The 64,130-nt window shown below is 40.8% G+C and overlaps 3 protein-coding genes and 1 pseudogene across 3 annotated transcripts; 2 read left to right on the top strand and 2 right to left on the bottom strand.

Annotated features, from left to right (window-relative positions):
• Positions 1–1,010: 1,010 nt before the first annotated feature.
• LOC113511300 (lipase 3-like) lies at positions 1,011–3,177 on the bottom strand (annotated as a pseudogene).
• A 7,362-nt stretch (positions 3,178–10,539) lies between these two features.
• On the top strand, positions 10,540–29,687 carry LOC113511299 (band 4.1-like protein 3). Its single transcript, XM_052891925.1, has 7 exons — positions 10,540–10,677; positions 13,333–13,480; positions 14,278–14,394; positions 16,079–16,262; positions 17,962–18,114; positions 26,017–26,202; positions 26,965–29,687. The coding sequence occupies exons 1-7, from the start codon at positions 10,555–10,557 to the stop codon at positions 27,095–27,097; spliced, it is 1,044 nt and encodes a 347-aa protein (XP_052747885.1). The 5' UTR covers positions 10,540–10,554; the 3' UTR covers positions 27,098–29,687.
• A 15,710-nt stretch (positions 29,688–45,397) lies between these two features.
• On the bottom strand, positions 45,398–47,713 carry LOC128200019 (lipase 1-like). Its single transcript, XM_052891934.1, has one exon. It carries the CDS (start codon positions 47,406–47,408, stop codon positions 46,218–46,220), a length of 1,191 nt encoding a protein of 396 aa, XP_052747894.1. The 5' UTR covers positions 47,409–47,713; the 3' UTR covers positions 45,398–46,217.
• A 7,376-nt stretch (positions 47,714–55,089) lies between these two features.
• LOC113511298 (band 4.1-like protein 2) lies at positions 55,090–62,762 on the top strand. Its single transcript, XM_052891916.1, is given in 6 exon segments — positions 55,090–55,227; positions 57,871–58,018; positions 58,815–58,931; positions 60,620–60,803; positions 62,511–62,541; positions 62,544–62,762. Coding segments are annotated over 6 exon segments (729 nt in total). The 5' UTR covers positions 55,090–55,104; the 3' UTR covers positions 62,670–62,762.
• The last annotated feature ends 1,368 nt before the right edge of the window (positions 62,763–64,130 follow it).

The raw sequence follows: 64,130 nt of genomic DNA, 5'->3' as shown, positions 1-64,130 counted from the left end.
AAATAATATTTTAAATTATAAATAGTTACTAAAACCGGTTAAGTCGGCCATAATATATTTTTGTCAACTAGTCGATGAATTTGTTCTATAATTAAATAGGTATGAAGGATCTATTCATATTATTTGTCAACTGTTATTCGCGAGGCCATTTGCTTTATTTCAATACCGAATTAATAAAGACAACTATTACGAAATAAAGTGCAAAATATCTTTATTTTCATTTCATTTCAGCCGTTAACTATCCATTGTTGAACATTAGCCTTCCTCATAATGGGAGCTTTGCCAGTAGTTACCATGCTTGGCAGGAGGGTTGGCAACCGCAGTTAGGCTTTTAAATATGTTTTAAGAAGGACATTGCTGCCCATATCTTTACCATATGCTCCCTTACTCGCCTCTATATATATATATCTCTTACGACACCCGTGGGTGTGTGGAGAATATAATAATAATAGAATGGACCACCCCTTTCTTTCCCACGGGAAAGAAAAGGTCCATTCTATGCCGGAACCTATACGGCGATTTTTTTTTTATATGAATAAAAATCAATTCTCTAATGTATGTATACACAATTAATTAATTTCAGAACAGTTTCACCTATTTATAAAATGTTATATATAAAAATCTCTTTTCACGGTATTTGTGGTCGAACTCTTGTGAAACGGCTTGACCGATTTTTATGAATGTATAAATTATATTATATACCGCTAGGTGACTAGCGTGACTCTATCCAGAAAAAATATTTATATAGCAGAACAATGTTTGCTGGTTTTGTTTTTGATGGATGGTAATGGAATAATAACCCCACCCGCGCTGTCGGTATACACCGGCGGGGCACCAGTAAAAGATGATAGGTGAGAATGAAGTAGGTCACTTAGCCCATCGTGACGAATTCCACTACAATTAACCACGATGGTTTCCAGGGGGACCCGCGTGGAGATCGATCTGATAGGGTGTATTGCTAGCAATCGGTCAGTTAGACCCCCAATATAATCCCTTTCCCCCACGTTTGCTGGTTTATATACCCAGTGAATGACAGATTGTGAAGAAAAAATTCGTCTCATTTTCTTAATTAAATATTTAAAATCATGCAAGCTAGGGCCGGTAGTTAGTTCATAAAAAAACTGGAAGAAGTTCTGAAGAACCGAGAAGGTCAATTTACTAGACATTACCATCAATTTGTTTTTACTATTGTAAGGGCCCGCAATTGATCACGATCTGACCTGATGGAAATGTATCTAACGATGTGGTCAAGATGGAGATCGCGGGCCCTCGAATAGCCTATTCACATTTGCTTTAAATTAATGCATATTATATTTAGATGGAAAAACAAGCAGGAAGATTTAGACTAACATATTAGTTCTCTTTGCTACAATCCTTTCCCATAAACTTCTGTCTATTATCTACTGAAATATTGCGGCATTTGTATGACTCAAAATAGATGGGAATTGTTTCTGTTGTGAAGCCGCAATTTTTACGTAACCCTTCAGTCTGAAGCTTAAAGTGGCCAGTGCAATTTCTGAGTGGAAAACCAAGACACCTAAGTCTTCAGGAGTGGCAATATACGATGAATGCCACGGAGTACAATCTGAGTTCTCCACGGTGCGGTTCGTGTCTAGAAGGGGCGGTTGCCCCATGACTTGTCACTTTATCACTTTGAGTAGTATAAGAATATAACATGATTAAACGAATTTTCTTAACAATTTTATGATCCTATTGTATATCACAATTCTGAAGTGCTTCGCCCATATGAAATCCACGTGATTAAAGTGGTACTCGTTAGGTGGTTTATACATATCGACACAATTGTTCAATCTTCTGTGTAGCTTATAAGCATCACGGGACGAGCAAAGAGTATCATCGTCACTAAAAAACAAAGCCACAGGAGCCGATATCTTCTCCAGGGGGTAACTCGGAGGTGTTACTCTGCCATATTTCTTCATGTTCATATCAACTCCGTGATCGTACTGCCGAAACATCCCCGACATGATCCCCTGGAAGTAATGATTGACCTGCTCAACTGACGCTCCGGAGGGCGCGTGGCTCAGTATCACCGGTAAGAGGGTAGCGTTTAATTCAGTATAGCTGAAAATATTGAGGCTCATAACTATTCTATTGCATAAGATATCCACCAGCGGGCCCGTATTACAAAGGATGTCCTTCACGGCGCGCATTGTTGGAGTGTCCGACAGTAACTCGTATATGCCGTTGTTATTCAACACCGTCTGTATGAGGGCTCCTTTAGGAGCTAAAACTCGCATAAGTCGGGACTTCGTATGTGATAGGTAAGCACTTGGTGCTAGCGCTATCATGAGAGTCACCTTCTCATTATATTCCGGTCTCTCAGAGCCCATAACGAAGAAGGAGGTAGTGCCCTGCGAGTGGCCGATGTAGTACAGAGACCTCCTATTCGTCACGTTTAGACTGTAGTCGATCATCGCCGGCAGGTCGTAGTAACCAATTTCGTGCCAAGAGAACTTCCAGAATGCGGGCCCAGCGGGATCGAGACTGACGTGCCGGCGCGAGTGTTTGTTCCCCTGGCGTTGCCCAGCCACACGTCGTACCCGTCGTTTGCCAGCAAGTAAGCTAAACTGTTCTTGGGGCCTGCTACCACGAAATCATCAGCACTCCCGAACAGTCCGTGCATGAGCAATACAACGGGCCCGTTCCCGGTATCCGGAACATTCTTAATATGTAGTTGTCCGCAGTGATCACCTCGTGTTCTTCCAGGGGATATCCATACTTTGTGATCAGTTCTCGAATACTGAGCTTCACGTCTTCGTTTTTCACGCCCGCCATATATTCGGCGTGGATATATTCCGAAAAAGTTTGATTCTTGATATATGTGATATTCTGCACTGCATTAGACATGATGGTTTTTAACGTAGCGTGATCTAAAGTATCTCTGACAGTATTGTCAACATATCTGAGTTCCGAATGAAAAAAATTTGGGTGCACCTTTTGCGTGGATGCTTTAGGATACTGGGACAGCATGTTAACTAACTGCCCATAACAAGTGCTTAGAAGCAGCAAAAAGATTGAGCCCGTGCTGTAAGCCATCTTTCACGAGCGTTTGTTGTCAGAGTTTTACGAAATTGCTTTTCGGATTACTAAATAGTACTAGTATATCAAACTCTTTCCAGAAGGAAAGATATAGATAAAGAAGTGTAGAAACGCGTCTTTAACAGACTGCTGATACGATGTCCTAATTGACGGATTACAACAAACGAAACTACGGGTAACAAATTTATTTATAATATACCTGTAAGTTTAAGTTTAAGTATATATATTTACAAGACAATATATTTAGGATTCCCTAACTTAGTCCAAATGTATCTCCATACAATTGGTACCAGTATGTGTTATGTATTATATAAAATGAAATCTCTATTTAAACTTAACCAACTTAATGGACTAGATACTCTACACTCTCTAACATATTTTCAAGTGACAAGGCGAAGGGAGGTCAAATGGACACTATATGTAAACTGCGAACAGCATTTGTGACGAACTACGAATATAGTTTGTTACGAAGTTTTTTTTTATACAACATAGAATGGCAAACAAGCTGACGGCCCACCTGATGGAAAATGGTAACCGTCGCCTATAGACATGAGCAGTACCATGGACATAACAGAGTATACTGTTTCGCCCATGGTACCCCTATGCGTTGCCATTCCTGAGGACTCAGGTGTTATTCCTCTGTACCCAGTAAATTCACGCCATATCCCACCCTTCAAACCGAAACACAGCCATGCAAACACAACTGCTTCACGGTTGAAACACGAATGGGATAGAGGTATCCAAGCAATCGACTTTTGTACAAAGTCTCCTCTGGATATCGTTTGTGACAAACTTGCTAATGACCAAATACGTATGTCTGTTTGTGACGTAATGTGATTATGACGAGCTATGTTCATGTCAAGTTGCATGAATCTTCTTCATCATCATTTCAGACATTAACTGTCCACTGGTAAACATAAGTCTACCTCATAAGGGGACGTTTTTTTCTGCCACACTTGGCAGTCCGGTTGACAACTGCAGTTAAGATTTTAGAGATGTTTTAAAGACGCTGCTGCCTCTACATGTTCCCTCAGTCGCTTATTACATCCACGGGAAAGTAAGGGGTGGCCTAGTCTATGCCGCGACCACACGGGCTGTAAATGTTCTACTTCTTGCTTCGTGAATCTTCTTGCTCTTTTTCTTCTCCAAATACGTATGTGACATGGGAAGTCATTTATTTGGATACCTCTGTCACTTGTTAATTTTACAACTAATAATATGCACCGCCGTGGGTGTCGTAAGAGGCGACTAAAGGAGAAGGAGGGGTGGCAGCAGCGTCCCTATAAAAACATCTTTAAAGCCTAACCGCGGTTGCCAAACCGCCTGTAAAGGGTGGCAGCTACTGAAAAAGTCCTCAAGAGGGAGGCTTATGTTTAGCAGTGGACCGTTGAGGGCTGAAATGATGGTGATGATGATGAATATAGCCCGCAAACTGTAAACACGTTAGCCATTCAAAATAGATAGATAATTTATTTGCATTACTTCCAACACACAAATTACAATACAAACATACACATAATACAGACGTACACAGTAAAAAGAGATTGAAAAAGCACCAAAAAAAAACATAAAGCAAAATATAAAAACAACAATTTCCTTTTTGTATGCGTGTGCCATAGTAACACAAAATGGTCACAACTCAGTTTATTGCTTTGCCCTCAAAAGAGCAAAACACTGATATCCTGTTGTGGCCAAGAGCCAGTCGTGAAATTCCTTAATAAAAATAATAATAAAAAAAAGAAATATGAATAAATTACATTGTGTGTGTCCATTACATTTGCCTCCATTTGATATTCTATTCTTAATAAATAAATAACAATAACAAACCTTGTCAAAGCCAAAACTGAGAAAAAGAGAGAATATGTCGACTTGGCTCACGAGGTGACCGAAATGTGGGAGGTGGCGTCCACCGAAATCATTCCAATCCTTCTATCAGTGAACGGTCTTATCCCAACCAGTCTGGAACAACATCTTAGACGGTTGGTATTCCGAGGCGGCTCACTCCCGAGAAAGATGCAGAAAGCGGTGCTCTTAGATACTGCCCGCATTGTACGCCGGTTTCTCTCCCTCGGGCCCTGAACTTGGCCGACTGTGCTTCTGCCGGGGTTAGTTTGCCATCACCTCTCCTTAAGAGGGGAGATGTGATCTTTTGGAATTTAAATAATAATAGAATACTAACAAAGATGTACAGAACCCGTTAGATCGTATACTAGAACAAAAAAATTAAAACTCATTACGGCCGTGTGAGGTATTTAATTATTAAAATTACCATTTTTACGCGTAGATGCGAGATGTCATTGGAAAGACAGCTGTCAAAAAGGTTGTTTATTTTATATATATATATATAAAATCTCAATGTAAATTCAGCCACGGCGCAAATTAGGCTCTATTGCATTGGAATTAGAGTGAAACCTTGGATGCGGATTTAGTAAAGACGGAATATGCTTCATTGAAAAACAACGAAGAGTGAACATTGAGAATCATAGATTAGATGGTATTGTGTGTATTACCATATTTTGTCATAGATTAGAAATCATGATGATAGAAGGCAGTACCTGTGGTTCTAACTTAGAATGGAATGAATGGTGTCATGCGTGAAATGGTAGCCCCGCCTGCGCTATCGGTATACACTGGCGGAGCATCGATGAGGGATGATAGGTTAGGATGAAAGTAGGTCAGTTGGCCCATCGTGACAAATTCAACAAGTAACCACGATGGTTTTCAAGGAGTATCACGTGGAGGTCGACCTGATAGCAATAGGTCATTTAGATCCCATTACTAACAATCCCTTTCCCTCTCAGGCTAAGATGTTATGTCTCCGTGCTCATTGGCATTTTCCATTTAACTGAAATCGGCATTATAATTTATCTGTGCTGATAAACAGCCTGCAGGTAAAAACACGAATGGGACGGAAGTACTCATACAGACGACATTTGTACAGATTCCCGTTTGTGTCATGTATAAAAAAAGAAACATTTATTGTATTTTTTGTAATTTGAAATATGTCTACGATATTACTAAGTACTGGGATCATTATATGGTGGTCGTATGGTGATATCGAATAGCCTATAACCTTCTTAAAAAAATGTGTCATCAAACTGTAAAATAATTTCTCATATCCGACTGGTATTTCCATAGAATCACGCGTTTAAACAAATACATTTCTCCGCTTTTTTATAAAGCGTATAAATTGAATAATATCAGGATCATGCTCTTATTTTAAAGACATAAATCTATCTATCTATCTAAAATGGACATGTATGGGCGTCACAGAATTGAATCGACCTCCATTTCCCCGTCCCCGTCCCCTACATATCATCGTTACTGATGAATTCTTAACAATAAGTCAACAAATCTAACTTCATGCTCACGTATCACCCTTCACTGGTACCTCGCCGGGGGGAAAGGGATTGTTAGTAATGGAGACTGAAAATCCCATTGCTAGCAATATACCCAACCAGGTCGACCTCCTCGCGGTTCCCCTTGGAAACTATCATGGTTAATTCCTGATGAATTCATCATGATGGGCTAACTGGCCTGTTTTCATTCTCATCTATCACCCTTCACTGGTGCTCCGCCAGCGTATCCCGTTAGCGCAGGCGGGGTTACCATTCCATTTTCACCCATCAAAAAAAAAAACTGGTACCTCGCCATACATATCCCGGTCGCGCGGACGATGTCACGGGTAAAAGCTAGCCTTATATAATCCTTTTTTCGTTTCACCAGTATCAAAACATGAAGCACAATATCCTGATCGCCTGTTTGGCACTGCTACACACCGTGTACAGCCAAAACTCTACGAACATCTTCGGGAAAGGAGTAAAACTTTTAGAGAGCGGCGCCAAACTTGGCAGTGACAAATTGAAAGAAACTGGAAGCAAGCTGGTGGACGGTGGCACCGCTGTGGTGGACGCTGGTAGCCAAGCGTTGCAGATGGTCAATAAGGGTGTGCAAGGGGAAATTGCTGATGTGAAGCAACCTATTGTCAAAGCTGCCGCTTCAATTGTCTTCAGCCAATGTGAGTGTAAAGATATAATCATCGGTTTTTCTTTATATTTTTTTTTATTTATTTATAAAAAAAAATTGATGTTGTACACAATTTTATTTTTATTTATACCTGATAGGTTTTGCTTTATTTTAGGTTTTGTTTTGCTTTGCAGATTATGAAAATATCATGAAGCAAAATTAAAAAGCCAAATGTATTAGCCAATTATGATAAAGTTAATTATTTTGATTAAAAAACTAAACTATTTTTTTAAACGCTTTTGATAACCTTTCTTTGTGTCCGTCTGTAAGCATATGCCTTTAGATAAAAATGCTTTCTAAATGGGTTTACAACTTTTTTTATACAACTTAGAATGGCAAGCAAGCTGACGGCCCACCTGATGGAAAGTGGTAACCGTCGCCTATAGACATGGGCAGTATCATGGACATAATAGAGTATACTGTTTCGCCCATGATACCCCTCATGCGTTGCCATACCTGAGGACTCAGGTGTTATTCCTCCGTACCCAGTAAATTCACGCCATATCCCTTCAAACCGAAACACAGCCATGCAAACACAGCTGCTTCACGGTTGAAACACGAATGGAACAGAGGTACCCAAGCAATCGACTTTGTACAAAGTTTCCAACTGACGAAATTATGAGGTAACGAACATTAAAGCAAATACAACATGGCTGTGTTTCGGTTTGAAGGGTGGGATATGGCATGCATTTACAGGGTATAGAGGAATAACAGCTGAGTCCTCAGGGGTAGTCTATTCTATGCCGGGACCACAAGGGAAAGTTTTTGAACATGCCAACATAAAAAGGCGACATTCGTGTTTTTTTTTAAAGTGTCGCTACCTGTTTATCGTTATTATCTTTATGGTGGTTTAGTACTAAGATCAATTGAATATAGCTTGTTAATTCAGCTAGAGAGATTGTTTACTGCTGAACCGATTTTAATAATTTTGGAAATGATGTAATCGATAAGGTTAGCTCTCGTTTTGGTCCCATTTTAATTTGTATCGGGTAGCAAAATCTTGAATCGTTCATGTCTACATTTGGCGCGGTTAAAGCAATATTTTCTATTAGGTATCTGTTAGCTACTTTCGACGTTAAAATATTATTACTGTAGGAAACAGGTGTGACAGATATGTATGTATGTATATTATTATTGTCACTGGAGAGTTAACTAAAATTGTCACAAAATATACAGCCAAATTGACCTTAGAAACTGGCTCTTTAAATTTAGGTATCGAACCACTAAGTCAAGATGGATTTTTTATTCGTCTAGTCTCGAGACGGTATTATAAATTTAAATTAGACTTGAAGAGGTACACAAATGGCATAAATAAATACATCAATATCTGTTTAAGTTTAATATATTTACTTAAATAGCTGAGCGGTATTTAAAAAAAAATTGTTTAAATACTGATTAATTTTATATTTTTATTTCGCATCAAGAATGAGATTCGATACACTAAGGTCTTTTCTAATTTACCAGGGGTGTTAAAGATAACTGTTTATTGTTCCCCCAGAGAAGGATACATTAGCTAATAGCTAAGTCATATAAAATAAAAACACATGCTTCTAAAAACTATATATTCAAACTAACAGAGAAAAAGGGATGCAAAAAATGTATCTTTCCTTGTAATTGTTTGTTTTTGTAATAAGTTTACTACTGGAGGAAACAATAAAGAGTATCTATCTATCTATATTTTTTTTTTTTTGATGGGTTAAAATGGAATGGTAACCCCGCCTGCGCTAACGAGATACGCTGACGGTGCACCAGTAAAGGGTGATAGATGAGAATGAAAACTGACCAGTTAGCCCATCATGATGAATTCATCAGGAATTAACCATGATAGTTTAAACGTGAAGATGGAGTGGTAACCCTGCCTGCGCTATCGGTATACGCTGGCGGGATACCAGTGAAGGGTGACAGGTGAGGATAAAAACAGGTCAGTTGGTCCACAGTATCCAATTGAATAAGAATTGACTACTATGGTTTCCAGTGGAAACCGAGTGAAGGTCGTACTGATAGGGGTATTGCTAGCAATGGGACTTTTATTCTCATTACTAACAATCTCTCCTCCCCCTCCGTGGCCAGTAGTTGCCACGCTTGACAACCGCAGTTAGACTTTTAGTGATGTTTTAAGAGGGACGCTGCTGCCCATCCCTCGACTACATGTCAATATATTGAGTAGAATCCAAATAAGTAATCAGCATTCTTTCTAAGAGCATAACTGAATATGATTATCATAGAAACTTCTTCAAACGACGAGTAATCAAGAGCTTCCCATGCTTATGGTTTAATAACACAATCGTTTAGGTAAACTCTGGTAATTTAGTGTCTTCTCGACATTTCGACCAGGTTACACCATCCGTGGTCACGCGTAGATTGATCTAGCACTATCATGCCTCCATTTCTGAGGCAGAAGTTTTTTTCGTCTACCCGCTCATTGTGGGGGAAAAGGGATTGTTAGAAATGGAGATTGACACCCCTATTGTTAGCAATTTACCCTATTAGGTCGACCTCCACGTTGTTCCCCCTGGAAACCATCGTGAACAATTCTTGTTGATTTCGTCACGATAGGCTAACTGACTTGCTTCATCCTCATCTATCATCCTTCACTGGTGCCCCGTCGGTGTATACCGATAGCGCGGGTAGGGTTACCATTCCATTATCACCTATTAAAAAAAATACCCGCTCATTGTCCCAGATCATAGTTTATCTAGATGATCCGTCTCTTTGTTAACTATAAACAATGCAACGCGATAGTTTCAAAGTTAACATTCCCATACTAACTTGATGGCTAGATGCGCCGTGGTGGTACCTATAAGTGTTCTGACTACAAGTGAAACTAATTCACTGGTTTTCTAACCGTGAAAGTGAAGCCAATTGATTCTCCCTCCAATTTTTTGTTGTTTTCGACCCATATTCCCGTTCTCTGGGAAAATATTCAACTTGATTGGTATACACTCTTAAAAGAATGCTAAGCGCCACCATTAAATTTGGTATTTGGTCATCTCTAAATGAGGCATCTTCAGGCAAATTATTACATTATCCTCTCGGTACCCAAACTACCCAAACTCTTAGACATCTCTAAACCCTGACTGCGGTTGTCAATCCGCCTGCCAAGCGTGGTAACTACTGGCAAAATCCCCCAAGGGGGAGGTTAATTATTCAGCAGTGGACAGTTAAAGGCTGATATGATGATGATATAGATGATATACAATGACTATGATTAATATACGTAACGTACTTACATTTTTTTTGTACCACTGAGGTGGCAAACAAACATACGGCCCACCTAATGGTAAGCGGTTACCGTAGCCTATGAACGCCTGCAATACCAGAGGTATTACGCGCGCGTTGCCGACCCTGAAGAAACCTCTTTACTCCCCTTTTAAAGAACCCCATGCTGTAGTCTCTTGGGAAAACCTCGGCAGGGAGCTCATTCCATAACCATAACGTAGTTGTTATAATAATATTGCAGGTGGCATTATGCGCGAGAGCTTGCGCCGGCTGGCTTCAGACGAGGGCATCAGGGAGCGGCGGGCAGGCGGAGACACGCGTCGGGTCCGCGTCGAGCTCATGGACGGAGACCACATCACCGTCGAAGTTCATGTAGGACTCTTTTTAAGTGATTTTCTAGAAGGGGTGAGGATGATTACACTGCGCCCATGAGGATCGTGGGTGCAGGGTAATCTGTGCTGTTCATATTCTTAGGCGACGATTGCCATTTTCGGCATTCTGAGTTTTATAAATATATTAGCGACCCGCCCCGGCTTCGCACGGGTGCACATTACATTCCATCACATTAGAAACCTCTAAATTTGTCAGTGTTTCTCTACAATATTATGCATGTATTATACATATACCATAAACCTTCCTCTTGAATCACTCTGTTAAAAAAAACCGCTTCAAACTCCGTTGCGTAGTTTTAAAGATTTAGGCATACTTTGTTTTATACTATTGTAATATGTAGTGTGATATATATATATATATATATATATATATATATATATATATATATATATATATATATATATATATATATATATATATATAGGGATAGAGATATAGCGATTAGTTTAACAACTAGTTAGCAAGGGTGGGCTTATCTCTAAAAGAGATCTCTTCCAGCCAACCTAATGCAGTTAGAGAGAAAATATTTAGCGGGTTAGATTACCCGTACAGGAAAGGTACAGGTAAAAATGTATACAAGGTAAATCGAATACAAATAAAATAAACATACACAATTTACAGACATACATTTTTAGTGATCGGTCAATACTTTTTTGTCTCAGCAAGTTTGTAAATTCTTAAAAGGCGGTGATCTAAATGTGAAACCAATAGCTATTATCAGGTTATTAGACGCAGTCGAGCGCGGACCGAATGCAATCGTGATAGCTCGGCGAAAACATTTCGTTGCCTCATTTTTTTTTTATTTACAATAGTTTTTTTTTTACTGGATGATAATGGAACGGTAACCCCGCTTGCGCTGTTGGTATACACTGGAGGGGCACCAGTGATAGGTGAAGGTGAAGCAGGTCAGTTAGCCCATCGTGACTAATTCAATAATGAAACAATAACGATGGTTTCCAGGGGGAACCGCGAGGAGGTCGAACTGATAGGGTTTATTGCTAGCAATAGGGATGTTAATCTCCATTACTAACAATCCCTTCTTCCCTCAAACATCAGTTTTTGGACAATAGACAGTGACGGGTTTGAGAGGAAAATAGTAACCCCGACTCCGTTATCAGAATGTGTATACGCTGGTGGAGTACTAGTGAGGGTCAATAGGTGTGGATGAAGTTAGGTCTATTGGTTTATTATGATGAATTTACCAAGAATGATGATGTGTGAGAGGGGTGGAGGGGGGTTGGAGGTTGACCTAATTCTGTGACGCCTATGACTTATACAACTTAGAATGGCAAACAGGCTGACGGCTCACCTGAGGTAAAGTGGTAACCGTCGCCTATAGACATGAGCAGTACCATGGACATAACAGAGTATACTGTTTCGTCCATAATACCCTCCATGCGTTGCCATTCCTGAGGACACAGGTGTTATTCCTCTATACACAGTAAATTTACACCATATCCCACCCTTCAAACCGAAACACAGCCATGCAAATACAACTGCTTCACGGTTGAAACACGAATGGGACAGAGGTACACAAGCAATCAACTTTTGTACAAAGTCTCCCTCTGGTGATTATTAAACAATTTACTTGTTATTGTTTAATTGTCCAATGAAATAGGACGTTATTTTTATTACTTTTCAATTTAAACAAAGCAACTAAAGTAATTGAGTAAACTATAATACGTCAAAGTCTTAACGACGTGAACAATTGAAGACGCAGTATTTTTTACGAAGTTAGAAACAGTTCATTAAGTCACTTACCATCAGATGAGTCGCATGCTCGTTTGCACCATGTGTAATAAAAAAATTTGCCGTTAATTGGTCATTGTTAGGCATTCCTCATAAGGGGAGATTTACCATTAGTTTCCACGCTCAGGTGTTATTTCTCTGTACCCTGTAAACTCACTGCCATATTCCACCCTTCAAACCGAAACACAGCCATGCAAACACAACTGCTTCATGGTTGAAACACGAATGGGACAGAGGTACCCAAGCAATCGACTTTTGTACTTATTGAGGGGGGTTTTGTCAATAGTTGCCACGTTTAACAGGCGGGTTGGCAACCGCAGTTAGACTTTGGTGATGTTTTATGAAGGACGCTACTGTCCATCCCTCGGCTATTAAGTTACCTTATTTACCAGTTACGACACCCACGGGAAAGTATGGTGACATGGATTTTTTTTTAATGGATGATAATGGAATGGTAACCCTGCCTGCGCTAACGGTATACACTGGCGGGGCACCAGCGAGGGATCTCAGGTGAGAATGAAAAGGCAGGTCAGTTAACCTATCGTGAATACACCTTGGGTTCAGCTCTGGGGACCACATGGAGGTCGAACTGATAGGGTTTTTTTTTGATGGGTGAAAATGGTATGGTAACCCCGCCTGCGCTAACGGGATACGCTGGCGGAGCACCAGTGAAAGGTGATAGATGAGAATGAATACAGGCCAGTTAGCCCATCATGATGAATTCATTAGGAATTAACCATGATAGTTTCCGGGGAAACCCGCGGGGAGGGCGACCTGGTTGGGTATATTGCTAGCAATGGGATTCTCAGTCCCCATTACTAACAATCCCTTTCCCCAAATTATTATATGGATCGAAGATCGAATTTTTATTTTTTTCAATTACAGCGTAAGGCGCGAGGGGCCGATCTGCTGGATAAAGTGTGCGACAGTTTGGACATTGTCGAGAAGGACTACTTCGGCCTCCTGTACTTGCTGAGGGGTGACCCGCGCGTCTGGGTCGACCTTGGCAGGCGACTCTCGAAAACTTTCAGGAGTGAGTATAAAAAGACAGACACTCAACCAAAAAGAAGAAAATAGCAAATTAGCAAAGCGAATTAAAAGTAGCAAAAATGCATGCATGCAATACATTAATTATAGCAAATTTTAAATCAGACCTTTAGAAACACCAAAATTTAACTTCCTAAATTTAACCTCTTACCACAGGGTGACTTTGTACAAAAGTCGTTTGCTTGGGTATCTCTGTCCCATTCGTGTTTCTACCGTGAAGCAGTTGTGTTTGCATGGCTGTGTTTCGGTTTGAAGATCGTGAATTTACTGGGTACAGAGGAATAACACATGAGTCTTCAGGAATGGCAACGCATGGGGGGGGAGGGGGGTATCATGGGCAAAAGAAATGGGGGATACGGTATGATATTGATGATATCCGTTTATACATAGAAGAAAAAGAAAAAACCCGTCTTTAAAAAAAAGCGTTCACGCTCACTTTTTTACTTTATCCGAGCAGTAAGTGCTTTATATTATTCTCAATTTCGTGTATAACATAGTATATGTCATATATGTGTAAGTATATTTGTTATTCATATATATTTATTCGTTTATATATGTAATTTTAGTATGTATGTATATCAATAATTAGTAGTACCGCATTCGAGTATTCTGACACTTGCCTATGGTTGACTGGGAGAGAATGCTTTTAGCATTAAGTCCGCCATGTATCTACCTATATTTGTACTAATGAATAAATAAATAAATAATAAGACTCTCGCCTTTTTTATATAAAATAATGTTTATTTCCAATTTAATTAATTTGAGAAATATAAAATTTTCCAGATGAGCCCTGGGACGTGCGGTTTGCGGTTAAATTTTACCCCCCGGAGCCGTCAGAACTTCAGGACGATATGACCAGAAACCAACTGGTGCTTGCCGTCCGTCGAGACTTGGTTGAAGGTAACTTTGACATAATTATATAGCATATTTTTATCCGACTCAGAATGATATATATACATATTCTTTATTGCACTTGTAAGTGACATATAAAATAATGTATTTATAAATGTTGTGAGCAAGGGTGGACTTATCTCTGACAGAGATCTCTTCCAGTCAACCCAGTACAGTAAGAAAGCATTTCGTTAGCGGGCAGCTGAAGTGCTACAACTATTAATACATAAACAAATATACAGTTAAATAAAATATTAAAATATATAATAAAATATTACATACATATATACACTATAAATACATACAATACCTACCTACTTATATAATAAATGTTAAAGTAAATGAATATACTACTTACATTAGAAATAATAATATATAAATGATAATATTTTACCAGAAGGAGACTTTGTACAAAAGTCGATTGTTTGGGTACCTCTGTCCTATTCGTGTTTCAACCGTGAAGCAGTTGTGTTTGCATAGCCCTTCAAACCGAAATACAGCCGTGTTTCGGTTTGAAGGGTGGGATATGGCGTGAATTTACTAGGTACAGAGGAATAACACCTGAGTCCTCAAGAATGGCAACGCATGGGGGGTATCATGGGCGAAACAGTATACTCTGTTATGTCCATGGTACTGCTTATGTCTATAGGCGACGGTTACCACTTTCCATGAGGTGGGTCGTCAGCTTGTTTGCCATTCTAAGTTGTACAAAAAAACAAAACATTACAGGTAGGTAATATAGGTACACCAATATTTTAGTTATAATATGTATATATTGGTCCAGTAACGAGTAAGTTAAAAGTCTGTTATCCAAAAAATAATATTGGATAACAGACTTTAAGACTTTCCGTTAGACCGCACTCAAAGTCGGGCAGCTCGAATTATTGACGATTGGCGCCTTACTATCCGACTCGACCCACTGAAACTGCGTAGAGATGTTGCGTCTCTGTGCATCTTCTACCGAAATTATCATAGGGAGTGCTCTGACGAATTGTTCGGATTGATACCTGCTGCAGATTTTCACCACCGTACAACCCGCCACAAACTAAAGTTCCATCCCAACCATCTGGACGCATGGCGGTCTTCCACCGTGCGTTTTTCAAGGCACTTTTTTCCACGCACAACTACTCTTTGGAATCGACTTCCAGCAGCAGTATTTCCGAACCGATACGACAACATAACCTTCAAGAAAAGAGCATATTCCTTTTAAAAGGCCGGCAGCACACCTGCAATGCCGTTGGTGTTGTGGGTGATCATGGGCGGCGGTAGTCACTTACCATCAGGTGAGCCGCATGCTCGTTTGCCCCATGTGTTGTAAAAAAAATATATTCGACAATAGATAGAATAGATCTGACCGATATGGGTGATATCGAAATGGATGTTGACCTTTTTTCGCCAATCAATGTACAGAATAACCTAATATATAGATGGATATCGGATCGGTATTTATGTCTACAAAACAATAGATACTTATAAAATAAAAAAAAAAATTATACGAACTATTTAAAAAAAAAAATATAGCCCGTACCACTCGGGATGATTTAAAGATTCTAACTATACCCTACACATATAAATCTGTTGAGGTATTTAGAAATTATGATACAACAAGGAAACCGCATACAGAAAACCTGAAAAAATTTTAATCCATTTTTGGAGGGTAGTCCGTCCTATAAATAAACTTTCACACCTACAGGTCGACTGAACTGTTCCAGTATTACCTACGCACTACTGGCTTCGTACAGACTCCAAGCGGAGTTGGGAGACTACGAGCCGGGGAGGGTGTCACCGGCACTGCTCGCTGAAAGTGGACCCATACCTCTCAGGGTCTTCACACCGGACATGGAGGAGAGAGTCGAAGAACTGTACAAGAAACACAGGTAACTCTGAATGTTATCAGTTTCTTGGATCAGAGTATCAATGGTAGCCCTCAGCTCCACCCCTGCACTATCGGTGTACCTTGGCGGGCACCAGTAAGAAATGATAGGTGAGAATGAAACCAGAGGGAGACTTTGTACAAAATTCGATTGCTTGGGTACCTCTGTCTCTTATTCGTGTTTCAACCGTGAAGCAGCTGGCGTGAATTTACTAGGTACAGAGGAATAACACCTGAGTCCTCAGGAATGGCAACGCATGGGGGGTATAATGGGCGAAACAGTATACTCTGTTATGTCCACGGTACTGCTCGTGTCTATAGGCGACGGTTACCACTTTCCATCAGGTGGGCCGTCAGCTTGCTTGCCATTCTAAGTTGTATAAAAAAGGTTAGTTGGCCCATCATGGCAAATTTACTAGGAATCAATCATCAGTTATTCTTCAGTTATTCCCTTACAATATAATATGGGGCATTTCAAAAAACGTGCCTACAAACATTTAAAAGACCTGCAAAGCACAACCAACACCTCTCGTGCTGCAGGTGTTCATGGGCGACGGTAGCCGCTTCCCATCAGGTGGACCGTCTGCTAGTTTGCCTCCCTAACTGTAAAAAACAGCTTCCAGGAAAAACCGTTTAGAGGTTGACCTGATAAGATATATTGCTAGCAATGAGGTCAACAATCCAATTAACAATTCAGACTTTTTTTTTATACAACTTAGAATGGCAAACAAGCTGACGGCCCACCTGATGGAAAGTGGTAACCGTCGCCTATAGACATGAGCAGTAGCATGCACATAACAGAGTATACTGTTTCGCCCATGATAAACCCCATGCGTTGCCATTCCTGAGGACTCAGGTGTTATTCCTCTGTACCTAGTAAATTCACGCTATATCCCACCCTTCAAACCGAAACACAGCCATGCAAACAGCTGCTTCACAGTAGAAACACGAAAGGAACAGAGGTACCCAAGCAATTGACTTTTGTATCAAGTCTCTTTCTGGTAAATGACTTGATTCCAACCTCGTCTGTCATATCTTACTGGTCCTCCGCCAGTGAATACCGATAGCACAGGTGAGGTATTTTAATCCCATGATATAATATTACATAATCCCGGCAGGTTATACCTATATCAGGTTTACTGATGTTCTGATGATATTTACCTGATAGTGCTGCTTCCATGATGATACATAGCTAGGATTTTCTTTTAATGGCTCTGGCGGGGTACCAGTGTCCCTCACACGATAAGTGAAGATGAAGCAGGTCAGTTAGCTGATCGTGACAAGTTCACTAATGAATCAATCACGATGGTTTCCAGGAGGAACCGCGAAGAGGTCGATCTAATAGGGTATATTTCTAGCAATAGAGTTGCTAATCTCTATTATAACTAATCCATTTTCTCCCGCGTAACTACAGATTTTTTTTATTTTAATGAATGATAATGGAATGGTAACCCTGCCTGCGCTAACGGTATACGCTGGCGGGGCACCAGTGAGGGAAGGTAGGTGAGGATAGAAAGGCAAGTCAGTTAGTCCATCGTGACGAATTCAACGATAAATTAGTCACGATGGTTTCCAGGGGAAACCGCATGGAGGTCGATCTAATGGGGTATACTTCTTCTTTTCCCCCCACGCTGTTAGGATTAGTTCAGAGATGCAAATTTATATATTTGTCAGGGCTAAATCCCAAAATCCACTGTCCGCAGAGGTCAAACCCCGGCGGAGGCAGAGTCGAACTATTTGGAGAGCGTCAAGAGATTGCCTTTATATGGTGCTGAGCTGCATTGTGCCCGGGACAGTTCCGAGGTGGACATAGTGCTAGCTGTGTCGGCTCCAGGAGTTGCTGTCCATAGAGATGGGTAAGATGTGTAAATAGCCATTTAAGGATAAAGGCTTTTTAATACTGTGACAATGGTACAGGCATATTCGCCGTGTGGTCCCGGCATACCAATTATAGGTTTTTGACGATGTTTTGAGAGGAAAGCTTCTGTTTTTCGCTCGACCATAACACGTTGAGCCCGGCGCCGGTCCCTGGAGACCGGCAGCGAACTTTCCGTGTAGCCGGCGCCGGTCCCTGGGGACCGACTGACACTCAGGTACTGGTCACTCGGACACTCAGACACTCGGACACTAGACACTCAGACACTAGACACTCAGACACTAGACACTCAGACACTAGACACTCAGACACTAGACACTGGACACTCGGACACTCAGACACTCGGACACTCGGACACTAGACATCTAGACACTAGACACTCAGACACTAGACACTAGACACTCAGGTACTGGTCACTCGGACACTCAGACACTTGAACACTAGACACTCAGACACTAGACACTTGACACTCGGACACTAGACACTCGGACACTAGACACTCAGACACTGGACACTCAGACATTAGACACACTGACACTAGACACTCGGACACTAGACACTAGACACTCTGACACTAGACACTCAGACACTAGACACTCGGACACTAGACACTCGGACCCTAGACATACAGACACTAGACACTCGGACACTAGACACTCGGACACTAGACACTCAGGCACTAGACACTCTGACACTAGACACTCGGACACGAGACACTCAGACACTAGACACTAGACACTCAGACACTAGACACTAGACACTAGACACTAGACACTAGACACTAGACACTAGACACTAGACACTAGACACTAGACACTAGACACTCGGACACTAGACACTCGGACCCTAGACATACAGACACTAGACACTCGGACACTAGACACTCGGACACTAGACACTCGGACACTAGACACTCAGGCACTAGACACTCTGACACTAGACACTCGGACACTAGACACTCAGACACTAGACACTAGACACTCAGACACTAGACACTAGACACTCAGACACTAGACACTAGACACTAGACACTAGACACTAGACACTAGACACTAGACACTAGACACTAGACACTAGACACTAGACACTAGACACTAGACACTAGACACTAGACACTAGACACTAGACACTAGACACTAGATACTAGACACTCGGACACTAGACACTAGACACTCTGACACTAGACACTCAGACACTAGACACTCGGACACTAGACACTCGGACCCTAGACATACAGACACTAGACACTCGGACACTAGACACTCGGACACTAGACACTCAGGCACTAGACACTCTGACACTAGACACTCGGACACTAGACACTCAGACACTAGACACTAGACACTCAGACACTAGACACTAGACACTAGACACTAGACACTAGACACTAGACACTAGACACTAGACACTAGACACTCGGACACTAGACACTCGGACCCTAGACATACAGACACTAGACACTCGGACACTAGACACTCGGACACTAGACACTCGGACACTAGACACTCGGACACTAGACACTCGGACACTAGACACTCAGACACTAGACACTGGACACTCGGACACTCAGACACTCGGACACTCGGACACTAGACATCAGAGACACTAGACACTCAGATACTAGACACTAGACACTCAGGTACTGGTCACTCGGACACTCAGACACTCGGACACTAGACACTCAGACACTAGACACTTGACACTCGGACACTAGACACTCGGACACTAGACACTCAGACACTGGACACTCAGACATTAGACACACTGACACTAGACACTCGGACACTAGACACTAGACACTCTGACACTAGACACTCAGACACTAGACACTCGGACACTAGACACTCGGACCCTAGACATACAGACACTAGACACTCGGACACTAGACACTCGGACACTAGACACTCAGGCACTAGACACTCTGACACTAGACACTCGGACACTAGACACTCAGACACTAGACACTAGACACTCAGACACTAGACACTAGACACTAGACACTAGACACTAGACACTAGACACTAGACACTAGACACTAGACACTAGACACTAGACACTAGACACTCGGACACTAGACACTCGGACCCTAGACATACAGACACTAGACACTCGGACACTAGACACTCGGACACTAGACACTCGGACACTAGACACTCAGGCACTAGACACTCTGACACTAGACACTCGGACACTAGACACTCAGACACTAGACACTAGACACTCAGACACTAGACACTAGACACTCAGACACTAGACACTAGACACTAGACACTAGACACTAGACACTAGACACTAGACACTAGACACTAGACACTAGACACTAGACACTAGACACTAGACACTAGACACTAGACACTAGACACTAGACACTAGATACTAGACACTGGACACTCGGACACTGGACACTCGGACACTCAGATACTCGGACACTAGACACTCAGGCACTAGACACTCTGACACTAGACACTCGGACACTAGACACTCGAACACTAGACACTAGACACTCAGCCACTAGACACTAGACACTAGACACTCAGGTACTGGTCACTCGGACACTCAGACACTTGAACACTAGATACTCAGACACTAGACACTTGACACTCGGACACTAGACACTCGGACACTAGACACTCAGACACTGGACACTCAGACATTAGACACACTGACACTAGACACTCGGACACTAGACACTCGGACACTAGACACTAGACACTCTGACACTAGACACTCAGACACTAGACACTCGGACACTAGACACTCGGACCCTAGACATACAGACACTAGACACTCGGACACTAGACACTCGGACACTAGACACTCAGGCACTAGACACTCTGACACTAGACACTCGGACACTAGACACTCAGACACTAGACACTAGACACTCAGACACTAGACACTAGACACTAGACACTAGACACTAGACACTAGACACTCGGACACTAGACACTCGGACCCTAGACATACAGACACTAGACACTCGGACACTAGACACTCGGACACTAGACACTCGGACACTAGACACTCAGGCACTAGACACTCTGACACTAGACACTCGGACACTAGACACTCAGACACTAGACACTAGACACTCAGACACTAGACACTAGACACTCAGACACTAGACACTAGACACTAGACACTAGACACTAGACACTAGACACTAGACACTAGATACTAGACACTCGGACACTAGACACTAGACACTCTGACACTAGACACTCAGACACTAGACACTCAGACACTAGACACTCGGACCCTAGACACTCAGACACTAGACACTCGGACACTAGACACTCGGACACTAGACACTCAGGCACTAGACACTCTGACACTAGACACTCGGACACTAGACACTCAGACACTAGACACTAGACACTCAGACACTAGACACTAGACACTAGACACTAGACACTAGACACTAGACACTAGACACTAGACACTAGACACTAGACACTAGACACTCGGACACTAGACACTCGGACCCTAGACATACAGACACTAGACACTCGGACACTAGACACTCGGACACTAGACACTCGGACACTAGACACTCGGACACTAGACACTCGGACACTAGACACTCAGACACTAGACACTGGACACTCGGACACTCAGACACTCGGACACTCGGACACTAGACATCTAGACACTAGACACTCAGACACTAGACACTAGACACTCAGGTACTGGTCACTCGGACACTCAGACACTTGAACACTAGACACTCAGACACTAGACACTTGACACTCGACACTAGACACTCGGACACTAGACACTCAGACACTGGACACTCAGACATTAGACACACTGACACTAGACACTCGGACACTAGACACTCGGACACTAGACACTAGACACTCTGACACTAGACACTCAGACACTAGACACTCGGACACTAGACACTCGGACCCTAGACATACAGACACTAGACACTCGGACACTAGACACTCGGACACTAGACACTCAGGCACTAGACACTCTGACACTAGACACTCGGACACTAGACACTCAGACACTAGACACTAGACACTCAGACACTAGACACTAGACACTAGACACTAGACAATAGACACTAGACACTAGACACTAGACACTAGACACTAGACACTAGACACTAGACACTAGACACTAGATACTAGACACTGGACACTCGGACACTCAGATACTCGGACACTCGGACACTCGGATACTCAGACACTCAGACACTAGACACTCAGACACTAGACACTCGGACACTAGACATCTAGACACTAGACACTCAGACACTAGACACTAGACACTCAGGTACTGGTCACTCGGACACTCAGACACTTGAACACTAGACACTCAGACACTAGACACTTGACACTCGGACACTAGACACTCGGACACTAGACACTCAGACACTGGACACTCAGACATTAGACACACTGACACTAGACACTCGGACACTAGACACTCGGACACTAGACACTAGACACTCAGACACTAGACACTAGACACTAGACACTAGACACTAGACACTAGACACTAGACACTAGACACTAGACACTAGACACTAGACACTAGACACTCGGACACTAGACACTCGGACCCTAGACATACAGACACTAGACACTCGGACACTAGACACTCGGACACTAGACACTCGGACACTAGACACTCGGACACTAGACACTCGGACACTAGACACTCAGACACTAGACACTGGACACTCGGACACTCAGACACTCGGACACTCGGACACTAGACATCTAGACACTAGACACTCAGACACTAGACACTAGACACTCAGGTACTGGTCACTCGGACACTCAGACACTTGAACACTAGACACTCAGACACTAGACACTTGACACTCGGACACTAGACACTCGGACACTAGACACTCAGACACTGGACACTCAGACATTAGACACACTGACACTAGACACTCGGACACTAGACACTAGACACTCCGACACTCAGACACTCAGACACTAGACACTCAGACACTAGACACTCGGACACTAGACACTCAGACACCCAGACACTAGACATACAGACACTAGACACTCGGACACTAGACACTCGGACACTAGACACTCAGGCACTAGACACTCTGACACTAGACACTCGGACACTAGACACTCAGACACTAGACACTAGACACTCAGACACTAGACACTAGACACTAGACACTAGACACTAGACACTAGACACTAGACACTAGACACTAGACACTAGACACTAGACACTCGGACACTAGACACTAGACACTAGACACTGAGACACTCGGACACTAGACACTCGGACACTAGACACTCGGACACTAGACACTCAGGCACTAGACACTCTGACACTAGACACTCGGACACTAGACACTCAGACACTAGACACTAGACACTCAGACACTAGACACTAGACACTCAGACACTAGACACTAGACACTAGACACTAGACACTAGACACTAGACACTAGACACTAGACACTAGACACTAGACACTAGACACTAGACACTAGACACTAGACACTAGACACTAGACACTAGACACTAGATACTAGACACTGGACACTCGGACACTCAGATACTCGGACACTCGGACACTCGGATACTCAGACACTCAGACACTAGACACTCAGACACTAGACACTCGGACACTAGACATCTAGACACTAGACACTCAGACACTAGACACTAGACACTCAGGTACTGGTCACTCGGACACTCAGACACTCGGACACTAGACACTCAGACACTAGACACTTGACACTCGGACACTAGACACTCAGACACTAGACACTCAGACACTGGACAGACACTCAGACACTAGACTGTCAGATACTCAGACACTCAGACACTCAGACATGCATACACTAGACACTCGGACACTAGACACTCGGACACTAGACACTAGACAGACACTAGACACTCAGACACTAGACACTCGGACACTAGACACTCGGACACTACTAGACACTCGGACACTAGACACTCGGACACTAGACACTCAGGCACTAGACACTCTGACACTAGACACTGACACTAGACACTCGGACACTAGACACTCAGACACTAGACACTAGACACTAGACACTAGACACTAGACACTAGACACTAGACACAAGACACTAGACACTAGACACTCGGACACTAGACACTCGGACCCTAGACATACAGACACTAGACACTCGGACACTAGACACTCGGACACTAGACACTCGGACACTAGACACTCAGGCACTAGACACTCTGACACTAGACACTCGGACACTAGACACTCAGACACTCAGACACTAGACACTCAGACAATAGACACTAGACACTCAGACACTAGACACTAGACACTAGACACTAGACACTAGACACTAGACACTAGACACTAGACACTAGACACTAGACACTAGATACTAGTCACTGGACACTCGGACACTCAGATACTCGGACACTCGGACACTCGGATACTCAGACACTCAGACACTAGACACTCAGACACTAGACACTCGGACACTAGACACTCAGACACTAGACATACAGACATTAGACACTCAGACACTAGACACTCAGACACTAGACACTCAGACACTAGACACTCAGACACTAGACACTCATACACTAGACACTGAACACTCAAACACAGGACACTCTGACACTAGACACTTAGACACTAGACACTGGACACTCGGACACTCAGACACTCGGACACTCGGACACTAGACATCTAGACACTCAGACACTAGACACTCACTCAGACACTAGACACTAGACACTAGACACTCAGGTTCTGGTCACTCGGACACTCAGACACTCGGACACTAGACACTCAGACACTAGACACTTGACACTCGGACACTAGACACTCGGACACTAGACACTCAGGCACTAGACACTCTGACACTAGACACTCGGACACTAGACACTCAGACACTAGACACTAGACACTCAGACACTAGACACTAGACACTAGACACTAGACACTAGACACTAGACACTAGACACTAGACACTAAACACTCTGACACTAGACACTCAGACACTAGACACTGGACACTCGGACACTCAGACACTCGGACACTCGGACACTAGACACTCAGGCACTAGACACTCTGACACTAGACACTCGGACACTAGACACTCAGACACTAGACACTAGACACTAGACACTAGACACTAGACACTAGACACTCGGACACTAGACACTCGGACCCTAGACATACAGACACTAGACACTCGGACACTAGACACTCTGACACTAGACACTCAGACACTAGACACTCGGACACTAGACACTCGGACCCTAGACATCCAGACACTAGACACTCGGACACTAGACACTCGGACACTAGACACTCAGGCACTAGACACTCTGACACTAGACACTCGGACACTAGACACTCAGACACTAGACACTAGACACTAGACACTCAGACACTAGACACTAGACACTAGACACTAGACACTAGACACTCGGACACTAGACACTCGGACCCTAGACATACAGACACTAGACACTCGGACACTAGACACTCGGACACTAGACACTCGGACACTAGACACTCAGGCACTAGACACTCTGACACTAGATACTCGGACACTAGACACTCGGACACTAGACACTCGGACCCTAGACATCCAGACACTAGACACTCGGACACTAGACACTCGGACACTAGACACTAGATACTAGATACTGGACACTCGGACACTCAGACACTAGACACTCAGACACTAGACACTCAGACACTAGACACTCGGACACTCAGTTTGATAGTTAAAAAAATCGATAATTGCCTCGGCTACGTCTCGGCCCTTATTTGCACGTTCGTCCATCAATGCCTCAGTTGCTGGCCGCTGCAGTAATGTACTATATATATACATATATAAGATTACCCACTGCTAAATATTTACTTTCAATTTCAGACAGATAATGAACCGATTTCCCTGGACGAAAATAACCAAGATAAGCTACAACAAACGGACATACACGCTCCGGCTGAGAGCTGGAGAGTTCGACGATTACGAGACCCACCTTATATTTCGGTTGACTTCCACCACAGCTGCCAAGAAACTCTGGCGGTGCAGTGTTGAACACCACATGTTCTTCAGGTGAGTTCGAATTTTTTTGTAACTTTAACAAGCTAACAGCCCACCTGATGGAGAAAAGAAAGAAGAAGAAGAAGAAAGTAAGAATTTATTCATAGAATTTTTATTTAAATAAATAAATATTTAAACTTTAATGCACAGTAAAATTCTATGCACATTTGACGGACTTAAAACAAGACGGTGTTCTCTACCAGTCAACAATTGGGCAAACAGAGAAATAAGTAGGCGGTGCATTTTTGAATAGAGGGAAAATAAAGCAATACTTGATACGTTATATAAATATTATATGTGTATTTCTTATGTATTACTACGTATAATTATTTCAGTATGTTGCTATAATTATGCCACATATTTCTCACCACATCTGCCCTTCATACGCTTTCTGCTTTCACCTAATGGTTAGCTGGTAGAGAATGCCATATGACATTAAGATCGCCACTTGTACAAAGTTTTATTGTGCAATAAAGAATAAATAAATAAATTCGTGTTTCTACCGTGAAGCAGTTGTGTTTGCATGGCTGTGTTTCGGTTTGAAGGGTGGGATATGGCGTGAATTTACTGGGTACAGAGGAATAACACCTGAGTCCTCAGGAATGGCAACGCATGGGGGTTATCATGGGCGAAACAGTATACTCTGTTATGTCCATGGTACTGCTCATGTGTATAGGCGACGGTTACCACTTTCAATCAGGTGGGCCGTTAGATTCTTGGTCATTCTAAGTCGTATAAAAAAAAATTAATATTGGTATATTGGTGTGGTGACAGACGTGAAGCGCCGGTGGTGGTGGAGCGCGTGGCCGGGTTCCCGCGGCTGGGCTCGCGCCGCGTGTCGTGCCGCCGCACGCTGCGCCAGCTGCGGGCCTCGGCGCCTGCGCACGCGCCGCCGCTTGTCGCCTGACCGCTACGTACCGCTGTACCGTACCGCTACACCGTACCGCACGTCGATGTATCGTACGATATTATCCAATACGATAATAATAAATTACCTTTTGTTATTAAAAATAATATATTTTACGTCTTTATTAAAATAATTAGTAAAATAATTTAGCAATAACATTGTCCGAAGTGGTGATGCTAATAATGTTGTAAATAGCAGGATGCGATAATAAAACATACATTGGTTACACAGCTCACACTCTGGGTTTAGACGGTAGTCCTACACGGACGTGTGCAACAGGTTGCAGCTGAAAATCAGTGCTTTGCTTTTAAGCAAAACTATCACTGAGCTGTAGCCTATTTGGATCACTGCGACACACATGGTGAAAACATATCTCCATACTTCATCTTTTGTTTTATATTTGAAAAAATGTAAATAATCAGATTGTATAAACTTATTTGTTAATTTACGTGTATCATAAATGGCTCAAATAAAGTGTTTACCTATCTATCTATCTATCTATCTATATGTATTTGAGATATAAAATAATGTTTAGTGAAAAAATACGAGACATGTCTTATAGAAATCTGACACAGAACAAACTTAAAAATTATACATTGCTCTAAAAAACCTCAGTGTCAACAGCCAGTATTAAAACTTCAACAAACGATGACCAGTATTATGTTTTATGTGTACAGTAATTAATTATGAATATAAATAATAAACAGACATTTTTTTTTTTAATGAATGATAATGGCATGGTAACCCCGCCTGCGCGAACGGTATACGCTGTCGGGGCACCAGTGACAGATGAGGATGAAAAAGCAGGTCAGTTAGCCCATCGCGAGGAATACACTTGGAATTCAGCACGATGGTTTCCAGGGGGACCACGGGGAGGTCAATCTGTTAGGCTATATTGTCAGCAATGAGACTGATAATTCGCATTACTAACAATCCCTTCTCCCCAATAAACAGACATTAATCACGTCAATTATACACATTTTATTGCACAATAAAGAATAACACTTCCCTATGGTCAACTGGGAGAGCACGCTTTTAGCATTAAGTCCGCCTTGTACACATATATGTACTAATGAATAAATAAAATAAAAATATAAAAAACAAAACAACTGGAAAATAAACTGCAAAACTTAAAACAAAGGATTCCATAGAAGGAATGATAAAATAAAAACTGTAAATCATATGGTTGTCTCCTTTCTTCTTGTGCAAATATAATTTGTAAAAAGAAGACGAAAGATACACCATCAGTTGCTATTTTTCTCAATTCATAGCAAGCTAGTGTATAGAAAATGTTTGATCTGTCAGTTATTTGTCAATGACAAATTTTACATTACTAGATTATATATTCGACACAGTTTATGTAGAAAGTATGTAAGCAGATTGTATTTGAATCTGGTAGGGTTATACGGCCGTATAACATTTTCTATACACTAGCCTGCTATGAATTGTCAATTTTATCACTCCTATGTAATTCCTTGTTCTTAGCTGCAACATAACATATATAGAATATATATGTGTTTATAATTTAAGTGTATTTTTATTTTGTGCACAACACAGCGGTAATATATTGTTTCTTCCATAAGATTACAATAAAGTAAACTTATTATAAATATAAACAATTACAAGAAATAATCACAGTGAGGAAACAATGGGCGGCCTTATCGCTAAAAGCGATCTCTTTCAGTCAAACTTTGGATGGAGAGGAGTAATTATAAACAATTTGGTGGGAGGCACGATGGAAATTGTCATTTTTAAATTTACATATATATTTTATATTATAGTACAGTCAAATATATTTTCCGGTCAAACTGATTTCGACTGATAATTGGTATAAAATAATTAGGTAACATTAGATTAATTATATCTTAAAGCAATCAACTTAGGCATACTTCATTGACTTTATTTAATTTTTAAGCTATTAGAAACGAGACGGACCTTAGACGACTTTAGTACCAATTTAGATATTTTCGGAATCGATATTAAAATAGTAATTTAAAATTTTCAGTATACACAAAAGTATTTTCCCATTTTTGAACTTACTATGTTATTTTTTTGTAAAGTAACCTATTGTTTTAGATTATATACATAGAGGATCAAGTATTAAAAAACAGACCAATAGAGCACGAATTTTTTTACATTTTTTATTTTTAATTTACGAACACAGATACAGAATTCGAATTTTTGGCAGCGACATGCCAAATGTCAAATAGGCTGACACATGTTTTTTTTTTTTTTAATCAAAACAAAAGAACTATTTTCAGTGTTGTAAGTGTTGTATAAAATAAAATTAGATTTAAAAATTTCCCAGATCAGGACGATTCTTAAATTAGAATTAAAAACAATTTTTTTTAAATTATTGTCATCACGTCTATTGATCTTATTAGAACCCCTCATAATTTTAAGTTACATTTTTAATATATTAGTAAGATTATGTTACTTCTAAGAAGAGTCATACATTTTTGTTTTATGTTGTTCACTTGACTATTATTTTAATTAATTTTATATTACAGTAATATAAATTAGATGTGAATACACTGAATTAGTTATAATTTATAAGATAAATGTCTGAAAAAAATCACGTACGTGCCATTTTAAATGAGAAATTACATTAAATTTTATAAAAAAAATGTAAGTAGTAAAATTTATTACATTTGAAACATTGTAATGTTGATTAATTTGTATGAAAAATAAATGTAGTTACATATTTAATTGGTTATTATTTTAAAAAGGAAACATAAATTTATTTATAAGAAGAAATAATAACAAAATATTACTTAATCCAATATAACATTAAAAAAATTATATGTTATTATTTTATATGTTGATAATTTCTGTTTGTTTACCATGCCATACCATATCAGCCATTAACTGTCCACTGCTGGACATAAGCCTTCCCCATAAGAGGAGTTTAGCCAGTAGTTGCCACTCTTGGTAGGTGGGTTGGCAACTGCAGTTAGGCTTTTAGGGGATATTTTAAGAGGGACGCTACTGTCTATCCCTCGACTGTTAAGTTCCTTTAGTATCTTCTTACGACACCCACGGGAAAGAAAGGTGTGGCCTATACCATGGCGGGATCACATGGCAGTGTTTTTTCTCATTGCTTCTAACGCGGTGGGGGAAGGGATTGTTAGTAATGCGAACTACCAGTCCCATTGCTAGCAATATACCCTCCTCCATCTCAAAGACTACGTGTGCTTCAAATTTCATAGAAATTGGTTAAACAATGAAGACGCCAAGAGGTAAGAGCGCCAACAAACAAACACAATTTCGTACTAATAATATAAGTGAAGATTTAATAAATAAAATATACTATTATATCAGTAAATGGCTCATGAGCCATACATAATTCATACAAGCTTTGCTTACGTCATTCACGTGTATGAACTATTTCCCCGTATTTACGTGATACGTTTACTAAAAGCTTCACAAGCAATTACGCATACCAGTGTTGTCGCATTAGATTCTTTTTCCCAGTTTCGGGCAAAAATTTAGAGTTTTTAGTAAACTATTGTAAATACAACGTTTTGGTAGTTTCCCACAAACTCATTATTTTACACAAATTCTGGTGGTTTTCCTAAGAGACTACAGCATGGGGTTCTCCAAAAGGGGGTAAACAGGTTTCTTCAGGGTCGGCAACGCACGCGTAATACCTCTGGTATTGCAGGCGTTCATAGGCTACGGTAACCGCTTACCATCAGGTGGGCCCTATGCTTGTTTGCCACCTCAGTGGTAAAAAAATTCATTATTTATTTATATAATTAAACTTTTTGAAAAAAAAAACAACTGAGGTTCTTGCCGGTTCTTCCTGGCTGATATTATGTTCCAAATTGGCGGTAGGGAAAAGAAAAAACGGTAGAAAAAGCTTTATAAACAACCAGTTGCATTAATACCCAGTAAATTCACGCCACACGAATGGGACAGCCTTTTGAACATAAATTTGTAACTAAGTTTTTTTTTATGCAACTTAGCAATTAATAACAACTAATTTATCTGTGGTAGTTCGCATTACCACAAATAATATATTACTATTTTTTTTTTATGGATGAAAATGCTATGGTAACCCCACCTGCGCTAATGGGATACGCTGGCGGAGCACCAGTGAAGGGTGATAGATGAGAATGACAACAGGCCAGTTAGCACATCGTAATGAATTCATCAGGAATTAACCATGATAGTTTCCAGGGAGAACCGCGAGGAGGTCGACCTGGCTGGGTATATTGCTAGCAATGGGATTCTCAGTCTCCATTACTAACAATCCCTTTCCCCCCATATTACTATACTAGGCTTTACTAATAATCTCCCACCTCCCAAGCGTACTCGTGACGTAAATCGTAAGCGACTGCATAAGTACACTTATTAAGTATTATAATTAAATTATATACTTGCATATACATATATGTAGCAAGATCAAGGTTATAAATTAACTGCTTCGATGAACGCAAGTGACGTCAATTCATGTCACAGTCGTAGATTTAAACTTTTTATTTATACACTTGTATGTATGCGTATTTACTTCCTTAATTCATATTAATTAGTAGAATGATTCAGTTAAGGAAATACCTTACTATTATATTAGCTTATTATAGTATTTTTTTTTATATGTTATATTAAAATTTTAATATGTATTGCTTTTAAAATAAAATATAGTAGGTACTATTGCGTTTTTAGGGAGAAGATCCGTGAGTTAGCGCGCCGGGAATACGCGGCGCGCCAACTCACGGATCTCCTCGGAGAGGGCCCCTGTGAGGTGGCGGCGCTGCCGGTGACTGGGAAGATTGCTAGTCGCGAGCCTCAGTCACCGGCGGGTAGGCGCCGAGAGGAATACCGGGATGTTTTTAGTAAGTAAAAATCCCACAGTACCCGTCCGTCGTCCCGCCGGCGGATAGGTCTCTTTCAGAAGATTTTCACCCTATTTAAAAAAAAAAGGTACTATTGCGTTCTTATAGTGTGTTATGTAAGTAGTTTGTATGTTGCACATGTCTAACTTGTAACTAAAGTTAACATACACGTGTTATACCTTCGTATAACACGTGTATGTTATTACTTGTTTATAAACTTTTTTTATACAACTTAGAATGGCAAACAAGCTGACGGCCCACTTGATGGAAAGTGGTAACCGTTGCCTATAGACTTGAGCAGTACCATGGACATAACAGAGTATACTGTTTCGCCCATGATACCCCCCATGCGTTGCCATTCCTGAGGACTCAGGTGTTATTTCTCTGTACCCGGTAAATTCACGCCATATCCCACCCTTCAAAACAAAACACAGCCATGCAAACACAACTGCTTCACGGTAGAAACACGAATGGGACAGAGATACCCAAGCAATCCGAATGGGGCTTCTAATTATGCGTAAAAACAAGTCTGAGAATAGAGAGAGGAACGCATATAGTAATAATTGGTAAACAGTCCACAAATGAGCTCTATATCATTAGGAATTAAAATCGTGAGCATATTAAAAAAAAAAAAACATTTATTTTTTTATAATGACAACAAAGATCAGTAAATCAATAGATGCAGGACTACGACTCACTGTATATTTTTTTGGAGGTCAACTTAATTAATTATAAATAGACTAGAGGTCATCCGTTGAAGGTTAACCCAATTTTTTTTTTCATATTTTGACACTTGTATTGTGAATTACTATGCAATAAAGGAATTTGTTGAATTGAACTAAATTTGACAGGCGACCTCCGGATCGTAAGCTGTCAAATTATAAATTGTCGATGGTCTGTCGACAAATTTTAGAAAGCACTTAAATACCTTAGGATTCTTTCAAAAAATTTTTAGTACAATTTAAAAAGAGGGGGATTCTTAATTCGTATATCCTGTTTATATAGATTATATTTTATATATATATATATATATATATATATATTTTATTATATTAGATTATATTTTTTTATATGCGATATTAAAAAAAATAAGAAATATTTTCTATGAATATATACATTAAGCGATATATTAAACAAGAACTAAATAAATAACGAATCAATATTGACAACAAACTGTGACAGCCGTTCATCACCTTCATCATCATCACCTTTGACCTCTATCGTTGTTTATTGATATTGTTGATTTGTCAATAAAGAATAAATATAAATAAATAAATATTTATGATTCTTACGAAGTGTCAGCGCCATATTGCTGCTACTGCTGTCCCGCAGCGATTCCTAAATAAGGTTCCACGGAACTTTTTTTTTAATGGATGATAATGGCATGGTAACCCCACCCGCGCTATCGGTATACACTGGCGGGCCATCAGTGAAGGATGATAGGTGAGGATGAAGCAGGTCAGTTAGCCTATCGTGACGAATTCAACAAGAATTGTTCACGATGGCTTCCAGGGGGAACCACGTGGAGGTCGACCTGATAGTATTTGCTAGCAATGCGGCTATTAGTTCACATTACTAACAATCCCTTCCCCCTGGGTGAGCGTACTAGGAGACTGTAAAGGTCACTCAGTTGATCAAATAAATATTTTTTTTTTCATATAGAATGACAATCAACTGATGGCCCTCCTGATGGAGAACAGCATCCATTGTCTATGGACATGAACGGAGCCATGAACATTACCCTGTAATTTCACTGAATTACTGAAACACAGCCGTGCAAGAACAGCTGCTGCACAGCGGAAATACGAATGGTACAGTAGTACCACTTACCGTTTACGTACCAGACGTTTACCAGAGGGAGACTTTGTACAGAAGTCGTTTGTTTGGGCACCTCTGTTCCATTCGTGTTTCAACCGTAAAGCAGTTATATTTGCATGGCTGTGTTTCGATTCTAAGGGTGGGATATGGCGTGAATTTACAGGGTACAGAGAAAAAACACCTGAGTCCTCAGGAATAGCAACGCATGGGGTGTATCATAGGCGAAACAGTATACTCTGTTATGTCCATGGTACTGCTCATGTCTTTAGGCGACGGTTGCCACTTTCCATCGGGTGGGCCGGCGGCTTGTTTGGCATTCTGGGTTGTAATAAAAAAAAAAGTACCCAAGCAGACGAGTTTTGTACAAAGAATTCTTCTGGCAATAATAATGTATGTTAGTCGAATTTAATCATAAACAAATTGCTGTATTTCCCTGTTTTTCTCAAGTTCAAGCGACGACTTGCTTCACTTGACCTTGCCAGCATGGTAGTCCGGTTCACCGTGGACTATTTATAGTATTGAAGTGATTAAATAACGCCAACCGTGTAATCTGCAAATTAAAATCATTTATTCTATTGCGAGGAAAATAACCACACCGTCCTGTCCTGTGGTTACGAACAAACAAACAAAATTTACATTCGGAATGTGTTTATCTTCAATAATTATTCTTTAGTTATAGAAATATAATTAAATACTTTACAATATAAAATAAGTTGAAATTCATTCTTTTTTTTTTTAATATCATTCCTTAAAAAAAGCTAGTCAGGTTACACAGGTTACACTCTGGGTTTGTTGTACGCGTCCGTGTAGCCTAACTTCAGGCTGCAGCTGAAAATCAGTGCTTCGCTTTTAAGCAAAACCATCACTGAGCTGTAGCCTATTTGGGTCATTGCGACACACGTGGCGAAAACATATTTTATCTTTTGTTGTATATTTTAAAAAGTGTAAATAATTTGATTGTATAAACTCATTTGTAAATTTACGTGTATCATAAATGGCTCAAATAAAAAGTTTATCTATCTATCTATCTATCTAATCTCAAGCCACTTATAGTTACATGTTTGTAACAACTTATATGTAATAATAATTATTTATTTATACAAAGGTACACATTACAGGGTTTGATATCTCCTGTTAAGCAAATATTGCTTGTGTTGGGGGAGATAATATATATGTATATATATATCGTGTTCCACAAAAAAAAAACAATTATTCTGATTGAAAAACTTAACTGCTAACCGATTTTGATAAAATTTCAATATAGGATCAATCTGTAAGAATGTATTATCAGATAAGAAAAGATTTTTTCAAATTAATTTACAACTGACAAGAGTTATGAGGCAATAAACATTGCAAAAAATATGTACAACCGAATTGAAAACTTTCTTGTTAATATGCTTTGAAATAACGAATGTAACTTACTCATGAATACAAATGTTCGTATATATTGACCAGAGGGAGACTTTGTACAAAAGTCGATTGCTTGGGTACCTCCATCCCATTCGTGTTTCAACCGTGAGGCAGTTGTGTTTTTATGGTTGTGTTTCGGTTTGAAGGGTGGAATATGGCGTGAATTTACAGGGTATAGAGGAATAACACCTGAGTCCTCAGGAATGGCAACGTATGGCGGGTATCATGGGCGAATCAGTATACTCTGTTATGTGCATGGTACTGCTCATGTCTATAGGCGACGGTTACCACCTTCTATCAGGTGGGCCGTCAGCTTGTTTGCTATTCTAAGTTGTATAAAAAAAAACACCCTATCAGGTCAACGTCCACGTGGTCCCCTCTGGAAATCATCATGCTGAATTCCAGGTATATTTATCACGATGGGCTAACTGACCTGCTCTTTCATTCTCACCTATCACCTCGGAATGGTGCCCCGCCGGTGTATACCGATAACGCAGGCAGGGTTACCATTCCATTATCATCCATTAAAAAAATCTGAAATCATTAAGAACAAAGGAATTGTTAATAATGGGGAATAACAGCCCCATTGCTGGCAATATATCCTTTCAAGACCTCACTTTGTTCTCCCTGGAAATCATCGTCATATTCTAAGCTAACTGTCCTTCTTTCTTCCTCACCTATGACCTTTCACTGATGCCTCATCAGTGGATATCATTCCATTTCCATACCCATAAAAAGAAACCTGCAACCATTGAACGACGAGGCAATATTTTAAACCACTACACCACCAAAGTACTAAAAATCCAAATGACGTCCTCGTGTGACGGACGATTAACTTGTTTTCCATTTTAATTAAATAATATTATTTCTAAAGAAGCCACTAGCAATACCTTAAGTGTTAAAGATGGACGCTCAATAAATCATTACATTGGCACTAATGCAGTTGCAGGGACGACTTGAAGTATGCGGAACTGTGACGTGGTTATGATGGCGCATAGCATGTGCAAAATGTGGATATTAGTAAAAAAAAAAAATGCCGGGGCACGTGTATGATAAGGCACCTGTAACTTGAATATTATCTATTGGTATAGCAACATTGTTGCTTGTGATGGATGAAAAATGGATTTGTTTTAATGGTTGAAAATGAAATGGTAACCCCGTCCGCGCTATCGGTATACGTTGGCTTTTTTTTAATACAACTTAGAATGGTAAACAAGCTGACGGCCCACCTGATGGAAAGTGGTAACCGTCGCCTATAGACATGAGCATTACTATGGACATATTAGAGTATACTGTTTCACCCATGATACCCCTCATGCGTTGCCATTCCTGAAGACTCAGGTGTTATTCCTCTGTACCCAGTAAATTCACGCCATATCCCACCCTTCAAACCGAAACACAGCCATGCAAACACAACTGCTTCACGGTAGAAACTTATTGTTAACATATAACAAACTCCATATTGTTAACAATTTACTCTGTTAAGGGGGGAAAGGCATTTTAATAAAAAAGGGTCTGATATCACCATTGCTAGCAATATACCCTAATAGGTCGACCTCCATGCGGTTTCCCCCGGAAACTTTCGTGGTTAATTCTTGAATTCGTCACTAACTAACCTGTGCTAACTGAAACCATCGTGATTAACTCTTGTAAATTATTTACAATGAGCTAACTGTTCTGTTTTCATCTTGAGCTATCATCCTTCACACATACTTCGACAGCGTATATCGATATGTCTGGCGGAATGAAACTATCAAAATGTATATATTGCTAGGAATCAATCATGATGGTTTCCAGGGTTATTCGCGTGGAGGTCGACGCGACAGACTACTTTTTTGTGGGTGATAATGGAATGGCAACCCTGTCCGCGCTCTCGGTATACACTGACGGGGCACCAGCGAGCGAGGACAGCGCTCAGTTCTGTTACCATCAGTGAAAGGTCATATGTGAGAGTTAGTGACGAATTCAAGAATTAACCACGAAAGTTTCCGGGGAAAACCGCATGGAGGTCGACCTATTCGGGTATATTGCTAGCTATAGAACCGGTAGTCCGTTTTGCTAACAATCCGTACCCCCCCTCCTTTAAAACTGGTTAACCTTAAATATATCAATGTCGTTACTGTTTGCAGTCACTACATTAAATTGGCAACATATCCTTACTATTGGGTTATAATATGAAGTATTGTGACAAACTTACTTTTATTCAGGGTCAGACTGAGCTGGAAGGGCTTATTATTTAAAGGCTTAGTATTACGATCCAAGCGACAACGAAGATGAAGCCGAATTGGAAGAACGCTATTTTAAACTGTGTGCTGCATTAAATCAGCACACCATCATCAAGACTCTTCCATCAACAAGCTCATCTGCTGGTTCGAAGCTCCCGCCCATTGAAATAAAGGATTGGACTCCAAAGTCCGCACTGTTAAAGTGAGGACCCCTGATCGTAAGTCTTATATAAGGGTCATATCTAAAATGGTAATATTACCTATAGAATAATTAAGAATCAGCAAAACACAGCTAGAACACTAACACCGGGTGGCTGATCAAAAGCCCGGGGCCCGAGACTAGATGATAGTTGCACCAGTCGGTAGCGCCACCGAAAGCCCCGCAAGCCAGACCCGTGGGAGGCCCACGCAGGCTGAAGCCCGGCTGGCAAATGCCACCTCGACTATATCCCTTTCAGACCTGAACGATACGGGCGTGATTTGTAAGTTTAAAAAATTCTAAAACCGCGCGCAATTCATTTTTACGCACGAAGCTGAAATAACATGATAGTGAGATTCAAAACCAGCCAATAAGAAATCATTTTAGCGGCTAGATGGTGCAGTAGTCTTGTGCGTGCCGGCAACATGGCTTGGCTCCAAAACACAAAAATGTATTTAATCTGAAAGAAAAAAAAATCTTGGGTCTGAAAGGGGTACGGCCAGTCCGACGCTGCTTTTATTCACACATTTACGTTTATAATACATAGTTTTTTGTTTTAAATATTAGGTATATTGTTAATATATGTATGTATATATAAAGAGCATATTTATATGCAAATTATTGTACTTAAAATATTTTGGTAACCTGTCTGTTCGGTTTCGTCCATAACCATAAGCCATAAATTTTATTTACAACTTCATTTACCATAACATTGTATATAAACCAGCTTTTACACGCGCCTTCGTCCACATGATCGAGATATGTCCACCGAACCACAAATAATATAATACTATACTAGTAACCGAAAAAGTATAAAAAGAAGCTTATGTCCTTTTTCATGCTATGTAGGAAGTGTAGCCGTTTCCTGTGTGGTCCCGGCATAGAATAGACCACCCCTTCCATTCTCGTGGGTGTCGTAAAAGGTCATTAAGGGAGAGCGAGGGATGGGCAGCAGCGTCCCTCTTAAAACATCTCCAAAACCTAACTGTGGTTGCTAATCCGTCTGCCAAGCGTGGCTACTACTGACAAACCCTCCAAGGGGGAGGCTTATGGACTGAAATGATGATAGTAAGTGTATATTAAATTTCATAGAGATTGGTTAAGCCACTATAGTGCTATAAAAACAAAGTAACAAACAAACTCTCATTATATATAAAGTAGTCCGGATGGACAGTCCGGATGGAAAGAAAAACTATAAGCGGTGAGTACAGACACCGCTGTTGGCATGAACAGCACCATGGACCGGTCATAACTCTTTCATTTACTTTTTTTTGTCAAGAGAAAAATCTTCAGAAAGTGACCCATTCGCCAGCGGGTCGACGAATGGGTACTGTGGGATTCTTACCCACTAAAAACCCCCCGGTATTCTTCTCAGCGCTTTTCGCCGGTGATCAGGGCTCGCATTTATATTCCTCCTCATCACCGGCGGCACCGCCCCTTTAGAGCGCTCTCCGAGTGCGGCGCGCTGCGTATTCCCGGCGCGCCTCCTGCCGGATCTCCTGTCTCACGTTGCGCTTTGGATGAATCCTGCCATCCGTCGCCCGGAGATCCCCGTCAGAGCCAATGGAGACCTAACGGCCAAAGCTCCGCTAGATGCCCATAGACTCTTCACCCCGGCGGTCATCTCGTGCCGGAGCTCGAGCCTTCCGCGGTCGGCTACACTGTGCGTTGCCACCCCCCCCTGTGGCCGGCCTTACGACCGGCCCCAGCGCACACGCAGTATTCCAGCGATGGCACGACACATACGGCGGACCTGTGGCCCGCCTGCTCGCAACGGAAGCATAAAATGCCTCCGCTGGTGTCGACACTCTCAGCAGTCAGCGCTGCGCCACGTGCCCAGAGAATGCAACGCATGGACCGTGAGTCCAGCGACTGCACCCTCGCTATCACCCATCCCACCCTGACACGACCGGCGTTAAACAGAGCCTTGGCGGCGCCCAAAGGTCAGCGCATCTTGCATAAAAAAGGCTTTTTTTTAATGGATGATAATGAAATGGTGAACCCGCTTGCGCTATCGGTATACACTGGCGGGACACCAGTGAAGGATGATAGGTGAGGATGAAGCAGGTCAGTTAGCCCCCTGTGACGAATCTAACAATGGTTTCCAGGGAGAACCGCGTGGAAGTCGACCTAACAAGGCTTGCTAGCAATGAGGCCATTAGTCCACATTACTAGCACTCCCTTTCCCCTCTAAAAAGGGGTTACCATTCTATTATCACCATTAAAAAAGTGTGTGTATGTACTTGTGTATAGGCACGTGTAATCTAAACAGCTGGTAATGGGATTAGCAATGGTGACTTAATTTTCCTCATTACTAACAATTCACCGCGTTGACGTTAATTTCTTTATGAGATGATAATGGAATAGTAACCTTCCTAGTACTACCGTTATATGCCTACTGTAGAAGCAATAAAGGGTGATAGGTTAGGATACAGTTAGGTCTATTAGCCCCTCGCGGCAAAATCAAGAAAGTTAGCCACGCTGGTTTCCAGGGAAAACCGCGTGGAAGCGGCATAATAGATTCCATTGCTAATACTCCTTTAAAGTGAGGGGCACGTTGTTTGAAAGTTACAAAGGATTCTAGAAGGCTTGTCCTCTAATTTTGATACGGTAAACGGATCTCCTAAATTAATTAAAAACAATCTTGATTATTGAAAGAGCAATAGGCAACGTTGTTATTACGTTATATACGATCTAATTTGGAGCAAATGTGCTTCTCAGATCCGCAATTGGATACGGATCATCAGGTGGGATGTGGTCACGTTGACTAGCCTCTATAAAAAATTAAAAGTAGTAATATTACCAGGGGGAGACCAGGTGTGGTGCCTTTGTACCAAAGTCGTTTGCTTGGGCACCTCTGTTCCATTCGTGTTTCCACCGTGAAGCAGTTGTGTTTATATGGCTGTGTTTCGGTTTGAAGGGTGGCAGTAATTTGGCAGTGAATTTACACGGTACAGAGGAATAACATCTGAGTCCTCAGGAATGGCAACGCATGGGGGGTATCATGGGCAAAACAGTATAGTCTGTTATGTCCATGGCACTGCTCATGTCTATAGGCGACGGTTACTACTTTCCATTAGGTGGACCGTCAACTTGTTTGCCATTCTAAGTTGCATAAAAAAAAAGTTCGGTCCATCTTGATTACATCGACCTCGTTTACACTAACGGCGTGGTAGCAGTAACTTCATTCTTTCTCTGTATTATGTAATAAGTATGAACTTCTAATTGAGCCTTAAAATTATAGGGGCCATAAAATTATTTGTTTTGTTTTCACTAACATAGTTTTTAAATAGATAGATAGATAACCTTTATTACCAGTATTAGGAAAATTAAAAATTAAAACAACCAAAAGAAAAAAAAGAACAATTAATGTTGCTGATTGCTGGAGCCGCCTCAGCTGTTGCTATATATGTACAGATCCAGTGAGATGTACCTATATAGCGCTGATTTTCAGGCGGCCCCTTAACTCCTTTAGTCAATTATTACTAACAAAAATAGATCGTAGTTATTTGTAGTAACATGAAAGATCGTGGAAAGGTCGCAGTGGCAGGTTTTTTTGCCTGAAAAAATCCATCTTTCAGTAATAATAAATAATATCTATAATAAAAAAAATATGATTAATCGTTGGAATGCTAAAGCTACAATATCTTATGAGTAAATATAACCAGTTTTACCAGAGGGAGACTGTACAAAAGTCGATTGCTTGGGTACCTCTATCCCATTCGTGTTTCAACCGTGAAGCAGTTGTGTTTGCATGGCTGTGTTTCGGTTTGAAGGGTGGGATATGGCGTGAATTTACAGGGTACAGAGGAATAACACCTGAGTCCTCAGGAATGGCAACGCATGGAGGTATCATGGGCGAAACAGTATACTCTGTTCTGTCCATGGTACTGCTCATGTCTATAGGCGACGGTTACCACTTTCCATCAGGTGGGCCGTCAGCTAGTTCGCCATTCTAAGTTGTATAAAAAAAAAATATATAAGATTATGAATTGCGCAAAACTGTTCAATAAATTTTACGCCCGGGGATTTTTCGAATTGACGTCCATTTCTTCCATATTTGTCCGTTAACGAAGGCGATCTGAGTCATAATTTTGGATAACTATCACCCCGTGAACTTGCAAGGTGTAGGCAGAATAAAAGCACGTTTTGTATCTCGTGGCGGCAGTAACACGCGAGCTCACATATCGCGTGCAGCTCGCATTATCGCAAATTAATATTGATATATCAATATTATATTACGACCAAATAATGAAATTGTGACTAGTTTTCTGTCGTTTTGTGTACATTATTTATCAAAATTGATGGACAATCGTGGATTTACAGTTTAGTGTCTTGAAATTGGATCGAAAAGTGTAAGTTTTTTTTTTTGCGAATAGGTTCTAAATTAATAAAGTTGTAAATGGTTTTAAAATCATTTTACTGGAGAAAGAAAAAAATGCTAGTCAGTCGTGAGAGGGCATGTTTGAAGTGCAAACTTTTTAGCTTCACCAACTTGTAATTGAATTTCATTGGACAACATTTTTTTTGGATTTTTTTTTTAATGGATGATAGTAACCCCACCCGCGCTATCGGTATACACCGGCGGGGCACCAGTGAGGGATGATAGGTGAGGATGAAGTAGGTCAGTTAGCCCACCATGACGAAGTCAACAAGAATTGTTCACGATGGTTTCCAGGGGGAACCACGTGGAGGTCAACCTAATAAGGCATATTGCTAGCAATGGGGCTGTCTAACTCCATTGCTAACAATCCCTTTCCCCCCATTTTTGGATTATTAAGATAAATTTTTTAGAAAGAATTTTTTATCGCAACTTATTTTAGTATTGTAAGAAAATTTACATTTATTGCGCTGTTTTGTGTTTGAGTAAATAGGATAGAAACATTGAAAAAAAAGATTAGACTCAGCCTGGCTACAGTGTGCTTTACAGATGTGTAAAGATGTTGTAATTTTGTAATATTTGGAAAAACTTTTTTATACATACATAGTAATACGGAGCAACCAATTTTCTTTCTGTAAACCCTTGATCCCACAATAGAATGAAAATTAAAACTGTATATCATATGTATCAATCATGTCCAGCGCTTTTCCCCATCTCAAAAATTTCCCAACCGGCCTAAAAGTGTTTTACACTTTAATAAACAATGTGTCTTGAAGAGATTTTTTCTTTTTTATATCACAAAGGCGGCAAGCAAGCATACAGCCCGTCTGATGAGCCGCGTCCGAGTCTAACACTAAGGATGTCTTTTTTTAATGAGCGATAATGGAATGGTAACCCCGCCTGCGCTATCATACCGACAGGGGGAACCGCGTGGAGGTCGACCTGATAGGGTGTATTGATAATAATAGATCAGTTAAACCTTTTTACTAACAATCTCTTCGTGACCCTGAAGAAATAAATATAAATAGATAGATACTCTTTATTGTTTCCTCCAAAAGATTACAATAGTAAACTTATTATAAATATAAACAATTACAAGAAATAATCACAATGAGAAAACAATGGGTGACCTTATCGCTAAGAGCGATCTCTTCCAGGCAAATGTATACGTAAAACACAAAGTTATAATTTTTTATATATTTGAAGAAATAAATATGCTTACCCGACAAATAAACAAATTAAGAGGAAATAATGTAATGCTCAAATAAAAATCCTAAGTTTTGTTCTAAAACTAGGCAGACATTTTATGTTCGAATAGAAACTGGTAATTTACCAGTCGTACAGCTTGCATTGATTTGTCGATTGAACGATTTGTCGTAAAAACTAGAATAGTGTACTGAAGTCTTCAGCAAATAGATGATAATTATTTTTAAATTATACATATGGTTTTATGAGAAGCCGGAATTAATGTATTATTGTACCCGAGGGAGACTTTGTACAAACGTCGTTTGTTTGGATACATATGTCCCATTCATGTTTCAACCGTAAAGCAGTTGTGTTTGCATGGCTGTGTTTCGGTTTGAAGGGTGGGATATGGCGTGAATTTACTGGGTACAAAGAAATAATGAGTCCTCAAGAATGGTAACGCACGGGGGGTATCATGGGCGAAACAGTATACTTTGTTATGTTTATGGTACTGCTCATGTCTATAGGCGACGGTTACCACTTTCCATCAGGTGGGCCGTCAGCTTGTTTGCCATTCTAAGTTGTATAAAAAAAAAAAAAAAATATTATTATTTTTACCTTATATTAAGTATGTTATACAAAGTCAATTTTTTACCATAGTTACTCCTAGTCTATGGAATGTTAAATAAATGTCAAAAACGATTAGCTAATTACCAGCTAACTAAGATATTAGTACTTACTTCGTCATCTTCATATCAGCCTTTAACTGTCCACCGCTGAACAGTATCAGCCTTTAACTGTCCACCGATGAATAAGCCTTCTCCTAAGGGGTTTCGCCAGTAGTTGTCACGCTTGGCAGACGGATTGGCAACAGCAGTTAGGCTTTGGAGATGTTTTAAGAGGGACGCTTCTGCCCATCACTCGCCTCCCTTAGTCGCCTCTCACGGCACCCCTTAACCCTTAATTGGCGATGATTATTGGCTAAACTATGTAACGACCATGAAGTATAATAAATAATAAAAACCTTAGATTAATATTTAATTGTAAATATATAATAAATATTTCTACAATCCTTCTACCGTCGTACGGCTCGCCATCGACAGGGAGTTCATCCTCATGTCTTACAGCCTCAATGGTCGCGTACTGCGCGGTTTCAGAGATGTTTCCTCCCACGAACACTCAGGTTGTGAAATGAGCTTCCTGCCAAGGTTTTCCCAAGAGACTACAGCATGGGGTTCTTCAAAAGGGGGGTAAAGAGGTTTCTTCAGGGTCGGCAACGCACACGTAATACCTCTGGTATTGCAGGTGTTCATAGGCTACGGTAACCACTTACCATCAAGTGGGCCATATGCTTGTTTGCCACCTCAGTGGTATAAAAAAAATATAAAAATAATATTTTAAATTATAAATAGTTACTAAAACCGGTTAAGTCGGCCATAATATATTTTTGTCAACTAGTCGATGAATTTGTTCTATAATTAAATAGGTATGAAGGATCTATTCATATTATTTGTCAACTGTTATTCGCGAGGCCATTTGCTTTATTTCAATACCGAATTAATAAAGACAACTATTACGAAATAAAGTGCAAAATATCTTTATTTTCATTTCATTTCAGCCGTTAACTATCCATTGTTGAACATTAGCCTTCCTCATAATGGGAGCTTTGCCAGTAGTTACCATGCTTGGCAGGAGGGTTGGCAACCGCAGTTAGGCTTTTAAATATGTTTTAAGAAGGACATTGCTGCCCATATCTTTACCATATGCTCCCTTACTCGCCTCTATATATATTCTCTTACGACACCCGTGGGTGTGTGGAGAATATAATAATAATAGAATGGACCACCCCTTTCTTTCCCACGGGAAAGAAAAGGTCCATTCTATGCCGGAACCTATACGGCGATTTTTTTTTTATATGAATAAAAATCAATTCTCTAATGTATGTATACACAATTAATTAATTTCAGAACAGTTTCACCTATTTATAAAATGTTATATATAAAAATCTCTTTTCACGGTATTTGTGGTCGAACTCTTGTGAAACGGCTTGACCGATTTTTATGAATGTATAAATTATATTATATACCGCTAGGTGACTAGCGTGACTCTATCCAGAAAAAAATATTTATATAGCAGAACAATGTTTGCTGGTTTTGTTTTTGATGGATGGTAATGGAATAATAACCCCACCCGCGCTGTCGGTATACACCGGCGGGGCACCAGTAAAAGATGATAGGTGAGAATGAAGTAGGTCACTTAGCCCATCGTGACGAATTCCACTACAATTAACCACGATGGTTTCCAGGGGGAACCGCGTGGAGATCGATCTGATAGGGTGTATTGCTAGCAATCGGTCAGTTAGACCCCAATATAATCCCTTTCCCCCCACGTTTGCTGGTTTATATACCCAGTGAATGACAGATTGTGAAGAAAAAATTCGTCTCATTTTCTTAATTAAATATTTAAAATCATGCAAGCTAGGGCCGGTAGTTAGTTCATAAAAAAACTGGAAGAAGTTCTGAAGAACCGAGAAGGTCAATTTACTAGACATTACCATCAATTTGTTTTTACTATTGTAAGGGCCCGCAATTGATCACGATCTGACCTGATGGAAATGTATCTAACGATGTGGTCAAGATGGAGATCGCGGGCCCTCGAATAGCCTATTCACATTTGCTTTAAATTAATGCATATTATATTTAGATGGAAAAACAAGCAGGAAGATTTAGACTAACATATTAGTTCTCTTTGCTACAATCCTTTCCCATAAACTTCTGTCTATTATCTACTGAAATATTGCGGCATTTGTATGACTCAAAATAGATGGGAATTGTTTCTGTTGTGAAGCCGCAATTTTTACGTAACCCTTCAGTCTGAAGCTTAAAGTGGCCAGTGCAATTTCTGAGTGGAAAACCAAGACACCTAAGTCTTCAGGAGTGGCAATATACGATGAATGCCACGGAGTACAATCTGAGTTCTCCACGGTGCGGTTCGTGTCTAGAAGGGGCGGTTGCCCCATGACTTGTCACTTTATCACTTTGAGTAGTATAAGAATATAACATGATTAAACGAATTTTCTTAACAATTTTATGATCCTATTGTATATCACAATTCTGAAGTGCTTCGCCCATATGAAATCCACGTGATTAAAGTGGTACTCGTTAGGTGGTTTATACATATCGACACAATTGTTCAATCTTCTGTGTAGCTTATAAGCATCACGGGACGAGCAAAGAGTATCATCGTCACTAAAAAACAAAGCCACAGGAGCCGATATCTTCTCCAGGGGGTAACTCGGAGGTGTTACTCTGCCATATTTCTTCATGTTCATATCAACTCCGTGATCGTACTGCCGAAACATCCCCGACATGATCCCCTGGAAGTAATGATTGACCTGCTCAACTGACGCTCCGGAGGGCGCGTGGCTCAGTATCACCGGTAAGAGGGTAGCGTTTAATTCAGTATAGCTGAAAATATTGAGGCTCATAACTATTCTATTGCATAAGATATCCACCAGCGGGCCCGTATTACAAAGGATGTCCTTCACGGCGCGCATTGTTGGAGTGTCCGACAGTAACTCGTATATGCCGTTGTTATTCAACACCGTCTGTATGAGGGCTCCTTTAGGAGCTAAAACTCGCATAAGTCGGGACTTCGTATGTGATAGGTAAGCACTTGGTGCTAGCGCTATCATGAGAGTCACCTTCTCATTATATTCCGGTCTCTCAGAGCCCATAACGAAGAAGGAGGTAGTGCCCTGCGAGTGGCCGATGTAGTACAGAGACCTCCTATTCGTCACGTTTAGACTGTAGTCGATCATCGCCGGCAGGTCGTAGTAACCAATTTCGTGCCAAGAGAACTTCCAGAATGCGGGCCCAGCGGGATCGAGACTGACGTGCCGGCGCGAGTGTTTGTTCCCCCTGGCGTTGCCCAGCCACACGTCGTACCCGTCGTTTGCCAGCAAGTAAGCTAAACTGTTCTTGGGGCCTGCTACCACGAAATCATCAGCACTCCCGAACAGTCCGTGCATGAGCAATACAACGGGCCCGTTCCCCGGTATCCGGAACATTCTTAATATGTAGCTGTCCGCAGTGATCACCTCGTGTTCTTCCAGGGGATATCCATACTTTGTGATCAGTTCTCGAATACTGAGCTTCACGTCTTCGTTTTTCACGCCCGCCATATATTCGGCGTGGATATATTCCGAAAAAGTTTGATTCTTGATATATGTGATATTCTGCACTGCATTAGACATGATGGTTTTTAACGTAGCGTGATCTAAAGTATCTCTGACAGTATTGTCAACATATCTGAGTTCCGAATGAAAAAATTTGGGTGCACCTTTTGCGTGGATGCTTTAGGATACTGGGACAGCATGTTAACTAACTGCCCATAACAAGTGCTTAGAAGCAGCAAAAAGATTGAGCCCGTGCTGTAAGCCATCTTTCACGAGCGTTTGTTGTCAGAGTTTTACGAAATTGCTTTTCGGATTACTAAATAGTACTAGTATATCAAACTCTTTCCAGAAGGAAAGATATAGATAAAGAAGTGTAGAAACGCGTCTTTAACAGACTGCTGATACGATGTCCTAATTGACGGATTACAACAAACGAAACTACGGGTAACAAATTTATTTATAATATACCTGTAAGTTTAAGTTTAAGTATATATATTTACAAGACAATATATTTAGGATTCCCTAACTTAGTCCAAATGTATCTCCATACAATTGGTACCAGTATGTGTTATGTATTATATAAAATGAAATCTCTATTTAAACTTAACCAACTTAATGGACTAGATACTCTACACTCTCTAACATATTTTCAAGTGACAAGGCGAAGGGAGGTCAAATGGACACTATATGTAAACTGCGAACAGCATTTGTGACGAACTACGAATATAGTTTGTTACGAAGTTTTTTTTTATACAACATAGAATGGCAAACAAGCTGACGGCCCACCTGATGGAAAATGGTAACCGTCGCCTATAGACATGAGCAGTACCATGGACATAACAGAGTATACTGTTTCGCCCATGGTACCCCTATGCGTTGCCATTCCTGAGGACTCAGGTGTTATTCCTCTGTACCCAGTAAATTCACGCCATATCCCACCCTTCAAACCGAAACACAGCCATGCAAACACAACTGCTTCACGGTTGAAACACGAATGGGATAGAGGTATCCAAGCAATCGACTTTTGTACAAAGTCTCCCTCTGGATATCGTTTGTGACAAACTTGCTAATGACCAAATACGTATGTCTGTTTGTGACGTAATGTGATTATGACGAGCTATGTTCATGTCAAGTTGCATGAATCTTCTTCATCATCATTTCAGACATTAACTGTCCACTGGTAAACATAAGTCTACCTCATAAGGGGACGTTTTTTTCTGCCACACTTGGCAGTCCGGTTGACAACTGCAGTTAAGATTTTAGAGATGTTTTAAAGACGCTGCTGCCTCTACATGTTCCCTCAGTCGCTTATTACATCCACGGGAAAGTAAGGGGTGGCCTAGTCTATGCCGCGACCACACGGGCTGTAAATGTTCTACTTCTTGCTTCGTGAATCTTCTTGCTCTTTTTCTTCTCCAAATACGTATGTGACATGGGAAGTCATTTATTTGGATACCTCTGTCACTTGTTAATTTTACAACTAATAATATGCACCGCCGTGGGTGTCGTAAGAGGCGACTAAAGGAGAAGGAGGGGTGGGCAGCAGCGTCCCTATAAAAACATCTTTAAAGCCTAACCGCGGTTGCCAAACCGCCTGTAAAGGGTGGCAGCTACTGAAAAAGTCCTCAAGAGGGAGGCTTATGTTTAGCAGTGGACCGTTGAGGGCTGAAATGATGGTGATGATGATGAATATAGCCCGCAAACTGTAAACACGTTAGCCATTCAAAATAGATAGATAATTTATTTGCATTACTTCCAACACACAAATTACAATACAAACATACACATAATACAGACGTACACAGTAAAAAGAGATTGAAAAAGCAACAAAAAAAAACATAAAGCAAAATATAAAAACAACAATTTCCTTTTTGTATGCGTGTGCCATAGTAACACAAAATGGTCACAACTCAGTTTATTGCTTTGCCCTCAAAAGAGCAAAACACTGATATTCTGTTGTGGCCAAGAGTCAGTCGCGTAATTCCTTAATAAAAATAATAATAAAAAAAGAAATATGAATAAATTACATTGTGTGTGTCCATTACATTTGCCTCCATTTGATATTCTATTCTTAATAAATAAATAACAATAACAAACCTTGTCAAAGCCAAAACTGAGAAAAAGAGAGAATATGTCGACTTGGCTCACGAGGTGACCGAAATGTGGGAGGTGGCGTCCACCGAAATCATTCCAATCCTTCTATCAGTGAACGGTCTTATCCCAACCAGTCTGGAACAACATCTTAGACGGTTGGTATTCCGAGGCGGCTCACTCCCGAGAAAGATGCAGAAAGCGGTGCTCTTAGATACTGCCCGCATTGTACGCCGGTTTCTCTCCCTGGGGCCCTGAAGCCCGGCCGACTGTGCTTCTGCCGGGGGTTAGTTTGCCATCACCTCTCCTTAAGAGGGGAGATGTGATCTTTTGGAATTTAAATAATAATAGAATACTAACAAAGATGTACAGAACCCGTTAGATCGTATACTAGAACAAAAAAATTAAAACTCATTACGGCCGTGTGAGGTATTTAATTATTAAAATTACCATTTTTACGCGTAGATGCGAGATGTCATTGGAAAGACAGCTGTCAAAAAAAGGTTGTTTATTTTATATATATATATATAAAATCTCAATGTAAATTCAGCCACGGCGCAAATTAGGCTCTATTGCATTGGAATTAGAGTGAAACCTTGGATGCGGATTTAGTAAAGACGGAATATGCTTCATTGAAAAACAACGAAGAGTGAACATTGAGAATCATAGATTAGATGGTATTGTGTGTATTACCATATTTTGTCATAGATTAGAAATCATGATGATAGAAGGCAGTACCTGTGGTTCTAACTTAGAATGGAATGAATGGTGTCATGCGTGAAATGGTAGCCCCGCCTGCGCTATCGGTATACACTGGCGGAGCATCGATGAGGGATGATAGGTTAGGATGAAAGTAGGTCAGTTGGCCCATCGTGACAAATTCAACAAGTAACCACGATGGTTTTCAAGGAGTATCACGTGGAGGTCGACCTGATAGCAATAGGTCATTTAGATCCCATTACTAACAATCCCTTTCCCTCTCAGGCTAAGATGTTATGTCTCCGTGCTCATTGGCATTTTCCATTTAACTGAAATCGGCATTATAATTTATCTGTGCTGATAAACAGCCTGCAGGTAAAAACACGAATGGGACGGAAGTACTCATACAGACGACATTTGTACAGATTCCCGTTTGTGTCATGTATAAAAAAAGAAACATTTATTGTATTTTTTGTAATTTGAAATATGTCTACGATATTACTAAGTACTGGGATCATTATATGGTGGTCGTATGGTGATATCGAATAGCCTATAACCTTCTTAAAAAAATGTGTCATCAAACTGTAAAATAATTTCTCATATCCGACTGGTATTTCCATAGAATCACGCGTTTAAACAAATACATTTCTCCGCTTTTTTATAAAGCGTATAAATTGAATAATATCAGGATCATGCTCTTATTTTAAAGACATAAATCTATCTATCTATCTAAAATGGACATGTATGGGCGTCACAGAATTGAATCGACCTCCATTTCCCCGTCCCCGTCCCCTACATATCATCGTTACTGATGAATTCTTAACAATAAGTCAACAAATCTAACTTCATGCTCACGTATCACCCTTCACTGGTACCTCGCCGGGGGGAAAGGGATTGTTAGTAATGGAGACTGAAAATCCCATTGCTAGCAATATACCCAACCAGGTCGACCTCCTCGCGGTTCCCCTTGGAAACTATCATGGTTAATTCCTGATGAATTCATCATGATGGGCTAACTGGCCTGTTTTCATTCTCATCTATCACCCTTCACTGGTGCTCCGCCAGCGTATCCCGTTAGCGCAGGCGGGGTTACCATTCCATTTTCACCCATCAAAAAAAAAACTGGTACCTCGCCATACATATCCCGGTCGCGCGGACGATGTCACGGGTAAAAGCTAGCCTTATATAATCCTTTTTTCGTTTCACCAGTATCAAAACATGAAGCACAATATCCTGATCGCCTGTTTGGCACTGCTACACACCGTGTACAGCCAAAACTCTACGAACATCTTCGGGAAAGGAGTAAAACTTTTAGAGAGCGGCGCCAAACTTGGCAGTGACAAATTGAAAGAAACTGGAAGCAAGCTGGTGGACGGTGGCACCGCTGTGGTGGACGCTGGTAGCCAAGCGTTGCAGATGGTCAATAAGGGTGTGCAAGGGGAAATTGCTGATGTGAAGCAACCTATTGTCAAAGCTGCCGCTTCAATTGTCTTCAGCCAATGTGAGTGTAAAGATATAATCATCGGTTTTTCTTTATATTTTTTTTTATTTATTTATAAAAAAAATTGATGTTGTACACAATTTTATTTTTATTTATACCTGATAGGTTTTGCTTTATTTTAGGTTTTGTTTTGCTTTGCAGATTATGAAAATATCATGAAGCAAAATTAAAAAGCCAAATGTATTAGCCAATTATGATAAAGTTAATTATTTTGATTAAAAAACTAAACTATTTTTTTAAACGCTTTTGATAACCTTTCTTTGTGTCCGTCTGTAAGCATATGCCTTTAGATAAAAATGCTTTCTAAATGGGTTTACAACTTTTTTTATACAACTTAGAATGGCAAGCAAGCTGACGGCCCACCTGATGGAAAGTGGTAACCGTCGCCTATAGACATGGGCAGTATCATGGACATAATAGAGTATACTGTTTCGCCCATGATACCCCTCATGCGTTGCCATACCTGAGGACTCAGGTGTTATTCCTCCGTACCCAGTAAATTCACGCCATATCCCTTCAAACCGAAACACAGCCATGCAAACACAACTGCTTCACGGTTGAAACACGAATGGGACAGAGGTACCCAAGCAATCGACTTTTGTACAAAGTTTCCAACTGACGAAATTATGAGGTAACGAACATTAAAGCAAATACAACATGGCTGTGTTTCGGTTTGAAGGGTGGGATATGGCATGCATTTACAGGGTATAGAGGAATAACAGCTGAGTCCTCAGGGGTAGTCTATTCTATGCCGGGACCACAAGGGAAAGTTTTTGAACATGCCAACATAAAAAGGCGACATTCGTGTTTTTTTTTAAAGTGTCGCTACCTGTTTATCGTTATTATCTTTATGGTGGTTTAGTACTAAGATCAATTGAATATAGCTTGTTAATTCAGCTAGAGAGATTGTTTACTGCTGAACCGATTTTAATAATTTTGGAAATGATGTAATCGATAAGGTTAGCTCTCGTTTTGGTCCCATTTTAATTTGTATCGGGTAGCAAAATCTTGAATCGTTCATGTCTACATTTGGCGCGGTTAAAGCAATATTTTCTATTAGGTATCTGTTAGCTACTTTCGACGTTAAAATATTATTACTGTAGGAAACAGGTGTGACAGATATGTATGTATGTATATTATTATTGTCACTGGAGAGTTAACTAAAATTGTCACAAAATATACAGCCAAATTGACCTTAGAAACTGGCTCTTTAAATTTAGGTATCGAACCACTAAGTCAAGATGGATTTTTTATTCGTCTAGTCTCGAGACGGTATTATAAATTTAAATTAGACTTGAAGAGGTACACAAATGGCATAAATAAATACATCAATATCTGTTTAAGTTTAATATATTTACTTAAATAGCTGAGCGGTATTTAAAAAAAAATTGTTTAAATACTGATTAATTTTATATTTTTATTTCGCATCAAGAATGAGATTCGATACACTAAGGTCTTTTCTAATTTACCAGGGGTGTTAAAGATAACTGTTTATTGTTCCCCCAGAGAAGGATACATTAGCTAATAGCTAAGTCATATAAAATAAAAACACATGCTTCTAAAAACTATATATTCAAACTAACAGAGAAAAAGGGATGCAAAAAATGTATCTTTCCTTGTAATTGTTTGTTTTTGTAATAAGTTTACTACTGGAGGAAACAATAAAGAGTATCTATCTATCTATATTTTTTTTTTTTTTTTTTTGATGGGTTAAAATGGAATGGTAACCCCGCCTGCGCTAACGAGATACGCTGACGGTGCACCAGTAAAGGGTGATAGATGAGAATGAAAACTGACCAGTTAGCCCATCATGATGAATTCATCAGGAATTAACCATGATAGTTTAAACGTGAAGATGGAGTGGTAACCCTGCCTGCGCTATCGGTATACGCTGGCGGGATACCAGTGAAGGGTGACAGGTGAGGATAAAAACAGGTCAGTTGGTCCACAGTATCCAATTGAATAAGAATTGACTACTATGGTTTCCAGTGGAAACCGAGTGAAGGTCGTACTGATAGGGGTATTGCTAGCAATGGGACTTTTATTCTCATTACTAACAATCTCTCCTCCCCCTCCGTGGCCAGTAGTTGCCACGCTTGACAACCGCAGTTAGACTTTTAGTGATGTTTTAAGAGGGACGCTGCTGCCCATCCCTCGACTACATGTCAATATATTGAGTAGAATCCAAATAAGTAATCAGCATTCTTTCTAAGAGCATAACTGAATATGATTATCATAGAAACTTCTTCAAACGACGAGTAATCAAGAGCTTCCCATGCTTATGGTTTAATAACACAATCGTTTAGGTAAACTCTGGTAATTTAGTGTCTTCTCGACATTTCGACCAGGTTACACCATCCGTGGTCACGCGTAGATTGATCTAGCACTATCATGCCTCCATTTCTGAGGCAGAAGTTTTTTTCGTCTACCCGCTCATTGTGGGGGAAAAGGGATTGTTAGAAATGGAGATTGACACCCCTATTGTTAGCAATTTACCCTATTAGGTCGACCTCCACGTTGTTCCCCCTGAAACCATCGTGAACAATTCTTGTTGATTTCGTCACGATAGGCTAACTGACTTGCTTCATCCTCATCTATCATCCTTCACTGGTGCCCCGTCGGTGTATACCGATAGCGCGGGTAGGGTTACCATTCCATTATCACCTATTAAAAAAAAATACCCGCTCATTGTCCCAGATCATAGTTTATCTAGATGATCCGTCTCTTTGTTAACTATAAACAATGCAACGCGATAGTTTCAAAGTTAACATTCCCATACTAACTTGATGGCTAGATGCGCCGTGGTGGTACCTATAAGTGTTCTGACTACAAGTGAAACTAATTCACTGGTTTTCTAACCGTGAAAGTGAAGCCAATTGATTCTCCCTCCAATTTTTTGTTGTTTTCGACCCATATTCCCGTTCTCTGGGAAAATATTCAACTTGATTGGTATACACTCTTAAAAGAATGCTAAGCGCCACCATTAAATTTGGTATTTGGTCATCTCTAAATGAGGCATCTTCAGGCAAATTATTACATTATCCTCTCGGTACCCAAACTACCCAAACTCTTAGACATCTCTAAACCCTGACTGCGGTTGTCAATCCGCCTGCCAAGCGTGGTAACTACTGGCAAAATCCCCCCAAGGGGGAGGTTAATTATTCAGCAGTGGACAGTTAAAGGCTGATATGATGATGATATAGATGATATACAATGACTATGATTAATATACGTAACGTACTTACATTTTTTTTGTACCACTGAGGTGGCAAACAAACATACGGCCCACCTAATGGTAAGCGGTTACCGTAGCCTATGAACGCCTGCAATACCAGAGGTATTACGCGCGCGTTGCCGACCCTGAAGAAACCTCTTTACTCCCCTTTTAAAGAACCCCATGCTGTAGTCTCTTGGGAAAACCTCGGCAGGGAGCTCATTCCATAACCATAACGTAGTTGTTATAATAATATTGCAGGTGGCATTATGCGCGAGAGCTTGCGCCGGCTGGCTTCAGACGAGGGCATCAGGGAGCGGCGGGCAGGCGGAGACACGCGTCGGGTCCGCGTCGAGCTCATGGACGGAGACCACATCACCGTCGAAGTTCATGTAGGACTCTTTTTAAGTGATTTTCTAGAAGGGTGAGGATGATTACACTGCGCCCAGGAGGATCGTGGGTGCAGGGTAATCTGTGCTGTTCATATTCTTAGGCGACGATTGCCATTTTCGGCATTCTGAGTTTTATAAATATATTAGCGACCCGCCCCGGCTTCGCACGGGTGCACATTACATTCCATCACATTAGAAACCTCTAAATTTGTCAGTGTTTCTCTACAATATTATGCATGTATTATACATATACCATAAACCTTCCTCTTGAATCACTCTGTTAAAAAAAACCGCTTCAAACTCCGTTGCGTAGTTTTAAAGATTTAGGCATACTTTGTTTTATACTATTGTAATATGTAGTGTATATATATATATATATATATATATATATATATATATATATATATATATATATATATATATATATATATATATAGGGATAGAGATATAGCGATTAGTTTAACAACTAGTTAGCAAGGGTGGGCTTATCTCTAAAAGAGATCTCTTCCAGCCAACCTAATGCAGTTAGAGAGAAAATATTTAGCGGGTTAGATTACCCGTACAGGAAAGGTACAGGTAAAAATGTATACAAGGTAAATCGAATACAAATAAAATAAACATACACAATTTACAGACATACATTTTTAGTGATCGGTCAATACTTTTTTGTCTCAGCAAGTTTGTAAATTCTTAAAAGGCGGTGATCTAAATGTGAAACCAATAGCTATTATCAGGTTATTAGACGCAGTCGAGCGCGGACCGAATGCAATCGTGATAGCTCGGCGAAAACATTTCGTTGCCTCATTTTTTTTTTATTTACATCAGTTTTTTTTTACTGGATGATAATGGAACGGTAACCCCGCTTGCGCTGTTGGTATACACTGGAGGGGCACCAGTGATAGGTGAAGGTGAAGCAGGTCAGTTAGCCCATCGTGACTAATTCAATAATGAAACAATAACGATGGTTTCCAGGGGGAACCGCGAGGAGGTCGAACTGATAGGGTTTATTGCTAGCAATAGGGATGTTAATCTCCATTACTAACAATCCCTTCTTCCCTCAAACATCAGTTTTTGGACAATAGACAGTGACGGGTTTGAGAGGAAAATAGTAACCCCGACTCCGTTATCAGAATGTGTATACGCTGGTGGAGTACTAGTGAGGGTCAATAGGTGTGGATGAAGTTAGGTCTATTGGTTTATTATGATGAATTTACCAAGAATGATGATGTGTGAGAGGGGTGGAGGGGGTTGGAGGTTGACCTAATTCTGTGACGCCTATGACTTATACAACTTAGAATGGCAAACAGGCTGACGGCTCACCTGAGGTAAAGTGGTAACCGTCGCCTATAGACATGAGCAGTACCATGGACATAACAGAGTATACTGTTTCGTCCATAATACCCTCCATGCGTTGCCATTCCTGAGGACACAGGTGTTATTCCTCTATACACAGTAAATTTACACCATATCCCACCCTTCAAACCGAAACACAGCCATGCAAATACAACTGCTTCACGGTTGAAACACGAATGGGACAGAGGTACACAAGCAATCAACTTTTGTACAAAGTCTCCCTCTGGTGATTATTAAACAATTTACTTGTTATTGTTTAATTGTCCAATGAAATAGGACGTTATTTTTATTACTTTTCAATTTAAACAAAGCAACTAAAGTAATTGAGTAAACTATAATACGTCAAAGTCTTAACGACGTGAACAATTGAAGACGCAGTATTTTTTACGAAGTTAGAAACAGTTCATTAAGTCACTTACCATCAGATGAGTCGCATGCTCGTTTGCACCATGTGTAATAAAAAAATTTGCCGTTAATTGGTCATTGTTAGGCATTCCTCATAAGGGGAGATTTACCATTAGTTTCCACGCTCAGGTGTTATTTCTCTGTACCCTGTAAACTCACTGCCATATTCCACCCTTCAAACCGAAACACAGCCATGCAAACACAACTGCTTCATGGTTGAAACACGAATGGGACAGAGGTACCCAAGCAATCGACTTTTGTACTTATTGAGGGGGGTTTTGTCAATAGTTGCCACGTTTAACAGGCGGGTTGGCAACCGCAGTTAGACTTTGGTGATGTTTTATGAAGGACGCTACTGTCCATCCCTCGGCTATTAAGTTACCTTATTTACCAGTTACGACACCCACGGGAAAGTATGGTGACATGGATTTTTTTTTAATGGATGATAATGGAATGGTAACCCTGCCTGCGCTAACGGTATACACTGGCGGGGCACCAGCGAGGGATCTCAGGTGAGAATGAAAAGGCAGGTCAGTTAACCTATCGTGAATACACCTTGGGTTCAGCTCTGGGGACCACATGGAGGTCGAACTGATAGGGTTTTTTTGATGGGTGAAAATGGTATGGTAACCCCGCCTGCGCTAACGGGATACGCTGGCGGAGCACCAGTGAAAGGTGATAGATGAGAATGAATACAGGCCAGTTAGCCCATCATGATGAATTCATTAGGAATTAACCATGATAGTTTCCGGGGGAAACCGCGGGGAGGGCGACCTGGTTGGGTATATTGCTAGCAATGGGATTCTCAGTCCCCATTACTAACAATCCCTTTCCCCAAATTATTATATGGATCGAAGATCGAATTTTTATTTTTTTCAATTACAGCGTAAGGCGCGAGGGGCCGATCTGCTGGATAAAGTGTGCGACAGTTTGGACATTGTCGAGAAGGACTACTTCGGCCTCCTGTACTTGCTGAGGGGTGACCCGCGCGTCTGGGTCGACCTTGGCAGGCGACTCTCGAAAACTTTCAGGAGTGAGTATAAAAAGACAGACACTCAACCAAAAAAGAAGAAAATAGCAAATTAGCAAAGCGAATTAAAAGTAGCAAAAATGCATGCATGCAATACATTAATTATAGCAAATTTTAAATCAGACCTTTAGAAACACCAAAATTTAACTTCCTAAATTTAACCTCTTACCACAGGGTGACTTTGTACAAAAGTCGTTTGCTTGGGTATCTCTGTCCCATTCGTGTTTCTACCGTGAAGCAGTTGTGTTTGCATGGCTGTGTTTCGGTTTGAAGATCGTGAATTTACTGGGTACAGAGGAATAACACATGAGTCTTCAGGAATGGCAACGCATGGGGGGGGAGGGGGGTATCATGGGCAAAAGAAATGGGGGATACGGTATGATATTGATGATATCCGTTTATACATAGAAGAAAAAGAAAAAACCCGTCTTTAAAAAAAGCGTTCACGCTCACTTTTTACTTTATCCGAGCAGTAAGTGCTTTATATTATTCTCAATTTCGTGTATAACATAGTATATGTCATATATGTGTAAGTATATTTGTTATTCATATATATTTATTCGTTTATATATGTAATTTTAGTATGTATGTATATCAATAATTAGTAGTACCGCATTCGAGTATTCTGACACTTGCCTATGGTTGACTGGGAGAGAATGCTTTTAGCATTAAGTCCGCCATGTATCTACCTATATTTGTACTAATGAATAAATAAATAAATAATAAGACTCTCGCCTTTTTTATATAAAATAATGTTTATTTCCAATTTAATTAATTTGAGAAATATAAAATTTTCCAGATGAGCCCTGGGACGTGCGGTTTGCGGTTAAATTTTACCCCCCGGAGCCGTCAGAACTTCAGGACGATATGACCAGAAACCAACTGGTGCTTGCCGTCCGTCGAGACTTGGTTGAAGGTAACTTTGACATAATTATATAGCATATTTTTATCCGACTCAGAATGATATATATATATATATTCTTTATTGCACTTGTAAGTGACATATAAAATAATGTATTTATAAATGTTGTGAGCAAGGGTGGACTTATCTCTGACAGAGATCTCTTCCAGTCAACCCAGTACAGTAAGAAAGCATTTCGTTAGCGGGCAGCTGAAGTGCTACAACTATTAATACATAAACAAATATACAGTTAAATAAAATATTAAAATATATAATAAAATATTACATACATATATACACTATAAATACATACAATACCTACCTACTTATATAATAAATGTTAAAGTAAATGAATATACTACTTACATTAGAAATAATAATATATAAATGATAATATTTTACCAGAAGGAGACTTTGTACAAAAGTCGATTGTTTGGGTACCTCTGTCCTATTCGTGTTTCAACCGTGAAGCAGTTGTGTTTGCATAGCCCTTCAAACCGAAATACAGCCGTGTTTCGGTTTGAAGGGTGGGATATGGCGTGAATTTACTAGGTACAGAGGAATAACACCTGAGTCCTCAAGAATGGCAACGCATGGGGGGTATCATGGGCGAAACAGTATACTCTGTTATGTCCATGGTACTGCTTATGTCTATAGGCGACGGTTACCACTTTCCATGAGGTGGGTCGTCAGCTTGTTTGCCATTCTAAGTTGTACAAAAAAAACAAAACATTACAGGTAGGTAATATAGGTACACCAATATTTTAGTTATAATATGTATATATTGGTCCAGTAACGAGTAAGTTAAAAGTCTGTTATCCAAAAAATAATATTGGATAACAGACTTTAAGACCTTCCGTTAGACCGCACTCAAAGTCGGGCAGCTCGAATTATTGACGATTGGCGCCTTACTATCCGACTCGACCCACTGAAACTGCGTAGAGATGTTGCGTCTCTGTGCATCTTCTACCGAAATTATCATAGGGAGTGCTCTGACGAATTGTTCGGATTGATACCTGCTGCAGATTTTCACCACCGTACAACCCGCCACAAACTAAAGTTCCATCCCAACCATCTGGACGCATGGCGGTCTTCCACCGTGCGTTTTTCAAGGCACTTTTTTCCACGCACAACTACTCTTTGGAATCGACTTCCAGCAGCAGTATTTCCGAACCGATACGACAACATAACCTTCAAGAAAAGAGCATATTCCTTTTTAAAAGGCCGGCAGCACACCTGCAATGCCGTTGGTGTTGTGGGTGATCATGGGCGGCGGTAGTCACTTACCATCAGGTGAGCCGCATGCTCGTTTGCCCCATGTGTTGTAAAAAAAATATATTCGACAATAGATAGAATAGATCTGACCGATATGGGTGATATCGAAATGGATGTTGACCTTTTTTTCGCCAATCAATGTACAGAATAACCTAATATATAGATGGATATCGGATCGGTATTTATGTCTACAAAACAATAGATACTTATAAAATAAAAAAATAAAATTATACGAACTATTTAAAAAAAAAATATAGCCCGTACCACTCGGGATGATTTAAAGATTCTAACTATACCCTACACATATAAATCTGTTGAGGTATTTAGAAATTATGATACAACAAGGAAACCGCATACAGAAAACCTGAAAAATTTTAATCCATTTTTGGAGGGTAGTCCGTCCTATAAATAAACTTTCACACCTACAGGTCGACTGAACTGTTCCAGTATTACCTACGCACTACTGGCTTCGTACAGACTCCAAGCGGAGTTGGGAGACTACGAGCCGGGGAGGGTGTCACCGGCACTGCTCGCTGAAAGTGGACCCATACCTCTCAGGGTCTTCACACCGGACATGGAGGAGAGAGTCGAAGAACTGTACAAGAAACACAGGTAACTCTGAATGTTATCAGTTTCTTGGATCAGAGTATCAATGGTAGCCCTCAGCTCCACCCCTGCACTATCGGTGTACCTTGGCGGGCACCAGTAAGAAATGATAGGTGAGAATGAAACCAGAGGGAGACTTTGTACAAAATTCGATTGCTTGGGTACCTCTGTCTCTTATTCGTGTTTCAACCGTGAAGCAGCTGGCGTGAATTTACTAGGTACAGAGGAATAACACCTGAGTCCTCAGGAATGGCAACGCATGGGGGGTATAATGGGCGAAACAGTATACTCTGTTATGTCCACGGTACTGCTCGTGTCTATAGGCGACGGTTACCACTTTCCATCAGGTGGGCCGTCAGCTTGCTTGCCATTCTAAGTTGTATAAAAAAAAAAAAGGTTAGTTGGCCCATCATGGCAAATTTACTAGGAATCAATCATCAGTTATTCTTCAGTTATTCCCTTACAATATAATATGGGGCATTTCAAAAAACGTGCCTACAAACATTTAAAAGACCTGCAAAGCACAACCAACACCTCTCGTGCTGCAGGTGTTCATGGGCGACGGTAGCCGCTTCCCATCAGGTGGACCGTCTGCTAGTTTGCCTCCCTAACTGTAAAAAAAACAGCTTCCAGGAAAAACCGTTTAGAGGTTGACCTGATAAGATATATTGCTAGCAATGAGGTCAACAATCCAATTAACAATTCAGACTTTTTTATACAACTTAGAATGGCAAACAAGCTGACGGCCCACCTGATGGAAAGTGGTAACCGTCGCCTATAGACATGAGCAGTAGCATGCACATAACAGAGTATACTGTTTCGCCCATGATAAACCCCATGCGTTGCCATTCCTGAGGACTCAGGTGTTATTCCTCTGTACCTAGTAAATTCACGCTATATCCCACCTTCAAATAGAAACACAGCCATGCAAACACAACTGCTTCACGTGGTTGAAACACGAATGGGACAGAGGTACCTGCAATTGACTTTTGTATCAAGTCTCTTTCTGGTAAATGACTTGATTCCAACCTCGTCTGTCATATCTTACTGGTCCTCCGCCAGTGAATACCGATAGCACAGGTGAGGTATTTTAATCCCATGATATAATATTACATAATCCCGGCAGGTTATACCTATATCAGGTTTACTGATGTTCTGATGATATTTACCTGATAGTGCTGCTTCCATGATGATACATAGCTAGGATTTTCTTTTAATGGCTCTGGCGGGGTACCAGTGTCCCTCACACGATAAGTGAAGATGAAGCAGGTCAGTTAGCTGATCGTGACAAGTTCACTAATGAATCAATCACGATGGTTTCCAGGAGGAACCGCGAAGAGGTCGATCTAATAGGGTATATTTCTAGCAATAGAGTTGCTAATCTCTATTATAACTAATCCATTTTCTCCCGCGTAACTACAGATTTTTTTTTTATTTTAATGAATGATAATGGAATGGTAACCCTGCCTGCGCTAACGGTATACGCTGGCGGGGCACCAGTGAGGGAAGGTAGGTGAGGATAGAAAGGCAAGTCAGTTAGTCCATCGTGACGAATTCAACGATAAATTAGTCACGATGGTTTCCAGGGGAAACCGCATGGAGGTCGATCTAATGGGGTATACTTCTTCTTTTCCCCCCACGCTGTTAGGATTAGTTCAGAGATGCAAATTTATATATTTGTCAGGGCTAAATCCCAAAATCCACTGTCCGCAGAGGTCAAACCCCGGCGGAGGCAGAGAGTCGAACTATTTGGAGAGCGTCAAGAGATTGCCTTTATATGGTGCTGAGCTGCATTGTGCCCGGGACAGTTCCGAGGTGGACATAGTGCTAGCTGTGTCGGCTCCAGGAGTTGCTGTCCATAGAGATGGGTAAGATGTGTAAATAGCCATTTAAGGATAAAGGCTTTTTAATACTGTGACAATGGTACAGGCATATTCGCCGTGTGGTCCCGGCATACCAATTATAGGTTTTTGACGATGTTTTGAGAGGAAAGCTTCTGTTTATCGCTCGATCATAACACGTTGAGCCCGGCGCCGGTCCCTGGGGACCGGCAGCGAACTTTCCGTGTAGCCGGCGCCGGTCCCTGGGGACCGACTGACACTCAGGTACTGGTCACTCGGACACTCAGACACTCGGACACTAGACACTCAGACACTAGACACTCAGACACTAGACACTCAGACACTAGACACTCAGACACTAGACACTGGACACTCGGACACTCAGACACTCGGACACTCGGACACTAGACATCTAGACACTAGACACTCAGACACTAGACACTAGACACTCAGGTACTGGTCACTCGGACACTCAGACACTTGAACACTAGACACTCAGACACTAGACACTTGACACTCGGACACTAGACACTCGGACACTAGACACTCAGACACTGGACACTCAGACATTAGACACACTGACACTAGACACTCGGACACTAGACACTAGACACTCTGACACTAGACACTCAGACACTAGACACTCGGACACTAGACACTCGGACCCTAGACATACAGACACTAGACACTCGGACACTAGACACTCGGACACTCAGACACTAGGCACACACTCACACACTAGACACTCAGACACTAGACACTAGACACTCAGACACTAGACACTAGACACTAGACACTAGACACTAGACACTAGACACTAGACACTAGACACTAGACACTAGACACTAGACACTCGGACACTAGACACTCGGACCCTAGACATACAGACACTAGACACTCGGACACTAGACACTCGGACACTAGACACTCGGACACTAGACACTCAGGCACTAGACACTCTGACACTAGACACTCGGACACTAGACACTCAGACACTAGACACTAGACACTCAGACACTAGACACTAGACACTCAGACACTAGACACTAGACACTAGACACTAGACACTAGACACTAGACACTAGACACTAGACACTAGACACTAGACACTAGACACTAGACACTAGACACTAGACACTAGACACTAGACACTAGACACTAGACACTAGATACTAGACACTCGGACACTAGACACTAGACACTCTGTACAAAAGTTCTTCACAGACACTAGACACTCGGACACTAGACACTCGGACCCTAGACATACAGACACTAGACACTCGGACACTAGACACTCGGACACTAGACACTCAGGCACTAGACACTCTGACACTAGACACTCGGACACTAGACACTCAGACACTAGACACTAGACACTCAGACACTAGACACTAGACACTCAGACACTCAGACACTAGACACTAGACACTAGACACTAGACACTAGACACTCGGACACTAGACACTCGGACCCTAGACATACAGACACTAGA

Source organism: Galleria mellonella, unplaced genomic scaffold (assembly GCF_026898425.1).
Source record: "Galleria mellonella isolate WM207_F2 unplaced genomic scaffold, CSIRO_AGI_GalMel_v1 utg10751, whole genome shotgun sequence".
NCBI classification, from domain to species: Eukaryota; Metazoa; Arthropoda; class Insecta; order Lepidoptera; family Pyralidae; genus Galleria; species Galleria mellonella.
The sequence above is the reverse complement of the archived record's forward strand: the minus strand, read 5'-3'. Positions and strand labels throughout refer to the sequence as shown.

Coding starts and splice junctions, on each gene's coding strand:
- LOC113511299 (XM_052891925.1), top strand. CDS start 10,555: ATGCGCGAGAGCTTGCGCCGGCTGGCTTCAGACGAGGGCATCAGGGAG. Junction 13,481..14,277: donor ACTCTCGAAAACTTTCAGGA/GTGAGTATAAAA, acceptor AAAATTTTCCAG/ATGAGCCCTGGGACGTGCGG. Junction 16,263..17,961: donor GAACTGTACAAGAAACACAG/GTAACTCTGAAT, acceptor CACTGTCCGCAG/AGGTCAAACCCCGGCGGAGG.
- LOC128200019 (XM_052891934.1), bottom strand. CDS start 47,408: ATGTCTAATGCAGTGCAGAATATCACATATATCAAGAATCAAACTTTT.